General features: G+C 43.4%; 1 long non-coding RNA gene across 1 annotated transcript; it reads left to right on the forward strand.

Annotated features, from left to right (window-relative positions):
• Positions 1-21120: 21120 nt before the first annotated feature.
• Positions 21121-26617, forward strand: LOC117353749. Its single transcript, XR_004538015.1, has 3 exons — positions 21121-21208; positions 21314-21353; positions 26213-26617. It is a non-coding gene; the product is annotated as an uncharacterized LOC117353749 (long non-coding RNA).
• The last annotated feature ends 41927 nt before the right edge of the window (positions 26618-68544 follow it).

Here is a 68544-nt window from a genome sequence, read left to right on the forward strand (position 1 = left end):
CGCACTACACCCATTAAATAGCTGGTGGGGATGCCAAACCCTTGCCAACCAAAGAAATTCCCTGCTGAGCCCCTCCCCTCCTCACCACTCTGCTGCATTAACCTTGAGGTTGACAGGGTGCTTCTAGAGGCTGAGGCCAGGGTTCCTCATGCATACTCAGTTCATGCTGGAAGCACCCCACCAACTTTCAGGTTACTGCAATAGTGCAAGGAAGGGAGTGATTTGGTAGGGAATTTCTTTGACTGATGGGGCTTTAACATCCCTGCTCCGCCCACCCCACCGCGTCAAAGGCAGCGTCAGCGCCCGGGCTCCCCCTTAAAAGGGTTGAGCCGAGCGCGGCTGCTTCTATGACCGAAGAAAGCAGCAGGGGCTTGGAGGAGCAGCGGAGAAGCGGAGAGGCCAAGCAGAGTCGGGCGGAGGCGTGCAGGCAGGCGATCCAGCGGGGGTAGCGGCGAGAGTAAGCTCCGCCCACCCCACCGCGTCAGAGGCAGCGTCAGCGCCCGAGCTCCCCCTTAAAAGGGTCGAGCCGAGCGCGGCTGCTTCTCTGACCGAAGAAAACAGCAGGGGCTCGGAGGAGCAGCGGAGAAGCGGAGAGGCCAAGCAGAGTCGGGCGGAGGCGGGCAGGCAGGTGATCCAGCAGGGGTAGCGGCGAGAGTAAGCTCCGCCCACCCCACCGCGTCAGAGGCAGCATCAGTGCCCGGGCTCCCCCTTAAAAGGGGGTGTGCCAACGGCGCGCAGCTGTTCGGCGCGCAGCGAAGGCGAGCGGCAAAGGCGCTCGCCTTAGCGAAAGCGCCTTTGCGAAGGAGCCTTGCGAGGGAGCCAGAAACGCCAAGTAATCACTTTCTTTTCTCTTTTCTCCTTTCCCTCTCTCTTACTCACAGCAGGAGTACACCAGCACTTTACGAGAGCGATGGAGGACCCAGGATCCCAGAGGTACTTTCCGGTATACTGCACAGAGTGCAATATGTACGACTACCTCCTCTTGGGAAGGCGGGAGTACATATGCAGTCGGTGTCAGGAACTGGAAAGCCTGAGGATGGAGGTCGGCAGATTGAGGGTCAGGGTCCAGGAACTGGAGGGACTGGAGGGACTGCGCACCACAGAGGAGACGAGCTGGTCAACCAAGGACACAGACGGAGCAGGCCCCATTGTGGAACAGGTGAGGGACCTCGAGAGATTCATCGAGGAGGCCTATAGGAAGGTGGAGGAATGGGACCAGCAGCTGCACAGACGGATGTCGGCAGACGAGATCCAGGATCCACAAGGCGACACCGGGGAAGGACCTAGCGGAGGAACCACGCAAGAGGAGGAGACCGTGACTCACCGGGACCCCGAGGGAGAGACACCGCACTACACCATGGACACGGACCTGAGACAGAGGAGGTTGCTGAGGAATGGGAAGTCTGCTATTGTGGTGGGAGACTCGATCTTGAGAGAGGTAGATAGTCACGTAGCTGGAGGAAGGGAGGACCGGCTAGTGACTTGTCTCCCAGGGGCCAAGACACGAGACATCACTGATAGGATCGAGAGGATCCTGGACGGAGCAGAGACAGAGGAGACTGCGGTGATAATCCACGTCGGAACGAATGATGTGAGCTGGAGGAACTTCAGCATGGCCACACTGACTGACCAGTTCAGGGTCCTGGGACGAAAGCTGAAGCGGAGTACCCGGAGGATAGCATTCTCAGAGATCCTGCCTGTACCGAGAGCAGATGCAAAGAGGCAGGCAGACCTCCAGGCTGTGAATGCATGGTTGAGGAGATGGTGCCAGGAGGAGGGCTTCCACTTTGTGAGGAACTGGACGTCCTTCTGGGGAAAGAGCAAGCTCTACCGGCGGGATGGCCTGCACCTGAGCACAGCGGGAACAAGACTACTGGCAGCCAATGTGAGGAAGGAGATCGAGAGGGCTTTAAACTGAGGAGAGGGGGAAAGCCGACAGATGATCTGATGTTGACGCTTCGGACAACAGTATCCAGAACAGATGCTGAACGGGCTGACTGCAAGGAGGAAGTAGAGGGACCGGTGGATCTTATGATCAGACAGCGAGGGAAACATCAGGTAAAGGGAGCTTGCTTGGAGGAGACTAAGGGGCATGGAGACACAGGGGGACTGGGTGACACGAGGGCGAAAGCTGAGGGCAATATAGGGGTGCCACAAGGCGAGGGGGATCAAACAGAGGCTCAAGGGATGATAGCCCAGGAGGGGGCCGGTAGGGCTAGAAAACCCAGAGGAAAAGCGGGGAAGTGGGGTGGCGGGAATGTGGGGAAGCCGAAAGCTACGAGGGTAAAGGCTGAAGGCAAAACAGAAGCACAGGGAACAGGAGAACTGCCCGGAATTCAAGGGGAGGCAGACCAGGTATATGCGGAGGTGGAGGAAAAACGACGGGACCTGCGGTGCTTATACGCAAATGCAAGAAGCCTCATGGCCAAGATGGGTGAACTAGAAGTCGTGGCCAAGGGGGAGGACCTGGATATAATTGGAATTACAGAAACCTGGTGGACGGAGGAGAATCAATGGGATGTGGCGCTGCCGGGGTACAAGCTCTACAGGAGGGACAGGACCCACAAGAAGGGGGGAGGCATAGCACTATATATAAAGGACTCTATCTACTCGGTCGGGATGGATATGGCAACGAAGGCAGAGGGGCTGGAATCGCTATGGGTCAAATTGCCGGGAAACAAGGGTGCAGGCATAAAGCTGGGGCTGTACTATCGTCCACCTGGTATGCCAGAAGGAGTCGGACACGACTTGGAAGCTGAACTGAGACAGGAATGCAGGACTGGAAGTGTAACAGTGATGGGGGACTTCAACTACCCGGGGATAGACTGGAGTACGGGTCACTCCAACTGCACTAGGGAAACAGGATTTGTAGAAGCTGTGAGGGACTGATTCATGGAGCAACTAGTCACGGAACCAACGTGTGGGGGTGCTACTCTTGACCTCATCCTAAACGGATTAGGGGGGCCTGCAAGAGGGGTAGAAGTGGGAGGACCACTAGGCAACAGCGACCACAACGCGATCAGATTCACATTAGAAAGGGGGACACCCATAGTAAGGAGGACCGCAACAACTGCGCTCAACTTCAGGAAAGGGAACTATGTTGCTATGAGGGAAATGGTGGGGAGGAAGCTCAGAAACATCTTTAAGATGGAGACTGTAGGAAGCGCCTGGACCCTATTCAGGGATACCCTGCAGGAAGCACAAAGAATGTACGTCCCCAGTTTCAGGAAAGGCTGCAAGAACAAGCGGTCAAAGGACCCGGTTTGGATGTCAACTGAAGCAAAGAGGGCAATAAATGACAAAAAAGTATCCTTCCGGAGATGGAAAAAGGACCCAACGGAGGAAAATCACCAGACGCACAGGAATTGCCAAAAGGAATGCCACCGAGAGGTTAGAAAAGCAAAAGGGAAATATGAAGAGGGGCTGGCCAGGGAGGCGAAAAACTTCAAAGCATTCTTCAGTTACGTAAAGGGGAAGCGACCAGCGAGAGGAGGTGGGGCCGTTGGACGATGGGGATAGGAAGGGAGTGATAAAGGAGGATAAAGAGGTAGCTGAGAGGTTGAACACGTTCTTCTCGTCGGTCTTCACGAGAGAAGACACATCTAATATACCGGACTCAGAGGAGCTCATGAGTGGGGAACAGGCCGAAAAATTGGAGCACATAGAGGTAAGTAAGGAGGATGTCCTCAAACAGATAGACAGGTTAAAATGCGGCAAATCACCGGGCCCGGACAGGATCCACCCAAGGGTTCTGAAGGAACTAAGACAAGAAATAGCGGGCACAATCCAGCATGTTTGCAACCTTTCCTTGAAAACTGGAGAGGTACCAGAGGACTGGAAATTGGCGAATGTCACACCTATCTTCAAGAAGGGATCGAGGGGTGACCCCGGGAACTACAGGCCGGTGAGCCTGACTTCAATCATAGGGAAGATGGTGGAAGCTATGATCAAGGACGGCATTTGCGAGCACATCGAGAGAAATGGCCTACTGAGAACAAGCCAGCACGGATTCTGTAAGGGAAGGTCATGCTTAACGAACCTTCTGTACTTCTTTGAGGGAATAAGCAGTCGGGTGGACAATGGGGAACCCATAGACATCATTTACCACGATTTTCAAAAGGCTTTCGACAAGGTGCCACATGAAAGGCTACTTAGGAAGCTGTGGAACCACGGGGTGGGAGGGAATGTGCACAGATGGATCAAGCACTGGTTGTCGGGTAGACTGCAGAGGGTCGGAGTAAAGGGCCAATATTCTGACTGGCGGGGAGTCACGAGCGGTGTGCCACAGGGATCGGTGCTGGGGCCGTTACTCTTCAACATATTTATCAATGACCTGGAAAAGGAGGCAAAGTGCGAGGTTATAAAATTCGCAGACGATACCAAACTGTGCGGCAGAGTTAGGTCCAGGGAGGAGTGTGAGGACCTGCAAAGGGACCTGGACAAGCTGGAAGACTGGGCAAACAAATGGCAAATGCGCTTTAACATGGAAAAATGCAAGGCCATGCATATAGGGAAAAAGAACCCGTTGTTCAACTACAAATTGGGGGGGGGGGCATTGTTGGGAGACAGCAGACTTGAGAGAGACTTGGGTGTGCTGGTGGATGCATCACTGAAGCCATCTGCACAGTGCGCAGCAGCCTCGAAAAAAGCCAACAGGATGCTGGGCATCATAAAGAGGGGCATAACAACCAGGACACGGGAAGTCATCATGCCATTGTATCGAGCGATGGTGCGTCCACATCTGGAATACTGCGTTCAGTATTGGTCGCCGTACCTCAGGAAGGACATGGCGGTACTTGAGAGAGTCCAAAGGAGAGCAACGAAACTGGTAAGAGGGCTGGAACACTGCCCATACGCTGAGAGGTTGGATAGGCTGGGGCTCTTCTCTCTGGAAAAAAGGAGGCTCAGGGGAGATATGATAGAGACCTTCAAGATCATGAGGGGCATAGAGAGGGTGGATAGGGACAGATTCTTCAGACTGAAGGGGACAACAGGTACGAGGGGGCATTCGGAGAAACTGAAGGGAGATAGGTTCAGAACAAACGCAAGGAAGTTTTTTTTCACCCAAAGGGTCGTGGACACTTGGAATGCGCTACCGGAGGAAGTGATCAGGCAGAGTACGGTACAGGGATTCAAACAGGGATTGGACGGATTCCTGAGGGATAAAGGGATCGTGGGATACTGAGAGAGGTATCCAGGTAAAAAGTATAGAAACCCAACCAGGTCGTGCATGTGCAAGACCGGAGGGTTAGGACTTCGATGGGAAGATAGGACTTAAATGGGAAACCAAGGTGGCAAGGGGGCCCCTTCTGGTGATTCAGACAGGTCGTGACCTGTTTGGGCCGCCGCGGGAGCGGACTGCTGGGCATGATGGACCTATGGTCTGACCCGGCGGAGGCACTGCTTATGTTCTTATGTTCTTATTTCTATAACACTGCTAAATATATGCAGCACTGTACATTAACCACTGAATAGTAATCAGGTACTCTTCAGTATTTTTCCTATCAATCTCAGTAGGCCCGCAATCTAACTGTGGTACCTAGGGCTACAGAGGAATAAAGTGACTTCCCCAGGGTCACAAGGAGCAGGCTGGGATCAAACTCGCAACCTCAGAATGCTGAAGCAACAGTTCTAACCACTAGGCCATACTTCCACTCCAGCAAAGGTATTACTGTATATCTCTAATATAACCCAATATTTAAACTTTGTAGTCGGCATTTTTTTAATGCCCCATTCTACTGTCACATCACCCTTCCACTATGTGGCAGTTTGTAATCATTTTCAACACCACTACCCCTAAAATGCTGAAGGTACTGAATGGGGATAGACTTAGTAGATAAAGACAGGTTGTTCACCCTCTCCAAGGTAGAGAGAACGAGGGGGCACTCTCTAAAGTTAAAAGGGGATAGATTCCGAACAAACATAAGGAAGTTCTTCTTCACCCAGAGAGTGGTAGAGAACTGGAACGCTCTTCCGGAGTATGTTATAGGGGAAAACACCCTCCAGGGATTCAAGACAAAGTTAGACAAGTTCCTGCTGAACCGGAACGTACGCAGGTAGGGCTAGTCTCAGTTAGGGTGCTGGTCTTTGACCAGAGGGCTGCTGCGAGAGCAAACTGCTGGGCACAATGGACCACTGGTCTGACCCAGCAGCGGCAATTCTTATGTTCTTATGCTGAAAATCAAAGGATGTGCCAGCTGGGGAAATTATCCAGATATCACATTTCACCTTTATTCAACACAAATATCTAAGTGGTTTATAATACAATCATAAAAAAGGTTTATAAAAAAGGATGTGAGATGAGGGAACCTACGATGCAATAAAATTATAATAAAATTTAGGAAAAAGGTAAGAAGGGGAAACCATTACTCTAAGGGCTCCTTTTACTAAGGTGTGCTAGCGTTTTTAGCGCACGCACAAAATTACCACACACCAAACCGCGCACTACGCTTCTAGAATAACACCAGCTCAATGCTGGCGTTAAGGTCTAGAGTGCGTGGCAATTTAGCGAGCGCTAGTCTGCGCGTTCAGGCCCTAATGCACCTTTGTAAAAGGAGCCCTAAGATACAATAGGAAAGGAGGTAGTGAAAAGAATGCAGGATATAATATGAAAGGTATTCTGTGTGAAGATAGCACAACATAGGGCTGACACTGAGGGACACAGTCCGCCTTTTAGTTAGAGGGGAAAGCCTACATAAAGAAAAGAGCATTGAGAATGATAACAGTTACCATTACTAAGATAATTGCCCATTTGGACTATATTTTCTAAAGAAAAAAAAAAACGCAGAGATATGTCTGTGTTTTCTAAATCTTAAGCCCTATATGCACTGCCAGCATAAATCAACGCAGTTTTGATGTGACTTAACCAAGAAGCAAGAATCTTGTATGAATTCATTAAGCTACTTCAGACAAGGAATGAACAGACGCAAATGACAGAGATGCTTATCACTAAGCTGTACCTCACGGCCAAGAGATGCAATTAAAAAGTGCAATTAACAGCATAATCTTGAATACAAAACTCTGCCATTAAAAACGTTGTGCTTGATACTGCTTTTAGGCTGAGATTTGCTTTTTTGGGAAAAAAAAAATATTGAGGCACTCGGAAAAATTACCCTACAGCAGAGAGCTTGTGCAAGTCTATCCTACGTCTATTTTCAGGCTGCACTTTGGTTTGTTTGACAGCAGCATAGTGCTAGCCACACATCTGATGCGAAGAGGAGAAAACGATGCCAGAAACATCTTCATTTCTTTTTCCCATGTGTCTTGGTTAATTCTTTGTCTTTTAGATGCTGGTACATAGTGTCCTCTTTAACCTCCTTTTGCTGGCTTTCCTGGGACACTTGCTTCACTGCCTGGAGAATAGCCGTCTGCACAATTTGCTTACTGGTGTTCTGCAGCTTAGCCTCCTCTGGCTCATTTCCAGCTTTTCCACCTGAATGATTAAGAAAAGGAAATCTTAAAAAGTAATCCACAATCACTATGGTATCTACTCAATGAAATACAAGTTAATAGAAAATTACTTCAGAAGCACATGCGACATACGGTAGCTGGGATTTTTTTAATTGCTTAAAGACCAAAGGGCTCATTTTCAAAACAGAAAGGCATTAAAATAAAAAGGCACAAAGTGGCACTTGGACATTTTTCTTGCCAAAAGGTCCAAGTCACCATTTTCTAAACAGAATTGCTAGACTGTCTGCTAGGCTTCCTGTCTTCAGTGTGTCTAAATCTCAAGGGGGGGGCAAGTTGGAGGCATGTTATGGGTGGGCTTAGCACTTGGACATTTTACAACGATAATCAAACTTTTTAGAAAACGTCCAAGGCACAATTTGGACATTTGGGGATAATCCTGTTTTAAAAACAAATATGGGCCAAAAAGTTGCCCAAACTGACCAGATGACTACTAGAAGGATGAAGGCATGGCCCACCACACTCCTCCAGTGGTCACTGACACACACACACCCCCACCCCACCCCCATCCCAACACCACCATCACCACTATCGTAGATCTGCATGAAACAGTACACATCTGTCTCTATGACAGCTGCAGATACTATGACCAGTCCTAGTAGAGCTGCCCAGCAGGTTCCTAGAGTAGTTTGGTGGTCAGTGCAGTGGACTCCAGAGAAGTGGACCCAGCCCGATATGCTACCCTAACCAGTACACTTCTAGGACAAAGAATTAGCACACCAAAACCCACTGTACCTACATATAGGTGACATCTGCAGGCGTAAGAGCTACTAGGGTGGTGGTGGGTACAGTAGATTTGGGGGGAATTTTGGAGAGATCACCATATAATGTATAGTGATTCTGGTGATATGTGTACTTGGCATCCTTTCTGTGAAGTTCTCAGCAGATCCCACTAAGGTGTCCTACTGCTCTGCTGGCGTGTCTGTGTGGCAAGTATAAATGGTTGCTCTGCCAAAGGGGGAGTCAACTAATATGGCGGCACATCCTCAGTGATTGTTACCTAGCTCTTTTTTTGTGCCCTTGAGTTTCTTCAGTAGCGTTTCTTGCTGAAGTTTTACTTGCGTAATGCCACATACAAAGAGGAAAGGGCTTGTTCGGGGGACGTCCTCACCAGCCCAGACTAACCCAATGATACAGCAGAAGATTGAGAGCTATTCAACTGGGAGTACAGCATTTAGGGAGACCGAGGGAGAAAACCAAGCATTGGACCAGTTGGAAGGAGCAACTCAGTTGTTGAACTTCATGTCAGCCTTTCCTCCCCAGAACTATGTCCAGCGTCAAGAATGGTTCACACAGAGGAACAGCAGACGAGTGGAGAGCAGTTGACTGAAGTTCAGGGTGAGGACAGTGAGTTGAATGAGAGTTGCCAGGAAGTGGAGAACAGTGAATGAGGTGGAACGATAGTTTCATCCTTTCCCACTGCAGTTACTTTGGAGGCTATTTGGAAGGCAATAACTGAACTGACATTTGCAGTTAAAGAATCTTCATCTGAGGTAACCACCTTGCTTTCAAAATTTGACATTCTTAGTAAAACTGTAGAACACATGTGTCAAACACAAGGCCTGCGGGCTGAATCATAGAAACATAGAAAATGGCGGCAGAAAAGGGCTATAGCCCACCAAGTCTGCCCATTCCAAGTACCCGCCCCCCTGAATTCACTCCCTTAAAGATCCCACGTGAGTATTCCATTTTCTCTTAAAATCCGTCACGCTGCTGGCCTCAATCACCTGCAGTGGGAATCTTCCATTGATCCACCACTCTTTCGGTGAAGTACTTTCTGGAGTTGCTATGAAACTTCCCTCCCCTGATTTTCAGCGGATGCCCTCTGGTGGTCGAGGGTCCCATGAGACAGAAGATATCATCTTCCGACTCGATACGTCCCGTAATGTACTTAAATGTTTCAATCATGTCTCCCCTCTCTCTTCGTTCCTGGTCTTTTTATGTGGCCCACGGCAATGTTCCTGAATTTCCCCTTCTCATAGCCCAGCGTGTCCTCCCTCCCGCGCTGGTCCGAAATCGCTGTCATGCCAGAAAGTGTGCTGGCTTTGGCAGTGTTGTCCGTGGCTCCTCCTCCTGTCTTCTGTCCACCGCAGTCCATCCAGGTGGAAACAGGAAATTGTGCATCATTGGAGCCAGACTGCGGTAGGCAAGAAGCAGGAGGGGGGAGCCACGTACAACACTGCCGAATCGCTGAGGCTGGCAGATTCCTTGGCTTGGCGGTGACATCGGACTAGCGCTGGAGGGAATGACACGACAGGGTATGAGGAGAGAGGAACTGGCGCTGGAGGGAAAGGCAAGCTGGGCTGTGAGGAGAGCAGAATTGGTGCTGGAGTGAAAGGCATGCTGGGCTGTGAGGAGAGCGAGATGAAGGGAGAGAGGTTGGACCTGGGGTAGTGTGGAGGAAGAGGGAAAGAGATATTTGAAGGGAGAACCATTGGGAAGAGAAAGGGAGAAATGGTGGACCTGGGGGGAGGGAGGGAGGGAGGGAGGCAGGCAGAGAGGGGGAGATATGGGATGGGGGGCAGTTGGGAAGAGAAAGGGAGAGAAGTTGGATCTGGAGATGGAAGGGAGGGAGAAATGTTAGGCCTGGTTGTGGAAGGGAGAGAGAGATGCAGCATCTCTTTTTTTTTTCCTTCCATCTCATTGTTCAGCATTAAGGGAGGAGGGAAGAAGAACAATAGAAAAGAGAGGGAGCAAAATGTTGAACTAAGAGGAGAGAGGAGGAGAGATAGAAGGAAATAGGAGGATGGGAAATGGGAGAGCTACAGAATAAGAGAAGATGGAAAATTGGTATGTAGCTGAAAATTTAAAAAGGAGAAGGATGAGAAAGAGAGCGAGATTTGAGTGGACAGAGGCAGAAAAGAAAAAAAAAGGAGAAAAATTGAAAGGGAAAAATCAATATGTTAGAGACAGGGACTGGTCAAGAGAGAAGAGGAGAAAAAAAAAATAGACAACAGACACTGGAAAGAGAATTAGAAGATAGACAAAATCAGAAAGAGAAATTGGGACTAAAAGCAAAATGACCAGACAACAAAAGGTAGGAAAAATAATTTTATTTCTATTTTGTGATTACAATATGCCAAATTTGAAATGTGTATGCTACCAGAGCTGGTGTTAGACAGCAAATGTGAACTAGGACCTAAAAGAGAGGAAAATTATTTTTTATTTATTTTGTAGCAGACGTGGGGTTGGAGATGTTGTATCACTATGCTTCTACTAAGACTAACCCCCCTCCTTTGCTGGTGCACAGCGTGGGTTTTGGCGCCAGCGGCGAATGATCCAACACTCACAGAAGTCCTGTGAGCATCGGAGCCACCACCGGCGCTGGGGCCCACGCTGTGCGTCAGCAAAGGAGGGGGTAAGTATCTTAATAAAAAACCTGGCCCATGACTTAGCCTGTGTTTTAGATTTCGGCCCCTTATGTGATTTGAGTTTGATACCCCTGCTGTAGAAGTTCAACAGGATACTTCCATAAAAATACAAGTTTCTACTGATGTTCAACCACTAAAGGAATTTAAAAATACTGTACTAAAAGATCAAATATACAGTACTTGCATAGAAAAATAGAACAAATGGAAAATTATAACAGGAGATTGAACCTTAGAATTTTGAATTTTCCACGTGACTCTGCTATTCTTCCTTTGGATATGTTCAAGAAATATCTGATTGAAATATTAAGGGCTCCTTCTACAAAGGTGTGCTAGCATTTTTAATGCTATAGCTTAGAACCGCAAGGCACAGGCGGAATAGAAATCACAAATGTAATTTAATGTAATGTAATGTATAGCGTGCACTAGCCAAAAATCTACTGCCTGCTCAAAAGGAGGCATCAGCGGCTAGCGCGCAGGGCAATTTAGCGTGTGCTATTCCGCGCGTTAAGGATCCAGTGCTGCTTTGTAAAAGGAGCCCTAAGTGTTTCCTCCGATACGATTCTGCCTTTAAATAAGGTATATTACTTGAACGTTGCGAAGAAGAATGGGATCTTTTCCAGATAAGCCCCGCCACTAATGGAAAAAGTGGACGCGCCGAAAGTTAAGCCCCGCCACCTTTTGCCAGCGCACACAACCTTAACTAGTGAAGTTCTCAGCATAACGGCCCCACAACGCGGCGCGATGTGTATAAAGTAAAGTGGGGGGATTCCCCCCCACGCCCCCCCATCGGAGCACCCAAAAAAGATTATAGAAAAGAGGATATGAAACTTAACATTATAAAAAAATAGGATAAACTGTCGACCAATTTTTTAAGGGCTCCGACGGGGGGGGGGGGGGAACCCCCCCCCCACTTTACTTTCTACAGATCGCGCCTCTTTTTTATAATTTTTTTTGGGTGGCGGGGGTTAACTTTTTGGCAGGGCTTATCTGGAAAAGATCCGAAGAATGTACAAGGAGAGACCATAACACCAGTTTTTTAACATCAGAAAATGGACTTAAATAATATTTCAGACATTTTGGAAGAATCTGAATCAGATATTACACTTAGGTCTACATTGGTAGCTTCCTTCGTTTTTGAATATGATTTGAACAATGTATTGAGACTATATTTTCATAATTTAAAAATTTTCCTTTATGGCCAAAGGGTCTGGGTTTATCCTGATGTTACCAAAATACCACAAAATCGAAGGAGGACTTTTCTAGCTTATAGGCAAGAGATAGTTAACCTTGGAGCTACATTTCGATTGTGTTATCCATGTAAATGTTTAATAAAACTTGGAGGATTAAAATATATATTCTTTGATCCAAAGCAGTTAAAAGTGTTTATAGATCTAAAGAAGATTATCAAGGATTAAGACGATGGAAATATAGGATTATATGTTGTATTAGTGATAGGGCTATATTGCTTATTTTTAATTTTTCTTTGATTGAACGCCTATGTTTATTATAACTCCCCTGCTAATTGGTGGACTAATGAGGATATTATGTTATATTTACCAATGTAAAAAAATGTTTTCCTAAGATGGTTTAGTTATCCGTATTTCTGTAGCAAGTGGATACTTGTGTATGTTTATTTTGAAAATGAAAATAAATAAATAAAATGGTTGCTCTGCCTATGTCCAAAAGGCTTGGTTGTGTACATTTTTAATTTGGACAGATTTTTTTGAAAATGGCCATAAAAGTTAGACGTCCTAAGGGCCAAAACGTCTAAATAGGTAATTTTCATTTTTTTAAAAAAAAAAAAGCAGAACGTCTTGCGGGTTTGAAAATGGTTCTTTTTTCCACCTATATGAATATTTTCCTTTTTCCTTTTCAACTAGGACTAAGCACAAACGGAAGGTGAGAGGGAACCATGTTGGTAAAACAGAATTTGATTGATCTGAAAGAATTCACATACACTGAATCTGTTCCTTTCATATAACTATTCTTCAACCTCCTCACTTGCTTCTAAATGAGTGATTTGACCCTATGATTGCACTTTAGAATCTGCTATAAATGACCTTCTGTCAAGACTCATGTTTTAAGTACATAAATTTTCGAATTCCTGCACATTTGTTGTGGTGTGTTCTATTTGGAATGCATTAGAGAGGAACAATTCCCATATGTAACTTTCAAAGACATGAATATTTCATAAGCTGTGTGTCAAGTGATGTCTCTCAAATTACAACATGAATCCAACTAGAATGCTATGGCAGATGGAAATTACAAACATTGGTGCAATCTAAAAGTCCTGATAAGTAAAATATTTTCTTTTCTTTCTTTTTTTTTTGTATATTATTTTAGGGGGCCTTACACAGGTTTTTCCTGCAAGCTAAAGCCATTTTTACCACAACTGTAAAAATGTTCTTTTTTCTTGGTTTAATTGCAATTCACTGCAAAGGGGCTGTGTTTCTGCCCCTGAAGACCTTCGCTGTACCAAATTGGGAAAGGGTGGCCAGTTGGAGGTGGACTTTAACACAGGCAGGAAGAGAGAGGAGAGGGGAGAAAAGGAGGCATTCACAGCAGGGGGCAGGAGGGGGGTATTTTTTAAAAAGAAAAATACTTATGGGGGCACCAGCCTGATATTCTGAACTGTCTTAAACTCACCTGCTCCTCCCAAGCACCGCCCCCTGGCCCGTCCCTGACCAACCCATGTTTTTTGGGCTGGTCAGAGCCGATATTCAGTGGCACTAGCTGGATGGATTGAAGATGACTAGAGCCTTTCTGGTCCACTTAAATCACTTTGAATATCAGGCCCAGTCAGTTTTGAAAATTGCCCTATTTTAGACATTTTTATGCTCAGTGCATCTTTCTTTAAGGGCCATTTTCAAATACAAAAATGTCTAAGTGAAAAACACACAAAAACAAGCCACTGGGATGTAGACTGGCTACACAGACATACCAGCAGAGCAGTGGAGTAGCCTGAGTAGCCTAAGAAGCACTAAAGTGAACTTCACATAAAAGGCCCCAGGTACACATCATATCATATCCCCCTTATATTGTATGGTGAGCCGTCTATGAATAGCAAAAAATGTACTGTACCTAACAATACACCACTAGAATAGCCCTTATGCCTGCATGTGTCACTTATATGTGGGTTCAATAGGTATTTTAGCTTTTGGGATGCTCACACTTTCCACCACAAGTGTACGTATCAGTTAGAAACACAGAAACATAGAAAATATGGCAGAAAAGGGCCACGGCCCACCTAGTCTGCCCACTCTGATGATCCACCCCCTAACTTCCTCCATGAAGAGATCCCACATGCCTATCCCATTTTTTCTTAAAATCTGGCATGCTGCTGACCTTAATTATCTGTAGTGGAAGATTATTCCAGCGATCAACCACCCTTTCGGTGAAGAAATATTTTCTGGTGTCACCATGAAATTCCCCCCCCCCCCCCCTGATTTTCAATGGATGCCCTCTTGTTACCATGGGCCCTTTAAGAAAAAAGATATCTTCTTCTACCTCGATACAGCCCGTGACATATTTGAACATCTCGATCATGTCTCCCCTCTCTCTGTGTTCCTCGAGTGAATATAGCTGCAACTTACCCAGCCGTTCCTCATATGAGAGATCCTTGAGTCCAGAGTGAGACATGGTCCTGCGTTCTTTTCTCTACAGTCCACTGCACTGACCCACTAGGTTATTTACTGCTCTAAGAGGAATGGCCATTATTGCAAAAAAAAGAGTCCAAAACATAAGTCCAACCTAGTTTCACCCAAGACACACCCCCAACACGCCCCTTGAGATTTAAATGAACTGGGGAGAAAAATGTCTTACAAATAGCAATATGGATATTTTTGTGAAAAAGTCTATCTGCCACTTTGTGCAATTTTGGGGTTTCAAAAATGAGCCACATCACCTCATAAACAAAGTTCATATCACAGAGAGATAGTCCCTGAGTAGAGAAGGCCAAATTGAAACATAAATCCCCTAAATCATACCTCAATAAAAAAACTAAGCAGAACAATATTAAATTATTTTCCCTGTAGAAATTATTCCAGTTGCAGAAGATCAATAAATACAAGGGGCTGCTAAAAAGTTCTCATCCCAACCAAGAAGAGAATGATGTGGAGCCATGAAACTTATAAGTTATTCCACACTTTTCTTGACAATTTTTGTTTCAATGATATGAAAAATGTCAAGAAAAGTGTGGAATAACTTATAAGTTTCATGGCTCCACATCATTCTCTTCTTGGTTGGGCTGAGAACTTTTCAGCGGCCCCTCGTATATATATATATATATATATCTGTTTCCCATAGAGGAAATCAAACACTTACAAGAAAACTTCAGAAACAAAATGGTTAGTACATTTGGCCTCAAGCAAACTCTTGCTTTTAGTCTGTCACCCTACACACATCAAGAAATTACACATATTTTCTGTCCACAACTATTCTCGCCTTTTAACAGAAATAAGATTGTAAAATCAGAATCTTTTCTGATTCCAGAGGATGTCCCTAGTGAGGATCTCAGCCTTAGCAGTTTTCAAAAAGGCAGAAAGATCCAAATTATTTGTATCTTGAGCTACCACAACATCAAGGTCACCCTCATTCTCACTTTTGCATGCTTCATTAGGCGAAATAGTAATCGCATCGAAAAGTGACATATTCAACACCTCATGGAATTAAAAAAAAACCAAACAATTGCTCTTGGAGATGAAAAACAAAGTTTAGAAATCTTAAGTTGTTAGTAATCCATTTAGAAGATTAATGGGAGAATTTGTCAAGGGGTATATGACTTTGATGAGCATTAATGGAATTAGCACCCATAGGTATAGAATGGGGCTTTGGCACTTACCCCCACCCCCTTTTACGAGGCTGCATTGGGTTTTTTTATCGCCAGCCATGTCGGTATGAGCTCCAATGCTCATAGGAATTCTATGAGCGTCGAAGCTAATACCGCCGTGGCTGGCGATACAGGGGCCTAGTGCGGCTTCGTGGGAGGAGGGGAGGGATAGTGCACACTAATTCTATTAACGCACGTTAAAGCCATATTGCCCCTTGATTAATCCTCCCTAATCATATATTAAATTTAAATTCCAGTTTCCCTTCTTGTTTTTATTATAGTTGTAAAACAACTGAATACTATAATATCAGCAGAAGAAAACAGCATGACAGAAATCTTTATTCTAGCTATTTTCAATATTTTCTTTGAGGCAAATTTGCAGTAAAGCTAAATGACTTGCTTTACCTTTGACAAATTTAAATCTGGCCTAAAGGATATGGCGATACTCGAGAGGGTTCAGAGGAGAGCGACACGTTTGATAAAAAAAACCTTTCATACGCTGAGAGATTGGAGAAACTGGTCTCTTTTCCCTGGAGAAGAGGAGGATTAGAGGGGAAATGATAGAGACTTACAAGATCATGAAGGGCATAGAGAGAGTAGAGAGGGACAGATTCTTCAAACTTTCGGAAAATAAAAGAACAAGAGGACATTCAGAAAAGTTGAAAGGGGACAGATTCAAAACGAATGCTAGGAAGTTTTTCTTCACTCAACATGTGGTGGACACCTGGAATGCGCTTCCAGAGGGCGTAATAGGGCAGAGTACGGTACTGGGGTTCAAGAAAGGATTGGACAATTTTCTGCTGGAAAAGGGGATAGAAGGGTATAAATAGAGGATTACTGCACAGATCCTGAACCTGTTGGGCCGCCGAGGTGAGTGGACTGCTTGGCATGATGGACCTCAGGTCTGACCCAGCGGAGGCATTGCTTATGTTCTTATGCTCTTATACTTATGTTCTCTTATTTACTGATGCCTATAGCCCCCGATTCTAATGTCTTCATGCCTACTTGGAACTCTCTATATTTCCCTTTCCAATGATGTGATGTATTTCTCTTCATGTTATATTATTTATATTGTGTACACCACTCTGAAGAACAATCTAACTTCCTCTTTTACAAAGCCCAATAGTGCATGCTGCTGAGATAACTGCCCCCAAAGCCCAAGGGTTTTGGGGCTTTTGCCATGCAGGGGGGTAAGGGTGGTATATCAAATACCACTAAACTTATAAGTGCTTATCTGATTATTATTAATTGTATGTATAATGTATTGCACTTTTTGTTGGCTTTGAAAACTAAATGAAGATTAAAAAAAAAAATACCACTAAACTTGAAACTTAGGGCTCCTTTTACATAGGTGTGTTAGGGCCTTAACGCGCGGACTAGCGCACGCTAAATTGCCACGCGCGCTAGCCACTACCGCCTCCTCTTGAGCAGGCGGTAGTTTTTCGGGTAGTGCACGTTGTAGCACGCGCTAATCCGGTACGTGCGCTAAAAACGCTAGCGTACCTTTGTAAAAGGAGCCCTTAAAATGTTCAAAACGCTTTTCCTTTTGCCATGTAATCCATTCTCTCATCCACACACCCCAAGTCATCTCCCTACTCTACGAGGGGGTGCTGAAAAGTCTTAGCTCAATTAAGAAGGGAATGATGTGAAGCCATGAAACTTACAAGTAATTCTACATATTTACACCTACATTCAACACAGTTGGTACATCGTGTCTGAAGTTTCTGTAACCCTTCCAAAAAATACTCCAATGTCTGCTCACTGAAATACTGCTCAACTGCTGCAATCACTTCCGAGTAACTCAAAAATTGTCACCCTTTCAAACTCTTTAAGGTTTAAAAATAATAAAACAGTCAGATAGAGCACGATCTAGTGAGTAGGGTGGATGGTCTATGCACTGAAACCCCAACTGCATCAAAACATCCATCATTTTGCCAGCTTTGTGAACAGGTGCATTGTTTTGCAAAAAAGAGGACTACGTTCTGCAGCTTCCCACTCCTTTTTTCTCTCAGTGCCATCTTTAATTGGCCCAACAAGTTACTGTAGTATTATCCATTAACTGTTTGGCTCCTTGGAAGATAGTCAGTCATTACAACACCTTCCTGATTCCAAAAACATGGTGATCATGACCTTTCCTGCTGACTTCTGGGTCTTGAATTTCCTTGGCCTTACAGTACCGCCATTGCATGGACTTTTGTTTTGTCTCAGGATCATAGTGGTGTAACCATGTTTCATGAACAGCAACTAGATATTCCAAAAAGTTGGCACCAGCTCGCTGAAAATGCTGCAAAATCAACTTGGAAGTGTCCACTCAACATCTTGTCAGTATTCTAACAGTTGGGCACCCACTTGGCTGACAGCTTCTGCATACCCAGCTGCTCATGGATTACCGTATATACTTAAATATAAACCAATCTGAATATAAACTGAGGTATCCTCCCCCCCCAAAAAAAAAAAAAGGTTGACTCAAATATAAACCAAGGTTAGAAATTTGGGTTGTCATGATGGGCCAATCTATAAAGATTGCTCACTCTCTTACCCATCAGCTGTCTCGTAAGTCAATAAATATAATAAAAAGATATGTGATGCATATATCCCAAAGCTCATGTATTGAAATAGCCCAATGTTGTTTATGACATTGTCTATGTAATATACACCATCAATCCACAACGGCATATAATAAACTTCAAAGTGCCTAATTTCTAAGCAATCTTTTCTTCTTCAGATAATACATTTCTAAGTACCTCTATGGTCTTCAGTTCCAGCCAACCACCAGCCAAATTATTTGAAGGCTTGTTTCTCTTTCTGGCTTTTATTCATCATCAGACCTTAGTTTTTTAAAGTGCTTGTGCTCTATACTCTATGTTTTGTGCAAATCAATAAACTTTTCTTATACAACTTTAAAACTTATGTATTTAGCTTTAGCTATTTCTTCATTCTTTTTTTTGAACCTTGGGAAGGACCTTAAGGTTCAACAAGTTTCATCCGGGAGAAACTTGTTGAACCTTAAGGTCCTTCCCGAGGTTCAAAAAAAATAAATGAAGAAATAGCTAAAGCTAAGTGCAGTAAAACCTTGGATTGCAAGTAACTTGGTTTGCAAGTGTTTTGCAAGACAAGCAAAACATTTGATTAAATTTTAACTTAATATACATGGAATGTCTTGCAATACAAGTACATACAATATACAGTACACACATCACAACAGAGTCAATAGTTCTCTCTCTGACATTGCAAGAGTGTAGTGACTGTTCTAAACAAGCAAAGTCTTGCAAATACGAGTACATACAATATACACGCATCACATCATCACAACTGACCCGATGGTTCTTCTCTCTCTGATGCTGTGGGAATGTAGTGACTATTCTAAATGAACGAGTATGTATAGTATTTTGTATTAAAGTTTGTGGGTTGTGGAATGAATCGCCTGAGTTTCCATTATTTCCTATGGGGAAATTCGCTTTGATATACGAGTGCTTTGGATTACAAGCATGCTTCTGGAACAAATTATGCTCATAAACCAAGGTTTGACATTACATAAGTTTTAAAGTTGTATAAGAAAAGTTTATTGATTTGCACAAACATAGAGTATAGAGCACAAGCACTTTAAAAAAACTAAGGTCTGATGATGAATAAAAGCCAGAAAGAGAAACAAGCCTTCAAATAATTTAGCTGGTGGTTGGCTGGAACTGAAGACCATAGAGGTACTTAGAAATGTATTATCTGAAGAAAAAAAGATTGCTTAGAAATTAGGCACTTTGAAGTTTATTATATGCCGTTGTGGATTGATGGTGTATATCCCAAAGCTAACATATTCACAACAAGGTGCTTTCATAGGAAAACACAACTACAAGCAACTAAAACTTAAATAAATGTAGACAACAATTAAGCAACACCAGAGAAACAAAGCAACACCAGAGAAAAAAAACATAGAAACAGCACTCTACACTTTGGAAAATAAAAAGAAAGCAGTGTAAATTTACTGTAAATCTGCTTTATTCTGTTCATTAATTTAAAAATAAAATTATTTTCTTCTACCTTTGTTGTCTGGTCCTTTTATTCATGTTTATCCCAGTTTCCAGTTTCTACTTCTTCTGTCTTTTTTTATTTTCTTTCCAGGGTCTTCAGTCTATCTGTCACTTCTCTCCTCACTTCCTCTCCTACATCTAGGATTACCAGATGTCTGGGAAAACCCAGACATGTCCTCTTTTTAAAGGACTGTTCGAGTGCTCAGACAGACTTTCCAAAACCTAGCAGTTGTCTGGGTTTTGGAAAGTTCTGGCCTTGTCTGAAGGGCCTCTGAACATGTGTGGATAATGTCACACGTGTCCATGGGTGCTCAGAGGTCCCCGGACATGGCCCATAAGTCAGAATTTTTTTTAAATGTAGCTTTTGGGGGGTGGGGCTTAGGGCAGAACAGGGCAAGGCTATGCACCCAGGATTTTATTGAACAAAATATGGTAACCCTACCTACATCCATCTCTGACTTTAAACATTTCCTTTCAATTTTCCTCCCATCTATTTTTCTGCATCTCAATCTGCTTCTATTTGCAGCTTTCCATCTCCCTCATCCTATAATTTTCTTGCTAATTCTCATTGCTGGGCACGATGGACCATTGGTCTGATCCAGCAGCGCCAATTCTTATGTTCTTATGGCAAAACTAAAAGAAGATTTAACATACATATTTTGGAGCATAAAAGTGCTTTAAAACGTCAGGTTTCTGGAGAGGAGGTTCTCTAGATGCGCTTTTATTAAAGATAGAACAGAGATTTATCTTTCAGTTCAGAACATTTTCTCCAGAGGGTCTCAATAATGAGACTGATTTATCAGTGTCTATAACTGTACATGTGTTTTTTATTTTAAGATTCTCTGAGGGCTTCTTTTTTTATAAATGCATTTTACATCAGGGAGCATATTTATTATAGTTTTATCTTTAGGGCTTTAGCTAGCAAGTTAGCTCATGATGTTATGTTTTAGATAGTAATTTTATATGCATTTTTTAATTGTCTGCTTACGTTAATTGTGTTAGTAATTACGGTAGATATTTTAGCCTCCCTTGACATTCTCTTTCATATGAAGTGACTTTTTATCACAATTTGTACACATTTTTGTGGTTCTATGAAAGGTTTTTTTCTTTGTATATTTTAGCACAAAGAAGCACTTTCAAGTCATTTCATCTGTTTTTAACTTGGTTCTTTGTCTTTACAAGTTGGTTTTAGCTTTTGTAGAGCAGTATGCTAATTAGCTGATGATATCATCATGGTTTTTATTTTGGATGGTTTTCATGTACTTTTTTTGCATCTGTCAGCATTTTAAAGCATTTCTGAATGTTATTTTTGTGCTTTTTAGGTTTTATAATCTGTTTTTTGTAGTTTTGTCTCCTTGCCATTTGACCTCTGTGACTCACTTTAAAAGTGCCTGCAGCTGTTAGCAGACAATTATACTGCTTGTCTTCACAGAGATACACTCTTGAATGCTGGTTATCTAACACTACTAGCCTCCACAGAGATATACTTTTGAGTGCTATTACCTTTTGCTTTGCTGGTAAGGATGACTTTTATTCAGTTTCTCTTTTGATTTAGAGGTTTTACTGGGGTTTTAGCTTTGGCTCTTAATTGTACAATTTTTTTAAAAAAAATTTCTTTCTAGCTTTCATCTGCTAGTGATTCAGTTTCTATACACCACCTAGGTATGTACCCTCATATTTTCATGGCTGGTTTGGCTTTGTTAATATTTTTAATAGCTGATTTGGCTTTATAATTGTTTTATGTGCTGTCATGCTTGCTCCCTATAATATGGATTTTTACCTTCGCTAGCATTTGACCTCTGTGTCTCACTTTAAAAGTACAGTGGTGCCTCACACAACGAACTTAATTCGTTCCAGGAGCAAGTTTGTTATGCGAAAAGTTTGTTATGTGAAACGCGTTTTCCCATAACAATACATGTTAAAAAAAATAATTCGTTCTGCAGCATAAAATATGCTAAGATGACATAAAAAAAGATAAATTTGTCAAAATGGTGAAAATGGTGGTCTTGCTGAGGCCAAACTCTTTGACGAGGTCACACTGTTTTACCCCACATTCACTCCTTCTAATTATTTCCCGTTTCATTTCAACAGAAATCACCTTCCTGCTTTTTTTAGAAGCCATGATATATAAAAAATATTGAGTTTATCTTAAAAGGACGACTGTATACAGTGAGAGAGGGCAGAGTCTCAGCGGCAAAAACTGGGACTTAACTTTTCTTTTTTTTTTTTTTCTAGCATCGGGGAAGCGGCGAGAGTAGCTCCGCCCCCCCCAACGCATCAGCAGTAGGCGCCGGGCCCCTCCATAAAAGGAGGCGAGCCGACGGTCCGCCACTGCACAGGGAGCCAGGCGAAGGGCTGTGAGAGAGGGCAGTTAAGCGCAGTGACTAACGACTGCCTGCAGTGCCTGCGCGGAAGGATGCAATACATCGGCAGCTCGGGCGACTTCGTTGTGTGAAACGAAGTTCGTTGTATGAATCAAGACATGAAGTTCGTTGTGTGCAGCGTTCGCTGTGCGAGGCGTTCGTTGTGTGAGGCACCACTGTACCTGCAGTTGTTAACAGGCACTTAATGTTGCTAGTTTTCACAGACACGCTTTTGAGTGCTGTTACCTTTTGCTTTGTTGGTAAGGATGACTTTTTTATGCTCTTTTTTGTTTTAGAGGTTTGATTGGTGTTTTAGCCTCTGCTCTTAGGTGTACCATTCTTGTTTAATTCCTTTCTAGCTTTCAGCCGCTGGTGTTTCAGTTTGTTTGCGCCATCTAGGTATGTTCTCTCATTTTTCCATGGCTGGTTTGGCTTGTTTGTTTGTTGTTTGATGCGCTGTTATACTTGGTTCCAATGTTCCCTTTCAGCTGAGTGCACGAGCGATCGCTCACTATTTTCATTGGCGTCGCTCATAATTTTTCTCGTGTCGCTCACTAAAATACGCAGTGGGAAACTGAGGACTGCATAGTAAGATCCCCGATACACTTCCGACGCAGGTGGGGATCGTGAGAGGAGCCGCTGCCATGACTTCAGTGGCGTACCAAGGGGGGGCGGGAGGGCGGTCCGCCCTGGGTGCAGCCTTAGGGGGGTGCACAGCTGGCCAGGTCCGGATCTGGCCGGCTGTGCACCCCCCCTAAGGCTGCCGTCAGAGAGGAAGTTCGGGCCAGCCAATCGCTGCCTGGCTGGGCAGAACTTCCTCTCCGATGGCAGAATTGACGTCGGGGGATGCTGGTCGGCCCGATGGTGGGAAGCAGAGAGAGCTTGGGGCAGCTGCGCCTGGCTTGGGGCCTGTTTTCCCCCATGGTGGCAGCAGTGGCTTTGTGGAGGGTAGGGAGAAAGAAAGAAAGAAAGGGGGCAGGCAGGGAGACAGAAGGGAAACAGAAAAAAAGAAAGTGGGCATCAAGAGAGAAAAAAGAAAGAAAGGGCAGGGAGAGAGGAAGAAAAAGTTAGGGGAGGGAATGAGGTCTGGAGGAGAGGAAGCATACAGGCTGAAAGAAGGGAAGAAAGATTGGATGCACAGTCAGAAGATGAAAGTGCAACCAGAGACTCATGAAATCACAGACAAGTTAGGAAAAATGATTTTATTTTAAATTTAGTGATCAAAATGTGTCTGAATTTATATATGCTGTCTATATTTTGCACTATGGCCCCCTTTTACTAAACCGCAATAGTGTTTTTTAGCGCAGGGAGCCTATGAGCGTCGAAAGCAGCGCTGGGAATTTAGCGCAGTTCCCTGCGCTAAAAAATGCTATTGTGGTTTAATAAAAAGGAAGGGGGGTATATTTGTCTATTTTTGTATGGTTGTTACTGAGGTGACAAAGCATAGAGTCATCTGCCTTGACCTCTTTGAAAAAACCCAGAATAGGAATGATAATTAACATTTTCTCAGCGTATAGTGTGCTTTGTGTTTTTTAATTTTATTGTTGGTAGATCATTTTGACTTGGTCATTTTAAAGTAGCTCGCAAGCCCAAAAAGTTTGGGCACCCCTGAGCTAGAGCGTTGAAGCCGTGTATTTCTATTTTATCCCCCCTTTTACAAAACTGTGGAGCGTTTTTTAGTGCCAGCTGTGGTGGTAGCAGCTCTGATGCTCAGAATTCTATGAGCATCAGAGCTTTTACCACCGTGGCTAAAATCTACACTACAGTTTTGTAAAAGAGGGAGGGATTAGTTTGTGATGACATATTCCATACTAGGCGAAGGTGTTTTCTGTGTTCTGTGTGTTCGAAAGACATGGTTTTCTGTTAGGATTGACGGTGTAGGATTGATCTGTTCTGGTCTGGCTTGTTTAGTTTTACAATGGGTGTATTGATGTACAGTGGTGCCTCGCACAGCGAACGCCTCGCACAGCGAACGCTGCGCACAACGAACTTTATGTCTTGATTCGTACAACGGACTTCGTTTCACACAACGAAGTCCGGGGTTCCTGCGGGGTTGGATCGCAGCGGGGTTGGTCGAGCCGCGAGGGTAGTCTCCTTCTCCTTACCTGCCCTGTCGCAGCACACAGCCGAACGGAAATCTTCCCGATGTCAGCGCTGACGTCGGAGGGAGGGCTTAAGCAAAGCCCTCCCTTCCTCCGACGTCAGCGCTGACATCAGGAAGACTTCCGTTCGGCTGTGTGCGGCTGCGGCAGGGCAGGTAGGAAGAAGGCAATGGCGAACGAAAGAGGGGGGAGGGGGCGGTCCGCCCCGAAGAATGTGCACAGCTGGTCAGGTCCCCCGATCGACCGACAACAGGCCCGGCCGACAAACCTCCCTGCCCTGTAGCCGCGAATCTAAATTACCTCTTACAGCAGCTTCAATAATCCAGCTGCTGTAAGAAGGTAATTTAGATTCGCGGCTACAGGACAGGGAGATTTGTCCGACCGGGCCTGTTCTGTTGTCGGTCGGGTGCAAAAGCGCCACAAAGGTGGAGGCAGGGAGGGAGGAAAGGTGGAGTGGAGAAGGAAAGACGCTTAAGGGGGGAGAAGGCCGCTGAAAGCACATGTTGGAGCAGGGGATGAGAGGGAGGGAGAGAAGGGGAAATATTGGACAAGGGCAGAAGGGATGCTAAATCATAGGGTGACAGGCAGAGAGAACAACAGGAAAAAGAGTGGAAGCAATCTTGAACCCTGAGGGTGAGGGCAGAGAGAGGTGGTGAGATGATTGATCATGGGGAGAGGGACAAAAGGGAATAGAGATGGGATAGGAAGATAGTGGAAGTAAAAGGACAGGGAGATGTATGTTTTTAGATGTATCTAAATAAAAATAATAACAAAAAATTTATCTTTTTTATGTCATCTTAGCATATTTTATGCTGCAGAACGAATTATTTTTTTTTACATGTATTCCTATGGGAAAACGCGTTTCACATAACGAACGTTTCACATAACAAACTTGCTCCTGGAACCAATTAAGTTCGTTGTGTGAGGCACCACTGTACTGCTCACTGCAATATGTAAGATGCTGCCTTTTCCTAGGTACTCATGTGTGACGTGTGGCTTGTTACTAAAAATCATGTTTTTCGTACAGATGGGGGGGGGGGTGCCAAAAAATTATGGACCCCGGGTGTTACATATGCTAGGTACGCCGCTGTATGTAAAGATACCAGAAAGCTGGCGAAGCAAAAATTTTAAGTAAATTGTTATTCTTCTAAGTTTTGAGTATTTAACCCTCCCACAATCTCACGGGCACTCGTCCTCCGCGCCTGCTCATAAATTTGTGGAGTATGTAACTTGTCGCTCATGCATATTTTTTTTTGCACACACCTCATCAATCCTTAGAGGGAACATTGCTTTGTCCCTATAATATGGACTTTTATCTTTGTCAGCATTCCATTATTTACACTCTGGATTATTTTTCAATTAGAGCCTCTGTTTATAAGGTATAGCAATCACCTGCATTTATGTATATTTTTTACCTTATAGGCTTTTCTTGTAGTCCCTATGTTATTTATAGACATTTATAGACACTTTTATATTGTTGATTGTACATATATGTTTTAATGTTTTATTATGATAGAGATTTTCAGTTTTATTGTTTTTTTTTACTTTTACTAGCCCCTGATGCAGCCCTTAATGTGGGCAAAACACGGCCTGTGTCAGGTTTTATCTGAAACCCACACAACAAAATTGAACTTGCTTTTTGGTTGTGCTGCTTTTTAGTTAACCACCATTTTGGACTTTGTAGACCACCTGCCCTGTTATCTAAGTCAAGCTTAATGTTGTGTCCGAAAACTTTACTGCAAGGAATGTACATTAGGACAGCCACTTAACTGTCCTAATTTTATATGGTAAGTTAACTGGGCACCGGACTGAATATTGGCCACTGCCCAGTTAACTTCTGGGACAATGGTCATACCCAGATATTCAATGCCTGGAGCTACACCCTTCATTGAATATCCAGAGTTAGTTCAGCCCACAACTAAAAGTGACTTACCAGCCATTTGCCGCTACAGGCTGAATCAGTCCCTATAGCTTTCCATTATTTTAATGTAAATCTGAAAGAGATAATGCCTTGGTGTGCCATATTGTAATGGTAGACATTTATTGGTATTCTTAGAATGGCTCAAGCTTGTTGCCTGAATCTGCTCAATTTTCCTGCTGAACTACAAGAAAAATGAACACTCAAAAGCTTGTAATAGTGACCCAACTACTGAACCAGCAAGCCACAACTCCTTAGAACAGTGGTCTTCACTAATTTTGAAGTGAGGGCCGTTTTGGATCCAAAAAGGCTGAAGAAGATTCAACAAATATCCTCTTATTTAGGGCAATGATGCCAATAGCACTTCTTGACATTCCTGCCAGAACACCTGGCCTTGATCACACAATGAACCCTATGCAAGTGCAGGGCCACAAACTAAAAGTCAAAATATACACAACTGAAACCCATGAGGCCAGACTCTGCATGTACTACACCACCAGAGAAACAGAGAGAAATGCATTTTTTTCCTGAACAATGCACAATATAGACAGCAGATATAAATTCTCAAAACTGACATATTTCAATCACTGAATTGAAAATAAAATCATTTCTCCTACTTTTGTTGTCTGGCAATTTTATTTTTTCTAATCATCTTTTCCCAGGCTCTGGCTGCACTTCCTTCTGTTTATGCTTTTGTTTCCAGGACCATCTTATCCATTTGCTGTTTTACTCTCCTTCATTTTCTGCTCTACATCCATCTTTGGCATTAACTTTTAACATTTCAACTTTCTTCCATTTTTCTGTTTCCTTCTCAATCTGTCTACTTTTCCATGTATTCCCCTCCTCTCGATCCATGTGTACCATCTCTCTCTTTGCCCTTCCCTTCCTCTCCATCCATGTACACCATCCATTTCCCCTTTCCTCCCCGTCTTTCTTCTCAAAGAGGTCTGGCTTTCCATCTGCTACAGCTTCATGTCCTCTGGTAGGAAGCTGTAGCAGAGGGACAGCATCTGTACCAGAGGGAAAGCATCTTCATTCATGCCTGAAGAGTGCAGGACTGCAGAGCTGAAAACAAAAAGTTCCGGATCCCGATGGGGGGATGATATTCTTGGCTGCCACAGATGTCTCAGAGGGCTGCCATCGGCTCGCAGGCTTTGCAATAAAGACCACTACTAATGCCTCCTTTTACGAAATGCAAAAGCTGTGCTGAATGGCCCGTGCTGCTCCCGACGCTCACTGAATTCCTATGAGCGTCGGGAGCAGTGCAGGCCATTCAGCGTGGCTCCCTGTGCTAGAAACTGCTATCGCAGTTTCGTAAAAGAGGGGGTAAGTCTACTAAGATCCACTGCTCAAAGTCTATTGTCAGTCCCCTCATTAAAAGTTGTTAACACACATCATACGACCATATTTTTCGGTAACAGCCCCACTGATATGGAATTCCCTGCCAGCCCACTTAAGGGAGGAAAAAAGTATTGAAAAATTCAAAGGAACCCTTAAAAGTTTTCTTTTCAAAGAAGCGTTTGAGTCCTAATTCCATCTAGCCTTCAAACTCTCAATTTTTAATTTCTTCCTGCTTCAAGCTTTGACCTCTACACATCTTGCATTTTCTTCCCCCTCCCCTTGCCTCTTCTATGTCATGTTTCTTTCCTTACAACATTGTAGCTCACCCTTTTCCCAATGTTCCAGTATGTCTGTTATTGTCTTTGCCATCTTGTCTGTTTTCTATGAACCCCTGTGAATTTTGAAAAACTGCAAATGTGGTTCTTCACCTGTCAAAAGGCAGAGGAGGCAGGAGAGGGCATCTGGAGAGGCAGGAGAGCCAGCGGGTGAAGAAAATCACTCACGGTCTGCTCCGACCGCCTCTTCCTGTAGTAAAGTCAGACTACACCAATCAGGAGCTGCTTTGACACGCATTTGACTGCAAATGAGCGAGTCCGCAAACCGCAAATTCGTGGGGGAACACTGCATTTCCCTTATTTTAATTGTACATCGCTTAGAATTCTTGATAAATGATTAATCAAATTTTTAATAAACTTGTAAGCCATTGCCCTAGAAACTAAATGGGTCAGGCAGACAATATTCAGATGCTGTCCAGTAAGACCACAGGGATATTGGCAGCCAGATGATTTGGTAATAGCCTTATTAATTCCAGTTCCTAGCATCATTAGCTTTGGTAACTGTTTAGATTATTAAAAGCCTGATGATAACACATAGGCTGTGGGTGAGCTTGAGTACTTGTGAACTTGTATGATTGTCTATCCAGCATGAGCACAGAACAAAAACTGATTTAGATAAGGAGTGATATCCAACATATATTGTCTACAGCTGGCAGCTTAGATTTATCCTCAGCAGTGCCGACCAAAATAACCGAGCAGACTGGATGGGACAAATTAGTCTTTGTCTTTCATCATCTGCTATGCTACTGTATAATTATAATTTCATTCCATTTCTGTACAAATGAAAAGTCTAGGAAGGTGCTGAGAAGGAAATAAAAGGGGTTTGAACCAAATTTATTAATGTATGTTAAAGCTCAAATATGCTGTTTTACTTTGATTTTCTTTAGTTGTATAGCAGCAAAAATTGTACATGAGAATTGAGGCTGAATGCCTGTTACTTCAATTTTCATTTTTTTTTAATAATGCTGCGAGGCTATTCAAGCATGTTCAATACTCCCAGTCTATCTAGGAGTCAACCCCATACTCTGTCAAAATTATATATCTTAGCAATGTCTCTTTAAGGGATGTCTGTGATCAGCTGACTATGTGGATCTGGCAACCATATAGAGAGGTAAAGTGTACTGTACATGCCCTAAGGCACATTTTATTTATGGTGTAGGCAAAAATTACAGAGAAAGAGTCTTTCAACCTTTAACTGCTGGCTGGCTAACCTTTAGCAATATATCAAGTCCAGCTTTTACTTCAAGGCTGCACTTTTTGCTGAAGTGCAAGATTTAGCTCTCTCTCAAGGCTCTATGTAGATCCAAGTGATATATAGACTGATGACCTTAGACAGTACACAGCCAAAGACACAGACACACATAGCCATACAGTAGTATTCAATTTATCATCTCACTCTCTTATCTCTAGCGAGCTATTGGTTTAATCTAAGGGCCTGACCTTTGTCTCGGTTCAACCAGTTCAAACATTTCAACTAAGGGTTGATCTTGAAAGGTTTTTTGTTTTTGTTTTTTTTTTGAAAATTACACTTAAAAGAATACATTGTCAAACATTCTATTGAGACTATGGATGATTTGATTATTCGTAATCACTCCAATTGGGTTTCCCCCACTCCTCCTAGTTCCCATTTAATAACATTCAAGGAGTTGGTGGTGAGAGATGTTAAAAGATATATGGATAAAAGGAAAATATACCAACCATATAATCTTTCCCAAAAGGCAAATTTCTTGCCTTAAAATCCCTTCAGGCAGATAAATCTTTGCGAATTTGCAAGGCAGATAAGGGTGGGGTAGTAGTAGTTATGGATATTTCAAAGTACGATGAGGAGGTTATAAGGTTGTTAATGGTTTTGACTGACTACATGAAATTGGAACATAATCCCACCCCAGCACTGGCTGAGATTATTCTGAAGTTGACATTGACGGGGTGGGACAGTGGTTTTTTGACTAAGCATGTATATGAATATCTTAATGTTGAAGTGTGTCCAGCAGAGGTTCCCTGTTGGAGCCACTTTCTACTTTTGTTGACATCTTTCTTAGACTGATTGTATCGTGTCTTATTTGTGTGACTCATCTCATTTCTTGTCAAAATTGGCAGACTTCACCAATATTTCTGAAGTGACATCTTGTGACCTTGGACGTCAAGGCATTGTACACAGTTATCCCTCAGTTGAAAGCTCTCTATTATCAAATAATTTTTGGAAAAACATGCGGATACAACAAGAATTCCTACAAACATTTTGGTTGAGATCATGGCTCTGGCAATGCAAAAGAATTATTTTCAGTATACGGATAGATATTTTCAGCAAACCTCAACGGTTGCCTTGGGTGCCACTAGGGCACCCTCTGTAGCCAATCTCTTTATGCAAAAATTTGAAGAGAATTGGATTAAAAACAATCTGTTTGCTGAATATACAGCTACATGGTTATGATTCATTGACTCATTCTACCTTCTAGGAAGGGACAGTAAAGGCAATGATGGTCCCAATGCAGCCATAGTTTAGTTTCATTACTAAACGACATTGGTTGATGGGTCTGAGCACTTTACTTACACTTAAATTATTTATTATTATTAGAGCTGTGATAACAGTGGGATATGATTCATTGATAACATTTTTGTCATCTGGACTGGTCCCCGGGAAATCTTAGAGTCATTCCATGAGACTTCAAGATATCCGAAAATTCAATTCAGCATCTTGAGTGATCCACATCCGATATCTTTTTTAGATGTTTTGATAACTAAAGGGGTGGATGTTTTGGAGATCACTGTGTTCAGAAAATCCACTGACAGGAATACATTTCTTGCTTTTCAAGCAATCATCCTCTTCCTTTAAAGCACAGTTTACCAGTGTCCCAATTCTTCAGGTATCGAAGAATATGCTCTGACATCACTGAATTTAAGAAACGAAGCAAACATTTTTGACTGTGTTTACAGGATAGAGAGTATCCTTCAAAAACATTAAAAGGAACTTATAAGCTAGCAAAACATCTGAACAGGGACTTGTTATTTATCCCTCAGGTTAGAATTTCCGAAGAGAATGTGGTTATCTGCATTTTTCAGTATTCGCACAAAATCAATGAGGTGATGTGAACTCTGCGGAGACATTGGAATGTAATGGAGATGCACCTGACCTTTCAGGATTTTCATTTTATAAGTGCATTTATGAGGCAGAAGAACTTTTAAGTCCTTCTGATATAAAAATCTATGGCAACAACAACAGAAAGGATGGGTGGCCATTCCAAATGCCAGTAATGTTTAATTTGTGGGATTACATTGGAGTGGCACCAATATTTTTTTCATCCACGGATGGGCGAAGAGTACATTTTGAGACATACAACAATATGTACAACCTCTTATATGATTTATATGGTTACCTGCCCATGTCCGAGAATACATGTCAGTTCAGAACACGGATCACTGAACACAAAAGTTGTTTAGCACACAACAAACTACAAGCTCCCCACAGTTTTGAAGATCTACGTTGTAGTATTATTGATCATATTCCGGAAGGGTCTTATGATCGTAAAAGACGTTTAGCCCAGCGAGAGCAATTCTGGATTCACAAGGTGCAGTGAGGAGCCTGATGAGCTCAATGTAAAACTGAAATGGAATCGGTTTTTTAAATCCCTGTTTTTCATTTGACCACTTTGTCACCAGCCCCTCTGGTTATTAATTTTTATGTACAACAAACAAACGTGCATATGATTTACATTTATCTTCTGTCTTTTTGGATTCCTGGTTTGGTTTTCAGTGCATCAAACTTGCTTGTTAACTTCCGGGTTGCTACGTCACATTTAAGTGCCTTTAAAACCAACCCATCAATCTGTGCTGGCCATCTTGTGGTGCAGGGAGATACATTTGTTCATGCTTCCACAGAGAAGTGTGTTTTTCATGATGTTCTACTCAACGGCCATTTAATGTTCTCATATTGCATTGCACAGAGATGTTTTTTTTAAAAACATAAAGGAAGTCTTTTTTTTTTTTTTTTTTTTTTTTTTAGTTCAAAATAATTTTATTAATTTTATATTTAGAACAGTTATGCCAATGAGGTATCTGTTGGTTTTACCTTGAGCTATTTTCGTGGCTGGTAAGTACTGCTTTCCTCCTTTTGTGTTTGAACCAGCCTGAACATGCTTTAACTTTTGGGTAGATACAGTAATGAAGTCTGCACCCAGCATGTTATTTTGGTGAAAGGACCTTAGACAGTATGACATCTTGGCATTTGCTCTCAGTATCCAGATCCCTGGCAGCATCCCCAGGTGTGCAGCGCACAGCAAGGCAGTATGCATCCTCAAGCTTCTTTGTAATCTTAAGCTTTTAGCAGAGTTTCATAAGTTGGCTGGGGATGTTGCCAAGGAGCTGGATACCGAGAACAAGGACTGAGTTGAGAAACACTGCTATATATGATGCACGCAATTGCTTAGTGCATAAATGTAAAGGCTGTAAAGGTGGGTGGAGCTTAGGCAGGAATTCTACTTATGTGCATAAGTGTAAGTTATGTGCTAAAGAGCTGCATTTAGGTGCGTACATTTATGCATGTTAGTGGCATGGTGTATCATGGACTTACCTAATTGTAGGTATGTAAGATGCCAACCTAATGTTAGTATTCCATAACAGAATCTTGGCATCCAGATGCTGTTATAGAATTTGCACTCAGTATCCTAACTTTGGTACCCAGTTATACATTTTCCCCTTTGGCAGGGCTTGCTCAAGAGGCTGTGACGCCCCAGACCAATCTTTGCTTTTGTGTCCCACCAATTGTGCTCTGTCTCACCTGCCCTGCCTCACCCCCTACCATGAGGCCAATAAGCAAGGCAAAATCCATAGTGCACAACTGCAAGGGATTGTGGACCTGGGAGGGGCATGGATGGGCCAGGGGCTTGTCCAGAACACTATCAGTTATGTGCCTGACAGCAGTTAGGTGTGAGCATTTACACCAGCCTTTGAGCTAGCATATGTGGTCACACCTAAAGTTATATATATCTCAAGGGAGCAAACTAATATTTATCTTTGCTCAATGTAGATAAAAATATATCACAGCCATATATTTCTAGACAGTAATACTTAAATTAGTGCTCAGACCTACAACCTGTTTTATGTTCAAGTGAAGTGAACCAAACATAGGCCGTCATCAGACCATCATAGCACCAACGATGTCTGTACCACCATAAGCTAGATGATTTTTACATAGAAGAACTTGAAATAAACGCGTTTACTTATCTGCTGGTAGTGGTTAAAGTGGGCTGGTCACGAAACAGGCAGTCTTATGTGGAAAAGTGCCAGTGCAAACCAATAAAAACTCCTGAAGTCATGAAACAAATACATTTACTATGTTACTATGGAGTGGGGTAAAATGGTGGTATCATCCTGGAGGTATATGCAGGATGGTAGTCTCGTACTTTCATATCACATCCTTCCAGGAGAGTGTGCAAGCAGGAAAAATATGGCATCAGATAGTGCCAGGAGGTACTGACATCTAACTATTCCTTTTCTACAAGCACCTTTTAGTGCTGAGGCCAGGGTCAGCCTTTGTAGTGCCCTCTGTCTCAATCAGAAGGTATTCAGTGTGGGGGGAGGGGAAGGGGGGAGAATGCCATTGCAGCATTGGAAAAGACCGCAATCACAAGAAGGACATCGTCTGAGAGGGCCTCAAAGCTCTCTGAAAGTAACTGCAATCAAATAAAACCAGTGCAGTTTAAATGTCCATCTGTTCAAGTGCCCTACATTAAAAATCAAACAAGAATCTTCACCATAAGTTCAAGCAAATGGCACAAATTGCAACACAAAATTGCCTACATTAAAGAGGGGCATAATCAAAAGATACACCTTAGTCTGATTTGGACGTATGGCCCTAGACACCCAAAGTCAGCAACGGGAAAATGTCCATTTTTTTTTTTTCTTTCGAAAATCGTCTATCTGGATGTCCAGGCCATTGACCGTCCAGACCACCAGTACGTCTATCTTTATACCACATTTTCAACCAAAACTTCATCCAAGACCCAATCACCCAGACCATTTGGATATAGGAGGCGCCAGCATTGTGATGGACTCGCCACCCAGACATGGCAACAGAGCACTGGGGCACAGCTGTGAACTTCACAAAAGGGTGCCACATAAATATCCCGCCAGAACTTCCTTATAGGTTATGGTGAACCCTTCAAAACACCCCCAAAACACACTATACCCGCCTGTCTACAACTCCAAAAGCCCTTATGGCTGTAGGTGGCACCTATATGGCAGTAGAGTAGGGTTAGGGGGAGGGGGTGCACTCAAATTTTCCACCATGAATGTAGTGTTTAGAGTGACATATGGGCCTGGGTCCTCTTCTCTATGATTCACTAGCCCACCCCAGGCTTCTAGGCTTTCCTATAGCAAGTGCTGATGTTCCAGAGACAGGTATGTACTTTTTTATTCTGATATTTGTGGCAGTGTGAGAGGGTCAGTGATCACTGGGGTAGTGTGTGTAGGTCTTTATATTATCTCTGCAGTGGTTATCTGGTCACTTTGGATACCTTTTTGCCACTTATACCTGCTTTTACATCGTCTAAGTCACAATGTATAAGTTTCATCCAGGAAGTCTTGTGAAACATTAGATTATCCCTGCAGGACAACTTACCCCCTCTTTTACAAAGCTACGAGAGCAGTTTCTAGCACGGGGAGCCACGCTGAATGGCCCGTGCTGCTCCTGACACTCATAGGAACTCAATGAGCATCAGGAGCAGCACGGGCTATTCAGCATGGCTCCCTGCGCTAGAAATTGCTATCGCAGTTTTGTAGAAGGAGGCCTAAATCTAGATCGGCCCCCATCCCTCTCACATCCCACCCTAACCACTCCTCCAGATACACCCCTTTCAGCTCTGGGTGCAGTGGCATTCAGAGGCCTAAAAAGTCCCTAGATAAGTCCAGAAATTCATTTTGATTATCGACACTTGGATGACCTGTCTTTTAGGATGTCCAAGAGCCGACTTGGGCGGGATTTTAGACATGTTTAAGTTTCGCTTATGAGCCCTAAAATGTCCAAAATCACAAAATGCACCATGTTAAAATGTCTTGGGTGGGCGGGAGGTGGTTTTCTTTACCATTATGAAATTTTCCATTTTATTTCTTCACTGGAAATGTCATTGTGCAGCAGAGAGTTAAACTACTTTGCTCATCCCTCTGGGGATTTTGCTCAGTGTATAAACAGATACAAAAATGCTGTTTGAATTGGCAAAATTGTACACTTATGCAACAAAACCCAGTGGAGTAAGCATTATACCAGATAGATCATGACTGCTTGAATAATATGCCCAAGTCTTGATGGAAATATTCTATGCTTATTTTAAGATTTTAATAAACTTTTTTTTTTTTTTAACCTCCACATTTAACAGAATTTAATTTAAAAAAAAATAGTACTTTTATGCTTAGAGCCATACACAAGGAAAAGACCAAATTAACTGCAATGAACATCTGAACATGAAATTGTACATTATATTTACCAACTATTTTTCTTTTGTCAAAGAAGAATTAAAATTATGGCATTGCATGCTGGTTACTTCTGCTATTCTATAAAAGCATTATCATGTTATAGCTAGATGGTACGCTAGCTATGTTTGTGTTATGTAAATAATAATCTCTTGATGCAGTTCCACACTTTGTAAAAACTAGTTTGCATGAAACATCTGGGAGAGCAGATAAGAGGAATTAGGAAAAGATCCAGCGGTGCACCAATGGAAGCATTGCAAGATAAATGCATCCTGGTTCATGTCAGACAAAGAAGTTATCCATACACCTCACAACAACATGCATAGAAACATATCTCATTAGAAAGCAATTTAGGGTTAGACAAAAAAACAACTCAGATTTGAAACATGTGATAGTATATGCCAATATTTTGTTTTTAACAGCAAACAGAACAGGCCCATAGAATTTACAGCCTTTGGGCTCTGGAGGCTAAAACTTTAGTTTGTCATGTATTAAAATATACTGAACTATTACATAATAGTGCTGATATAACATTGGCCTAGGCGGCTGAAACCCTGCCCACAGGTGGGGCCTGAGGCGCCTGGGCCAATCAGAATAGGCCCGGGAGCCTTAGGCTCCTCCTGTGGGTGGGGCCTTAAGCACATGGGCCCATCCCGGGCCTATTCTGATTGGACCAGGCGCCTCAGGCCCCACCTGTGGGCGGGGTTTCAGCCACCTGGGCCAATCCGGCCCCATTCTGGAGCCAGCTGGCCTGCCGGATGGGCAGGCTTGGCACCCGTCCGTCCAACGTTGAAAGGTACGGGGAAGGGGGGAGTGGGGGAGTCATGGGGTCGGCCTGGGGGGTCGCGGGTCGTGGAGGAGCCAATCGGGGATTCGGGGGAGCAGTCATTGGGGGGAGGGGAGTTGTGTTGAGGGCAGGAGGGCCTGGGATCCCTCCTGCCCGTATTGTAGTGGGGGGTGGGGGGTAGGGGGTCACCGGGGCCAGGAGGGCTTGGGCTCCCTCCTGTCCAGATCGTACTCAGTGGGGGGGACACGATTGCCGGGGCAAGAGGGCTTGGGCTCCCTCTTGCCCCGATATCGTCAGGGGTGTCGTGGCTGCCACGGGGCAGGAGGGCTTGGGCTCCCTCTTACCCCAATATCATCGGGGTTGCTGCGGCTGCCACAGGGCAAGAGGGCTTGGGCTCCCTCTTGCCCCGATGTCATCAGGGGGTGCCACGGCTGCTACGGGGCAAGAGGGCTTGGGCTCTCTCTTGTCCCAATGTCATCGGGGGGTGCCGCGGATGCCTGGGGCAGGGGGGCTTGGGTTCCCTCCTGCCCCGATGTTGTGTGTGTGTATGTGTGTGTGTGTGTGTGTGGGGGGGGGGGTGGTTGGTTTGGATTCTGTAAGAGGCTTTAAAGGTTTTCTTTGACGGGTGATTCTCTTGGGCCTGAAGGTTTTACTTTTTCTTTAGATAGGGCTCCTTAGTCCTACTTATGGCCTCTGGTGCTCACATATGCTGCACCTTCTGACTATGGAAACCATGCATCTGTCTGACTGGGATACTAAACAGGGACGAGTGTTGCTTACTATTTTGGCAGCCTTTTCTGGATACCTTAACCCCACATGCACGCAGCCATGTCTTAATTGGTTACCTCCGAATTGAGTTTTTGTTGTCATTTTCCCTCGCATTCCTGGGATAGGGAGGGGGATGGGCATAGGGATGGAACATTACTTAAATTGTTGACCTTTGTGATACTGTCTTTGTTGTTTGTTTTGTTGTATATGACAGCTTTGTTTCTGTGCTGCATTGTTATACTTGATTGTATTTTCTTGAAAATTTAATAAATATAATAATAATAAAAAAAAGATAACCTGCGCTATCTTTTGCACAAGTCTTTCCTGCATGCTGAGACCACTTTTAACACTGCCAGGAAATGGCTGATTTTCCTTATTCTACAGTAATGATCACATGCTAATTTTCCTATTAGCAGGTAACCATTACCGCATGAGCACTTACTGACACCAATTTATGCAGAACATGCCCAGTCTCTGCCCCCAGAACAAAAAGTAAAAATTATTTTTTGGCATGTGGTTAGTGAATGCACATGCAAAACAATACCACAGGATGCTTGAGCTCTGTCCACAATAGTGCATTCTAACCTGTGGTGAGAAAGGTTTTTAAATCAGAAAAAAAAATCTATGGGGGCAATTTTATGAAACTGGCACTTAGAGATGTACATAAGTAGTGCTTATCAAAGCTGGCATCAAATCTAGGGTAGGCACCTATCTGCACTAGGCACTATTTTATAAGATAACACTTAAGTGCCATGGAGGGGCATAATAAAAAAAACAACAAGTTCCCTTTTGACCTAAGGTCTTAAACATTGAAAGTAGAAGAAGGGAAAATGTCCATTATAAAAAAAAAACGTCCAAAAGGAGGTTGTTTTTTTTTTATAATGGCCTGCCTCTACATTTAGCTGTTTAAACGCCCAGACCACCACTACGTATAAACTTACACCATATAATCAACCTAAAAAAAGCCAAAGTCCCAAACTCCCACAACAAGGGCTTTTAGGCAAAGGAGGAGCCAGTCCTTCGCCTAAAAGCTGAATTCTGTAACCAGTGTCTGTCAAACTGGTTACAGAATTCCCCCCCCCTACAACGATCCGGGCAGGAGGGAGCCTAAGCCCTCTTGCCCCACCGACTCCCCGACAGCATTGGGGCAGGAGGGAGTCCAAGCCATCTTGTCCCGCCGACTCCCCGACAGCATTGGGGCAGGAGGGAGCCTGATTGGCCCAAGCAGCTCAAACTCCGCCCACAGGTGGGGCTTGAGGCGCCTGGCCCAACCAGAATCGGCCCAGTTGTCTTAGGCCCCTCCTGTGGGCCTAACCGACCCATGTGCCTAAGGCCCCACCCACAGGAGGGGCCTAAGACAACTGGGCTGATTCCGGTTGGGTCTGGCGCCTCAAGCCCCACCTGTGAGCGGGGTTTGAGCTGCCTGGGCCAATCAGGCCCTAAGGCCAGCCATTCCGGAGACAGCTGGCCTGTTGGACGGTCGTGCTTGGCGCCCATCTGTCTGACTAACAATTTTTAAGGTACAGGGAAGGGGGGTTGTGGGGTCAGTGGGGGGGTTGCGGGTCAGCAGGGGGTGATCGGGGGTTCAGGGGGGCAGTCGTGGGGGGGTTGTGTTGAGGGCAGGAGGGCCTGGGATCCCTCCTGCCCATATTTTAGTGGAGGGGGGGTTGGGGATCGCAGGGCAAGAGGGCTTGGGCTCCCTCTTGCCCCTGAGGCTGTTGGGGAGTCGGCGGGGCAAGAGGGCTCTTGCCCTGATGCTGTTGGGGGTTTGGGGTGTTGCCGGGCAGGAGGGCTTGGGCCGTAATAGCCAGGGGAGGGCTGATCGCTGCAGGAGAGATGGCAATCGCCCACCCCCCTCCAAACCGCGGCACTTCGGGGTGAGGATCGCCAACAGGAGAGATGCCCTGCCACGATGCTCACCCCAAAGTGCCACAGTTCGGAGGGGGGTGGGTAATAACCATTGCGACAGGAGAGATGAGCCATCTCTCCTGCAGCGAACGTTGCAGTAGGGGGTAGGCAGGTTGCTGGGGCCGCTGAGCTGCAGCGATCAGCTCAGCAGCCCCTTTTCCGCACTTATACCTGTTTTGACTTGGTCTAAGTCAAAACATATAAGTGCCGACTAGGCAACCTGCCTAAAGTTTTGGTTATACCTGCTGTACGCCTAGGTGTAGGTCGGCCCACCTCCCGCCCACCGCTTCCCCTCCTCTAATAACGCCTCTTTTTGCTCTATGCATTTAGAGGCAGGGGAAAGGCCTAAGCTGGTTTTAGATATGTCTAAAACCAGCTTTGATTATGGGTACTTGGACAATCAGGCTTTTTGATCGTCCAAGTACCCATTTAGGCCACTTTTTAGACGACTTTTTTTTTTTATTATGAGCCCCATAGCGCCTAACTGCAAGGGGGGTGTATACATGAGTGGAGCATGGGGAGGCCATGGGTGTGTCTCCCAGTTAGGCACATAAGCTCGGATTCTATAAATAGCACCATCGGTGTTGGCTGCCTAAAAAATGGCTGTTGATCAGGTGTCAATCAAGCAAGAGCGCCATTTATAGAATCACGACTTCTTGAAAAGTAGGTGCTGGAAATGTAGGGACAGAGTTTTCAAGACCTACCTTTGATGTGAATCGCAGCTATGGAGGCACTTTACGATGCCTAATGCCACTTCTGCATTAGCCACATCTACAGTGGAATTAGGTATCATAAAGCGCCTCCATATTCTATATGTCACCTATAAGGAGGGCACATAGTGTGATTCTATGAAATGCCTCGAGTTAGGTATAGTTTATAGAATCACTCTTAGTGCCCGTATGCATGAATGACATTCAGTTACAGAGGTATACCAAATATGCTGCTTGGCCTAAATACCTGTTCCTAAGTTGTGTGTAAATCAGGCATATTCTATAACAGTGTGCTTAACTTATACCCATGCTCCTCCCATGGCCACACCCCTAATTGAGATCCAAACACACCACTTTATAGAATATAGAAACATGATGGTAAATAAAAGGCCAAATGACCCATCCAGTCTGCCCATCCGCAGCATTCACTATCTCCTCCACTCCCTAAAAGAACCCACGTGTCTGTCCCACACATTCTTGAATTCAGACACAATTCTTGTCTCCACCACCTCTACTGGGAGACTATTCCACATATCTACCACTCTTTCTATACAAAAGGATTGTCTTAGATTACTCCTGAGCCTATCGCCTTTTAACTTTATCCTATGCCCTCTCATGCTGGAGCTTCATTTCAAATGAAAGAGACTTGCCTCCTGCATAGTTATGCCATTTAACATAGAAACATAGAAGATGATGGCAGAAAAGGGCTACAGCCCATCAAGTCTGCCCACTCTGCTTACCCACCCCCTGTCTATGCCCTAATGACCCAATTTTCTTATCTTGACCCTCGTAGGGATCCCACATGGGTATCCCATTTATTCTTAAAGTCTGGCACACTGTCTGCCTTGATCACCTGCTTGTTCTAATGATCAACCTCTCTCTCTGTGAAGAAATACTTTCTGGTGTCGCCATGAAATTTTCCGCCCCTGAGTTTGAGCGGGTGCCCTCTTGTGGCCGAGGGTCCCTTGAGAAAGAAAATATCATCTTCCACTTCGACATGTCCCGTGAGGTACTTAAATGTTTCAATCATGTCTCCCCTCCCCTAGGTATTTAAATGTTTCTATTATATCTCCCCTCTTCCGCCTTTCCTCCAAAGTATATTGTACATATTGAGATCTTTAAGGCTGTCACCACATACCTTAATACGAAGACCACCACCCATTTTGGTAGCCTTTCTCTGGACCAACTCCATCCTGTTTATATCTTTTTGATGGTGTGGTCTCAATTTTCTAAATGAGATCTCACCAGAGTCTTATACAGGGGCATTGATACCTCCTTCTACTGGCCATACCTCTTCCTAAGCACCCTAGCATCCTTCTAGCTTTCACTGTCATCTTTTCAACCTGCTTAGAAAGTTGTGCGTGTAACTTCTAATTAGTGGCAATTGGTGCCAATTATTACTTGTTAATTACCAATTATCGGCACTGATTAGCTTGTTATACAATTAGGTTGTACATGCAACTTTGAGTGCATTATACAGATTCAGGCCCCTTGCGTGTCACTTGATGCACCAAGGTATGCCATTGACATGGCTTGAGGGTGCACCCATAAATGGTGTCAGGTCAAAAGCGCACCGGGACAAAGGCACGCCCAGACAATTGAGCGCAGCGCGCGCCGCCGCGCCGCTCTAAATTACAGTTTTTAGGGCTCCGAAGGGGGGGGGCATGGGGGGTGAACCCCCCACTTTACTTAATAGACATCGCGCCGCGTTGTGGGGGTGTGGTGGGTTGTAACCCCCCACATTTTACTGAAAACTTCACTTTTTCCTTGTTTTTAGGGAAAAAGTTCAGTTTACAGTAAAATGTGGAGGGTTACAACCCCCCAAACCCCCCATAACGCTGGCGTGATGTCTATTAAGTAAACTGGGGGGGTTCCCCAACAAAACCCCCCGTCGGAGCCCCTAAAAACTGTAATTTAGAGCGGCGTGGCGGCGCGCGCTGCGCTCAATTGTCGGTGCGCGCTTTTGTGTTTCGCGCTGTTGTCTATGAACCCCCATAAATGAGTCAACCTTAAGCTAGTGTTCTATAAATGAATCTTGGTTCCAAGATACTGTTATAGACTTGATACTAAGTGCATGGCATTTGAGAACCTAGATGGAGGTGCCAGTTTATAAATTGTCTTTTATCAATTCATTTTTGCAGAAACCTCAATTTCTACTTCATATTTTGCAGATTTTCAGAAATAGAAAGACTTCAAGGTGAAACCCTTTGTAAAGCATGCAATGCATACTTCTTTTCTTTCTACATCTATCAGGAGCCCAATAAGATTTTAGGACTACATGTTTCAAGCCTTACTATTAAAGCCACAAAATACACAAGCTTTAAAATGAGCCTCTATGGCTTTTGCTGCTATAGGTGTATGCAAAGATTTTTTTTCTATAGATAATATTTTAGCACAGAATAGGGACTTAAGTACAATAATAATGTTGATTTTAAAGACTGTCGAAAGAGATTCTATTAAAGATCTAAAACAAAGGGATCAGGGATAGCATTCAGACAAGAATGCTTATAGATGCTGCAATTAATGGCAGTACTGTACGTGGATAAAGTTGAGTGCTTAAAAGAGCTTCTTTTTCCTCAACTTTTTCCAACTACTGTACCTTTAACATACTTCCCAACTATCCATAATACTATTGCAGAAAGTCAAATGATTTATCCATCCTTAACTTTCCAAATCAGAGAAATATAAATTAAAACGATGGAAGGCAAGCCCTCCTTCCGCTTTTAATACACTTGGCATACAAAAGTGCCAGATTGCTTTCAAGAGCTTAAGACCTTGTGGGAGGAAGTTTCATCCTAATTTCAAGGGTGCAAATGCCCTGTGAGCTGAGGCGCTACAAAAATTTAAGAAACTTTCCCGGCAATGCCACTGTAGTTTTTCTTTTCAAGACCTCCCCCTCCAATCCACGCCCCCATGCCTAAAAGAAAAGGAAGCTCACTTAGAGACTTACAGGTTAACATCTGAAGGAGACGACTGACAGGAGCTTGCAGCAGCAGCAGCAAAGTCCCGTGCCTGCTATGCCTCCCCTCCTCCTCCTTGCCCAAGGGCGGAGGGGCGAGGGCTGCAGGAGCTGCTCACTCCTTCCTTGGGCGCTCCCAGCACAGCAGGACGTGCGATGGAAAGGGAACAGGCCGCCTCCGGTTGGGAGAAAGAAGAGGGAGGGGGAGAAAAGAGTGCCTTACCTGGCGCAAACACCATGATCTCTGAGCGTCCCGCAGCGATCCTAAGCTCGGAAGCACAGGCAAGGGCTCAAGAGAGAAAGGGAGAAGATTCAGGACCTTGGACAGCTCCTTGCAGATGTGACGCTTTCCGAGGCTCCTTCACCGCTGCTTGTGCTCTCCGACTCCGTCCAGAATGCAACGCTGCTGGAGGACCTAGGCTCAAATCTCTCCTTCCCTGCCAGCACCATGCTAAATAAATGATCAGAACAAGTCATTACCCTGACTTCTACAGGAGGGGCAAGAAGTGCAGTAGAAGAAGCAGCAAAACGGTGATTGCAGATTCTCCCAGCAGGAGAACGTTAATTGTGCCTAATTAATGGCTGTCAGAAGCTATGCTGGATGCAGTGTGACATTCACAAGGTTTCCATCTCTGGCTGTCTGAAACACTTGCTAATGGACTAGGCTAAAGAGAACATTGTTATCACTGTACTGTACTTTAATTTCAGAAGCTAAATTGTCAAGTGCCTCGACTTAATTATTCATTTAACTTTTACAAAAAATAAAAAAAATTATGACTTTTTTTTTTTAAAGGAAGAAGCTTTATTAGATATTGGTTATTAACGCCAAATTTTCAGGAGGTGTTAGGTAATGCAAGAGATTTATCCTGTCATTTTGGGAGAGGAATGGGGGAGACGGCATTGAATTCATGTACATATATGAACTATCCTATCCTAAAATCTAGTCTCCTGTAGTGCTTTGTAGCATATGTTCTTTTTTTGTTTGTTTGTTTAAAGGTATTTCTGTTTATGACCAGAGTGGTTTGCAATAAAAGCTCTAAATAATGAAAAGGAAGTTGGAGGGAAATAGAAAGAAAGTAGTAGAAAAGTAAAGCTCACCATTAAACCTAACCCTGCATCACTCATGGAAGACTGAAAAAACCCTGAAACCCTGGGTAAAGAAAGAAGTTTTGAAACTCAGCTTTGAATTTAGAAATCATCTCCATTCAGAGTGCTGAGGCTGCAGCCCTAACCACTAGGCCACACCTCCACTTCCATTGAGGAGTCCTTCTGTCCCACTGAGGAGTCTGAGGCTCTATGATACCCTTATTTCATACTAAGAACATGACAATGAGGCAGATATGACCTATATTTGCCAAGCAACATATTTGATATACCTCTGTAACTTCAATGCTGTTCACCTCAGAAGGACATAAATAGTGTGTAGTGCTGACATCAATATAATGTGTTTCTTTAAGCAGGCTCTAACAGACATGCAATGTATGTTATTGACAGCCACTGGGGGACCATTTGGTAGAGGTGTGGTTACCCTCGGTGTGTTGTGACATTGCTAATTGTCTGCCTGGGAGATGGCATGCTTGAGTAACTATTACATTGTATCATAACATTAAAGGCATATGCTATGTTAGTTGAATATAAGTAACTGACCTTTGTGTCATCTTTAGCCAGATACATGCAGTCCAGTGACATAGTGGGCCCTGGGTCGGAGGATCAAAATGGCCCCCTGCCTAAACGTCTTCCCAGGTCCAACATCTTTCCCCTGTAGCTAACTGCTTACCGGCCTTCCAGATCCTCCACCAGTGCTAAAGGATGCCTCTCTGGTCAGCAGGGCCTTTCCTCTACCACGTGTCACCCAGAGAAAGTTGAATTAGATTGGTGGGACATGGCAGAGGAAAGGCCCTGCCAGTCAGTATTAGTGCTGGTGAAAGACCCGGTAGGCGCGTAAGCAGCTGGGTGCAGAGGGGAAGGTGCTGCATCCGGGCACACGGAAGGGCGGGTTCAGTTGCAGGTGTCCCCTACCATTGGGTGACCATGAGCATTTTGTCAGGCTCACTCAATGGTAGCTACACCCTTGATGTAGACTGCTGCAGTATGCTTCCTCTGCAGGGGACATGTGTGATTTATGCCGCTGTACTATGCATAGGATGAATTATACAGATAGAGCACACAGAAGAAAAAAAGAGTAAAGATAATTTAATTTAGTAGTGTTTGTTGCATCTCATTCAGGAAGTCTTTTACACAAATGAGGTTTTTGGTTTTGGTATTATAGTGGGAATACCTCCTTTGTTTATTTCCCATTGAGGGATTTATGTTTGTTTGTTTTTTTGGCTAATCTACTGTTTAAGAGTGGACAGGCAGATCACAGTCTGTGATGTAGCTGGATCACCATTCAATGTCACATTCATTATGTGAGTCTGACTCTAGCTCCGTGACTACATATGGAAAGATACTCATTGGCATACAGATGTGACTGAGGTTACACTTTTGCAATATTTGTGTGGGCTCCACTGTGTACAGCACATAGGCAGTTCTGTGTGAGGATGCAGTCATGATTACAACCATTGAGTATATCATGGTAGGTTTGGATATGCGTTTCAAAAGGCTTCTCTGACGGCAAAAGCACACTGAGGTGCAATAAAAGCGATTACAACCGCAAAACGTTCACTTCCTGAAGAAGCTCTTGTTAATAGAGCGAAATGGAGATCTTCCGTCGTAACATTACTTCTGGATAGCCAGGTAGAAAACCACACCTGAGCTAAGTACTATTAAGTACCATTAAAAATAAAGGGAAAATAAGTTTATTTATATATATGGTTTATACAAAACCACATCTGTAGGTGTATAGAAAAAACTGCACTTAAAGAATAATAACAAGTTAAAAAGAATGATTTAATAAAAAGTTTCCATATATAATAATAAAAACAGAGACAGTTGGACCGATGATAGCCCACAAGTAGATTATTGACCAAGACTGGTTCTAACGGAAATAACCGCAGGCACTTGAGATCCATAGTCTCTATAAGTAGAATGATTTCTTTGATTTAGCAACAGCCTGTATAGTTTAGGAGTTTTAGTGTGCAGCACTTGAAAAATTGAAGGTATAAGTTGGATATGTTAATGCCAGATAACAAAAGACATAGGTGGAAGTCACCAGAAGAAGAGCAAATGTGTACCAAAAATAAACTTTATTTATTGTTATGGAAATGAATGTGTTGGCAGATATAGAGTATACAACACTTCCATTTGCTGTTGGCAGAGCTCCAAAGATTTTATGTGTGCGAGCCAGTGTTATTTATGAGGAGTTGTTGTCATACTTGTACATTGTTTGTTGCTTACTGTCACTTTCACTTAGGCAGTACCGTGCATGACAAGATAGGTAGCCAAATCTTGCCTGATCTAATATGGCTATTTATTGGCCCTGTAAGGCAACAGGCTCCTGTCATGCACTGAATGAATACAAGCTTTGGGGTGAAAATCATTAGAAAGGTGTATTTCTATTAACAATATTTACATAATCCATCCCCCCCCTCAACTAGGGGTGAACTGACAGGGATCTGGGTCTCTAGGCAAAAAAGGGTCATGGGCCTTCCCCCCAGCCTCCCATTTGACAGAGATTACAAGTTCTGCATCTGTTGTAATATTTTAAAAAATCACTTTGATGTAGAAATATACAGTTATTAAATCATGTTAGTGGTGCATCTAGGGTATATATTTGGAATGAACTGCAGGTTCTTTTGCTTTCTAAATGCTGCCGAGGCTCAAACTTTTTTCATTTGGACACACCTGACAAATGCTCATGTATGTGATATACCAATTACATGACCCTTGTGGACCTTGAGACTGACAAAGTATAGCAGCTCTTATGAATTAAATATAAACATTTTCTGCATCCACAAAAATCAAACCTCCTTTCAATGACAGATGTGGACCAAAACTAGGAAATTTCTCCATGGAAGTCACCATTAACCTCCCCCCCCATATATTCTGATATTCATGTAATCTGAGCAATAGCAATATAAATCTCTCTACTATCAGACATAATATGAAATAATACAAAACCTGAAAAAATTCTAACTTCATACATGTAACAAACTTATTATATGAACAGGATGTCATGAATGATTAGTGCTGCTATAGTTCCAATTAGGGGAGTTTCAAATTGCTGGAGGAAAAAGCCTCAGATAGGAACCCTTCCACCACCACAATGGTGGTCCAAGGTGGTGGTGGAAGGGTTCCTATCTGAGGCTTTTTCCTCCAGCAATTTGAAACTCCCCTAATTGGAACTATAGCAGCACTAATCATTCATGACATCCTGTTCATATTTCTAGTGGAAGTGTTTGCTTTAACATTATTGATTTTTCACTTTTCCGTGTGTTTTTTGCTACAAACTTATTATATGACAGTAGCACTGATCCTATAATTCAAATAGCAAGAACCCTACCTAAGAATAGGCAGCACTACAACTATTACACTATGCCCTATAACACCAATATACCCACTACAGGTAAAACAAAATCAAGTGGAATTGCTACAGATCTCTACTCTGAAACTACGAATATACAGAATACCACATCCAAGTCATATCAAAATCACAGACAGACCCTCATCAAATACATAACAAATGATCACAAATTGCAAATAGAGATATGAAGACACAAATTGAACTGGGAACCCCATGAAGTCAGACTCAGAAATGCATTTTTCTTCTTATACTGGACATAATACAAAGCCATTTACAATGCACATTTCCCAAAGCTAACATGTTCCATTTAATAAACTCAAAATGAAACATGTGGAGGGGCATTTTTGATAGGATGTCTAAGTCTAATTTGGATGTTTTGGAAAAAAGTCCAGAAATCCAGTACAGAAAATGTCCATTTTTAAAACAGCCAGACGACTATCTTTTATTTTTTAAATAACCTATGTAGACATTTTGGTCCTTAGTATGTCAATCTTTTTTGGTCATTTTCAAAAATAAAAACGCCATTATGAAAAACACACAAAAAGCAAGTTTTGCAGATGTACCCAGCTACCTTGTCTGATCATGGTAGGGGAATCCCTAACAGCTGAGCCGGTTTTGGTGATTCCTGTCAGCTCAGACCCCCTCCCCAACATTCCCAAACCATTCCAGCATCCTCCTCACATTCCTGGACCCTCCCCTGACATCCCCCTAACACCTCTGTACCTTTAGATGCCAAATCAGCAGGAGCGAAGCCCACTCCCTCCTGCCTGTAGGGCCATGTGCTCAGAATGATGGGCCTCTCCCCCTCCCATTGCATCTTGGGATGCAGTATGAGGGAGTTAAAGCCCTGATTGGCTCAAAATCACTGAGAAATGAAGTGGGAAAATCACTAATGTGAACTGAGGGTTTATACCAGTCACATCGGACCTCCCAATAATAGGAGAACTATATCTGTCTCTCCAAGTGAAATGGAGGAGCCAACCAACATCCCCAAAACTTACCTGAAAAGGATGCCTAGTGTGTGATAGGACCATGACCTTAACAAAATAAAGTTTCAGCTAACAATATCACTATAATTATTAATAAGCACTGGTAGAGCACAGCAGAGCAACAAACAACACTTCTTTTAGCATTTGAGCAAACTTTGAACTTGGAATAAAATTCAACCTTATCTCTGGGTTAGAGACCACTCTCTGTAGATATTTATTTATTTACAGTATATGCCGCCTATCAAAGTTATCTAAGTGGTTTACAATCAGGTACTCAAGCATTTTCCCTATCTGTCCCAGTGGGCTTACAATCTATCTAATATACCTGGGGGAATGGAGGATTGAGTGAGTTGTCCAAGGTCACAAGGAGCAGCCTGGGATTTGAACCCACAACCTCAGGGTGCTGTATGTTACACAAACACAAGAATAACTTGATCATAATACAGGGTACCTCATAAAGGGATACTTTAAGTAAAGTTGGTCTCCTATTGTGAAGACCAACTTCAGATACTCACTGAAGCATGAAATATATTTCCTCTTGCATACGAATAAATCAAAACTGTATCGCAGATTTTTATAATATGAACTGGACCAAACTGGCACGACATACTGTTGTGCTCTTCACATGTTACTGAAAACTGTGACAGAATTTTTTAGAATGGTGCAGCCCATAATCCATTTGGTCAGGCACTGCAGCAGAGACCACTGAACAGTCTTGTGGTCATGGGCATATCCACTGGCCACAGTATCAGGCAAAAGCCTCCAATGCTATTACTGGAAAGGGCACATAAGGTAGTTTAAGCCCCACAACTGGTACACCATCCAGAGCATGGACTTGTCCAAGTGGCTAGTCATTGTCAAGCAGTTGCATCCCTCTTTGGCTTGATGGTATCCAAGGGTCTCAGAGGTACATTTCTGGCACTGGTGATTCAAGTCTCTACAACATTCCTCTGGGATCTCCTTATCCACATGTACTTCTCCTGAGATTCTGCTACTATCTCCTTATCCAGATTCCAAAGCTTCAACAAAGTGAAAACCAGGCGGCGGGCATGTTTCCATCCACACAAGATGTCTGCTCTTATTCCCTGCATTTGGCATTCTCTACTATGATGGATATGGACATCACTATCTAGCCGATGCCCAGGAGAGAGGATGTCAAGTCTCCACATATTGTGGGGACTGCATCAATTGATCGACCATGATCCTGCCAGTCATGTGAAGTATTGCCAGTGCCTTACCACCCAAGATCCCAGATACAGTTTTGGAAGCCTACTAAAGAGTTCCATGTGAGAGTTTCCAGAGTATCCAGGGGATTTGTGATTAAAATTGCACATGATCCTGTTATGGGATCCCTTTACCATCTAACTTGCTTGAATTTGTCTGGCATAGCGAGACTTGCTTGAATTTGTCTGGCATACATTACCCTGAGGGAGAAGTGCCACTATTTTCTGTCCGGGCACAGTTTATATAGGCTTTTCTCCCCTAATGCTTTAATCTTCTCCCTCATGCAGAATGTGTCCACATCCTGCTGACATATCTACTTTCAGCACACTGTATTGGTACACTTGTTCCTCTCCAATGTGGAAGTTCCCTTGTAGACAGGATCAACCTTTCCATCAGGAAATGGTTCCACATTTGTATTTTTATGAGACGGAGTAGTCTTCCTAAGGGCATGGCACCTCTCCTCCTCTCTGTCCCTGGCTCCTTTCCTTGCCGTGTGCACGGCTCCCTTGCCTTCCCCCGTACCGTTTTTACTTTCTTGGCATGAGGTTGCCGCCTGCATCGGCATCAGTCACTTCTGGGACCTGCACCTAGGAGGTGACATCAAAGGACGAGTGGATACCACCTTGGGCATGCTGCTCACCCTGGAGAAGTTAAAAAAGGTATGGAGAAACAGAAGGGGGTACGCGTGCAGCAGGGGGTGGGGAAGATGGGTAGGGCACCACTGCCCCAGTTGCTATTCACCCTTACTACGCCAATATTCATGCAAAATATTTCACCCCTGAAGCCATATCATTCACTTGGAGTTTTCCAGCACAAATGTACGACCCTGCATTTTCTAGTATAAAATCTTAGCTGCCCAGTTTATTTATAAATTGTCTAAGTAGAACTGTGTCAAGGGCTTTGCTGAAATTAAGTAAGTCACATCCAGTGTTCTCCTTCAATCCAACTCTCTGGTCACCCAGCCAAAGAAATTAAATTAGTCAGAAAAGACCTGCCTCTAGAAAGTCCATGTTGCCTTGGATACTGCAAACCAGTGGATTCCAGAAACTGCACTATCCTGTGCTTTAGCAGTTTCTATTAATTTACTCACCACAGAGGACAAACCGGCCTGTAGTTCTCAATTTCTTCTTTACTTATGCTTCTATGGAAAGGGACATTTGCCCTTCTCCAATTTTCAAGAAGCACTTCAAAGCCAAAGAAATATCTAAAAGGTCAGACAGTAGGGCCACTAGAGATTTCTTAAATCCCTTCAATTCTGTTGGATGTATTCTATCCAGCCCCATCATTTTTGTCTACTTTTAGTTTAGCTAGCTCCTCACGAACACAGTGTTCTGAAAATCATTGAAGGTCTACTTCACTTCCATTTCTATGTTTGTTTGCTGTGTCCTACTATTTGCCCTTCTTTACATTCTGGAGTGGTCCTGTAGGACTGGGAAGGGGTGAATGTGATCCCTTTCATCACAAGTGGAAGGAGGAGGTTGGGAACTTCAGGCCAGAGAGTGTGACCCCTGTTGTAAATAAATTAATAGACATACTTCTAGAATTGAGGCTAGTGAAGTTCCTGAAATCCAATGGATGCAGGACCTGGTGCAGCATGGATTTACTGGAAGTAGGTCTTGTCTGCCAAATCTTTCTTTGACTTGATGACCAAACCATTGGATTAAAGGAAAGTGCTGGGTGTAACGTACTTACATTTTAGCAAAGCCTTTAACACATTTCTACCTAGTTGATTTATAAATAAACTGAGTGGGTTAGAAACTGGTTGAGTGGAAGGCGACAAAGGATAGTAGTAAAAGGAGTTCATTATGAGGAAAAGAATATTATCAGTGGTGTGCTGCAAGAACTAGTTCTTTATCTGGTTCTTTTAACATTTTTTAAGCAATATTGCAGGGCTGTCTGGTAAGGTTGACTTCTTTGTGGATGATAACACAATCTGCAATAGAGTAGATAGACAATGATGTAGACAGTGGCATACCAAGGGGGGGGCAGTCCACCTTAGGTGCATGCCCCAAGGGAGTACACAGCCGGCCACCCTCCCTATTCTGCCGCTGCTGCTTTTCTTAACCAGCAGCAGCGGCAGTAAACTGTAAACAGTGGTGTCCGCGTCCCAGCTTGTGCTCCCTCTGGCGGTTGTTTATCTTGTGGCTGGCTCCCCTGCTCAAAGCCACGGGCGTTGGCTCATCATGCGATCCGCGGCTGCATCAGAAGCCTTCTCTTTGATATCATGATGTCAGAGGGAATGCTTCCGACGCAGCCACAGATCGTGTGAGGTGTCAACGCCTGCAGCTTAGAAAACCAGCTGCAGCAAGGAACCGGCCAGAAATGCTGGGCAGGGAAGAGAAATGTTGCCGCTGCACAGGGAAGAAGGGGGGTAGAAATGTTGCTGCTGCACAGAGAAGGGGGGGGTAGAATTGTTGCTGCTGCACAGGGAAGGGGGAGAGAAATGCTGCTGCTGCAGCAGCACCCAATTGGGGAGAGAGAGGGATGGAGGGAGAAGAAAGACAAGGGAGAGGAACCAGAGATGCCAAGTCCATGGGAGGGAGGGAAAGGAAAAAAGGAAAGGAGATACCAGACCATGGAGGGGGAGGAAGAGATGCCAGGGCATGGAGGGGAGTGAAAGGAAGGAGATAGAGATATCAGACCATGGTGTGGAGTGGGAAGGAAGGAAGGAAGGAAGGAAAGGAGAAGAGAAAGAGAGATGCCAAAGCATAGGGGAGGGGGTGGAGACAGAAAAATGGAGAGGAGGTTGAAGCTGAAATGAATCTTGTGCAAAGGAGATAAGAGACACAGGATATACAGCTTATTGAAAGGATATAGAAAGAGGGAAGATGCCATAAGGAAGAGAGAGAGAGTGGACAGTAGATGGAAGGGGTAGAGATAGAGGGCAGAAGCTGGGTGGAATGGGCAAAGAGAGGGCAGATGTTGCATGGAAGGGAGAGAGGACAAACGCTGTATATAAAGAAGAGAGCGAAGAGAAGATGATTAAAGCAGAAATGACAAAAGGTAGAAAGATTTTTTGTTGCTTTACCTAGAACCAAGTAGTATTGTAACTGTATTGATAAAAGTTTATAAATAGGAAATGGAAATAAGGCAATTTTTTTTGGACTAAACTCCTTTCCTCAGGTCAAGACAGGATACCATAACAGCAGTATACTGTACTGTTCTGAAGAAAGATTTGGCCTCTGAAAGCTAATTGAAAAATGGATTAGTCCAATAAAATGGTATTTTCTTATTTCTCATTATTTGTTTTATTTTTATTTGTTAATTTGTAAAATGGTGATTGTTATGTATCAGTTTTTTCAAATTTACATCTACTGTCTTTATATTTTACACAGTATTAGGGGACATGTGTCACTGTTTTTGTGGTGTTGCATTATATGCAGAATCTGGTTTCTTGGCGGTTCAGTTTAAACTTTTGTCTACATATTTCTATTTTTAGTTTGTGATTATTGGGCGAGGGTGTATCTCTGTTCTGTGTGTATGAAAAGGACATAGTTTTCAGTTGGCATTCACTGCAGGATTAATTGACTGTGCGGGATCTAGCTTGTTTAGTTTTACAATGTATGTGTTGGTGTTCTAGTGCTCACTGCAGTGTTTAAGATGCTGCCTTTTCCTAGGTACACTCTTGTTGTGCGATATGTGGATTGTTACTAAAAATCATATTTTTCATATAGATGAGGGGGGTATCAAAAATGATGGGCCCCAGATGTAGATAATATAAGGAGATATCTTTAAAAATGTAGGGTCATGTATTTGGGCTGCAAAAACCCAAGGAAGTGGTACAGTTTATGAAGATGAAGTACTTCTGTGCACAAAAGAAGAACAGGACTTGGAGGTGATTGCATGTGATGATTTTAAGGTGGTTGAATGGTAGAAAAGACAACAGCAAAGGCCAGAAGAATACTTGGGTACATAGGAAGAGCAATGACCAGCAGGAAAGAGGTTAGAGTGCATCTGTATAAGTCTTTAGAGTACTGGTACAATTCTGGAGCCTGCACCTTCAAAAATATATACAGTGTTCCCCGCTGCATGTCAAAGCAGCTCCTGATTGGTGTAGCCCAACTTTACTACAGGAAGAGATGGTCGGAGCAGACCACGAGTGATTTCCTTCACCTGCCGGCACTCCAGCTGCCCTCTCCTGTCTCCCCCTGTCTAAAAACCGTAATTTGCGGTTTTTCAAAATTCGCAGGGGGTCCTGGAATGGAACCCCCATGAATTTGGGGGAGTACTGTAAATAGTATGGAGTCGGACTAGAAGGTGACTACTAAAATAGTTAGTGGTCTTCATTATAAAGACAGATTTAAAGATCTCAATATGTATACTTTGGAAGAAAGATGGGGAGGGGAGACATGATAGACATACAGTACTCCTCCGATATTCGCAGGAGTTCCGTTCCAGGAACCCCCGTGAATCTTGAAAAACCACGATTACGTTTTTTCGGGAGGGGGGGAACTAAAGAGGGCAGTGAGAGAGGCAGGAGAGAGCAGCTGGAGCGTCGGCGAGTGAAGGAAATCACTCGCTGTATGTCTTCCTGCACTAAAGTCGGGCCTTACCAATCAGGAGCTGCGTGTGCCCGCCTATGGCTACGTCCTGCTGCATTCTTTCAGTGTGGGGGGGTTGGACTGGTAGCCACACGCACTGCTGATAAACTTATCGCAGTAGGGAGATCCCTTGCCGCGATAAGCTCAGTCGCAGCGCCTACAGTGAACCAAATTATCTATCCAGCATCTGTAACATGGATGTTGGTTAAAGAATTGGATCACTGTAGGTGCGATTCTGTATAGGACGCAAGTCGGCTTCTGAGACCGGGCACCCTTTATAGAATCATGGCCTAAGTGTAATGATCACTGATACCCATGGCATGTTCACATTAAAAGAGAAAATTAGAGATCGTGTTTTACAATATAGTTGACACAGACTTCTGAGCCAGTTGCAGATTTCAACCTGTCACTTGAAATAAGTTGTGGGTATCTTGAGAGCTGTGAAGAACCCAACTATACAAATATAGCTGAGAGGCTTTAGAACTATATGCTTGTCATAGTTGTCATTTGCCTGTTTGATTTGTTGTATGATGTAACAAAGAAAAAAAAATCCCTAGAGCAAATTAAATTTGGTAGGAAAAACAATTCATCAGAAAGAATCCGATTCACTAAATTTTTTTCCCATTGAACAAGAATGGATGAAAAGCCTTAGTGAATTGGTCCCTTTTTTGATGGATTGTTTTTCCTACTAAACTTATTTGCTCTACAGATTTTCTTTTTGTTACATCATTTGACAGTTTGATTAATACTAAGACAACTATAGAAAGCACATAGCTGTGAACACTCTCAGCCATACTGATGCATTTGTTTATCACAGCTCTCAAGATAACCACAATTTTTACAGAATCCTACAAGTTTAATTAATTGTCTCATATTTTATGCATATTGAGAAAAAACAAAAATCAGACCTCAGGTTGTTGTAACTTGTTACTTTTACATGTCCATATACAGATTTTACAGTACAAAGGCCTAATCCCTGAGAATGATCTCTAGGATCCTGTTAGTTTTAAGGGTCCATTCCTAATAAGATCTCTGAAGGATTGCTCTGAAAGGGCTGGCATCCAACTGAAAAAGCAGCCAACAGCTAATTACTGTATCCCTGGTCAATAGTGCATGAAATCTCTAAAGTGACTGTATAGCTCCCTATTGATCAAAATGTCTGCTCTTCCAGCAGCTTCTGTGGTTTGGATTCTCCCAGGTACTTCACCAGCTTGTACAGCTCTTCTCTAAGGGAGATGACCTTTAAACATGAGCTTGCTATGTTGAGTCTTAAAAGCTGTATCTGCAGCCTAGCCACATCAACCAATATACTATGGCCACTGACCATACTGAGAGACAGACTAGGTCATACACAGCATCTGCCAGAAAGATAGCTCCTGACTTCAAACATGCCTGCACCACATTCTCTGGAAGCTGTTGAATCCAGTGCAACATAGCACAAACCCACACAGATTGCTGCCTATACTACCCAAGTGGTGGACACAAACACTTGCTTCAATAGTAATATAATCTCCCTATCTTGGGACTCCTTTTAACACTGTACCTTCCTCAACAGAGAGCGTAGTTCTCCCAGCAAACAGCCAGTGGGTATCCACCTTTGGATCCTTGAAGAAGGAGTTACTATCTATTTTTGGAATAGATAAATTTTTATTACAGATTTTGTTTTTTTTCTGTGGCCCACATCCAAAGCTATGTGATATGGGCCTTATGCAGCAGAAAGGTCATGTGTATACCTTCCATATTAAGTTCCCCCCTCTTGGGGGCTTTGTGCTCACTGATTCTGAGATCTTCAGGGATTCCAATACTTAAGAAATGAGAGAAGAGAGTTCCTCTCTCCAGAACAAGTGGAGAACTGATGACTTTATTCGATGACCCGTGGCCTGTGTTTTGGCAAATGTCTCCATCAAGGGTCAAGGCGATGATAGAACAAGGCAAACCTTCCCGTGACTATTCCACAATCACAGATTAAAATGCTTCCCTTGACGTTGGCAAGCAGTTCAGAGTGTTGACATTTTAACTTGTGTTTGTGGAACTAGCATAGGAAGATTCAAATTATACTAACACCAATTTGACTCCTGAAACAGGCATATGCTGAAACACAGACCATGTTGGATCTTCAAATAAAGTTTCTTCCTTCGTACTCTGGCTCTGCCTAGTTGTTTCATCTTTGGCCCTCTACACTTTTTCTGCTCCACGGTTTTGTGGTGCCGTTTCCTTCTGATCTATTCATCTGAAGTATAACCAGGACAAAACCTGAGGAAAAACCTCCTATCCCCAGTACTGTGGACCAACAGCCTCTTTGCTCCCCTTTCTCTACTTTCAGCCTTCGATGAAGGGAGGTCTGGAAATCCTTGAGTGGCCATACTTGAGGTAAAATGATAGAAGCCTACAAAATAAAATAGGAGAGTTAGAGCATATAGCACTAAATGATGAGATAGATATAATAGGTATCTCAGAGACCTGGTGGAAGGAGGACAATCAATGGGACGCTGTGTTACCTGGGTACAAATTATATTGCAAGGATAGAGTAGATCAAATTGGGGGGGGGGTGCACTATATGTTAAAGAGGTTAATTGAATCAAATAAAATAAACATTCTGCATGACATAGATAGCAGTGTGGAATTCTTATGGATAGAAATTCCATGTGTGAAGGGAAGGAATATAAAGATAGGGTTAGACTGCTGTCCCCTGGGACAAAATAAGACCGATGAAGAAATGTTTTCAGAGATTAGGAAAGCTGGAGAAATGGGCAACACTAAATAATGGGTGATTTCAATTACTCACCAATAACTAGGGAAAGGACACATACACAATCACTAAGAGTAAAAAAATATGCCCTATTTGGAACCACAGGGGGGTCCCTGATGACAATGCAAGGCCTGCCTACCACACAAACACACACACAATCTCATATACAACTTACTCATAGAAAAAGAATGAAAAGTGGAGAAAAAAACCCCTCAGTTGAACTTCATTTGGTAAAAAAAACCCTCCACTTAATAGAGAGAGAAAGAATTAAATCACTTTCAAAAGTATGGTCGATATTAAACAGTGGAAAAATTAAGACACTGCAACAGCCCTAAGAGACACCACCCTTATACAAAAAGCATGCCACAAAACATGAATAAACATTTGTGTAGGAAAAAACTGCACATCCACAGAGTCTCAAACGATTTCAACACAGACTTGTGAGCAGAAAAACGAAACTTCAAACTTAGCTGCAAATCAGTGTCCAGGCTGTTCTTCAAAGAACCTCCATTCAGTGCTGCCTCATCTGAACCCTGCGGCCAGTTGAACCCGATGGGAAAATCTCCATTTCGTTATGCTGCATCAGGGGTTGAATCTTCCTGCATCACAGACAAAAAGTCAAGACTGTTCATGTACAGAACACCACTGCATCGAAACACAGAAAATTTCTGTACATGAACATGGTAGACAGAGACTGACTTAAACAGCTGGCAGATGGAGGGGTCAGCACCCGGATCAGGGCTCCCTGAGACATCATGTTTAACTGTTGCTCCAAGGGAAGTAGCATCCAGCATAGTATCAGTGTGCCATCTAAGGCAGTCTGGGTACGTAGTGACTGGGGTGCTGGTGACCTGAGCAGTGACCTCCACAAAGGAATGCAACATAGCACATCTTGCGGCATGATCAACTGTACAGCAGTACCTGTCATAATTAGAAACAGTCGACCTTTATATTTATCTAACGGATCCCTGATATGCAACACAGTTCCACAAATAACTACTTCATAAGATAAAGGGATTTTAGATTCTAAGATATTAGTAATATGTCCCCAAATCAACTTCCAAAAAATCAGTATCCTAGGACAATAAAATAGTAAATGATCCAATGTACCTATATCTAGATGACAGTGCCAACATCTATTAGACTTAGAGTTATCCAACTTATTTAATCTAACCGGGGTCCAAAAAGAACGATGCAACAACAAAAAAACCCCAACATATTTGTCTCATAGATGCTGACACTGTACACCACATCCTTCAAGACCAAATACGTGGCCATCGAGACGCAGAAATATACTGTCCTATCTCGATGCTCCAAATATCTCTAAGCGCATTTTTAGGTTTCTTATTCATAAAATCAGATATCAATTTATACCACCTGGGGCCTGATGTCCCATCATATCTGCCTGAAAACAAAGGAACTGCAAGGTATAATAATTTTTTAAAATTTGCCATTCAGGGAACCCTTTCCGAATGGCCTGCCTTAATTGCACCCAATTATAAAACTGAAATTTAGAAACACCAAAAGATTGTTGTAATCTTGAAAATTCAATAAATTTACCATTTGATATTACATCTTCTAATGCTCTTATACCCACCTGCATCCATTCTTTCCAAGCAATTATAGATCCGCCTATTTGTATCTTGGAGTTCAGCCATAAGGATTGACATAAAGACTGTTCTATAGGAATTTCTGTTAACTTATTTATACATCTTAAAGTCTTCCAAGTATCCAAAATAATAGTATTATTTTTAACATAACTAGGAAGCTTTATATCCAATACATGAGACAACCACATTGGGGACATAATTTTCCATTCCAAAAACAACCAGTCCGGAAGATGTTCCATGAGCTCAGGTAGGATCCAATACATAGCCTGATGCAGAATATAGGCCTGATGATACCTATAAAAATTTGGGAAATTAACCCCTCCCTCCACAATCGGTTTTTGTAAAGACACTAAGGTGATTCTAGGAGTTTTGCCCATCCAAACAAACTTTATAAGGATACTATTCAATTTCTTATAAAAAGACCCTTAAAAATAAATTGGCAGCATTCCCATTTGGTAACAAACCCCAGGCAATATCATCATTTTAACAGTTTGGATTCTCCCCCACCAAGACAAATGTAATGGATTCCATTGCTCACACATTTCTGTAACCTTCTGTAATAATAATGTTTCATTTACTCTCATTGTCTCTTCTAATGTTTTATAAATCCAAATTCCTAAATATTTTATACCCTCTTCTTTCCATAGAAAAGGGAATGGATCAAATAGGCCTTTTTGACAATGTACATTGAGTGGAAGAATTTCCGATTTACTCCAATTTATTCTGTATCCTGAGAATTTTCCAAATTTTTCAATCAAAACCAGCAAATGTGGAATGGTATTTTCAGGATTTCTCAAATAAAGTAAAATATCATCTGCATATGAAGATACTGTACTTTGTATTCCCGACCTCTATGAGGAATACCTTGAATCTCATGCATAACTGGAAAAATTGGGACCGTCTTAACTTTACATTCAGGTGGGCAAAATTATGCTTGATATACAGATATGAAAAAAATGATTGCAGAATCATTAGGGAATATAAAAATTTTCAAGCTAATATGAGGTCCATTGACATCTTTTGTCAATCTATTGTAGATTTGATTTTTATTGATATATTATGTGCACATCCAGGGGGAGGGAGGGTGGATTTATTTTTAAACGATTCTCTGAAATTTTGTAAAATTAATGTATTGGTTTATTTATTAGTGCTTATTATCTCTTATGGATATGAAATGTATATCATAATGAGCTTTTTGAAGATTTGATTATTAAATTAAAAATTTATAATAGTTATGGGATAGGGTGGGGGGAGGGATATAGATTGATTTGTTTCTTGAAAGAGTATTAAGTGATGTCTTAAATATAAAATGTATTTAATTTGTATTGCACTTATTGAAAATGAATAAAGAATTAAAAAAAAAAAAGGAATGCAGTGGCATGAAAGTCTGTGATGCGCCCACTGGCTGTGTCGTGTAAGCTGAGTCCATAAAGTATGCTCTCCATATCAGCTGAACGAATTCCAGGAAAAAGCCACACACTGGGGCCGAAGATGCCTACCATGCCTATGAGTTGTCCTCAGACTCAGCATACTTGCGTTTTGAGTTGCTGCCAAAACTTGGTACTGGGTGGAAATTTTTGCTGGCTCCCCAGCTCTAGAGGACCTAGAAGAGGAGAAGCCCAAAGCTACTGCCCCCTTCCCTCATGTACCACGGCACACGGATGTTCATCTGCTGGTAGCCCAGCACAATCCACACATGAATTCATCTGAATAGAGTCTATCCATGCCAATTTTTTTGCAAAATCAAAGGTTTATGAGGCACAAAAAAGGAGTTAAATAAAGATAATCCACAATGGCCACCGCCAGAAAATTATCACCAAAAACGCCCCGTGGAGACAAATTAGGGAAAAAAAATTCAAAATAGGGACTTTGGAGGTGAGAGACCCGACCCTACATCTAGAAACTGCTAAAAACTTGGTTTTTAGACCCCCCCCCTCCTGATTATCCCATAGGAAGTAATGAGTTGTCTCCCTCGAAAGTGCTCTGTCTGTGCAGCTGAAGTGAAGAGAATGTAATTTCTGCCTCAGATTTTCTCCAAACAGTCCAATCTTCAGGATCTTCGGGCTGTCAGTTGGACAGACCCCCAACTGAAACCTCTGCCCCCTTGGAACCTCACCAATGCAGCTACTACTCAGGGTTAGAGAGCTGCACGGGCATGGGAACGGGGACGACGGGAATCCCATGGGACCCGCGGGGATCTTGCGGGTTCCCCCTTCGGGTTGCGTGGATCCTATAGGGACGCCCCCTAGGGTCGCGGGGATCCCGTGGGGATGCCTCAGAGGGTCGCAGGGTTCCTGCGGGGCTGGATGTACTCAGCCGCGAGGCTCGTCTTCTCCGTACCTGCCCTGCCGCAGCACACAGCCGAACAGAAGTCTTCACGATGTCAGCGCTGATGTCGGAGGGAGGGCTTAAGCAAAGCCCTCCCTCCCTCCAACGTCAGCGCTGACATCGGGAAGACTTCCGGTCGACTGTGTGCTGCGGCAGGGCAGGTAGGGAAAAGGCAGTGGCGTACCAAGGGGGGGGGGGGCGGGGAGGGAGGTCCGCCCCGGGTGCAGCACAGCCGGCCAGGTCCCCTTACCTTTGTGGCGCTTCTCCTGACCGACTGACAACAGGCCCGGTCCGACAAACCTCCCTGCCCTGTAGCCGCGCATCTAAATTACTTTCTTACAGTAGCTTCAATACTCCAGCTGCTGTAAGAAGGTAATTTAGATTCACGGCTACAGGGCAGGGAGGTTTGTTGGACTGGGCCTGTTCTGTTGTCAGTTGGGCAGGGAAGCGCCACAAAGATAAGGGGCAGGGAGGGAGAAAGGGAGGAAAGGTGGAGTGGAGAGGAAAAGATGCTTAAGGTAAAACTGAGGGGGGAGAAGGATTCTGAAAGCACTGGGGAAGACAAAGGAGTAGAGAAGGACGCTGAAAGGACATGGGGAAGATGGGGGGAGAAGGACGCTGAAAGGACATGGGGAAGATGGGGGGAGAAAGACGCTGAAAGGACATGGGGAAGACAGAGGGGGGATAAGGACGCTGAAAGCACGTGTGGAAGACAAAGGGGTGGAGAAGGTCACTGAAAGGACATAGGGAAGATGGGGGGGGAGAAGGACGCAGAAAGGACATGGGGAAGACAGAGGGGGGAGAAGGACACTGAAATGACATGGGGAAGACAGAGGGGGGAGAAGGACACTGAAAGCACATGGGGAAGATGGGGGGAGGGAGAAGGACGCTGAAAGAAAATGGGGAAGAGAGAGTGGGGAGAAGACGCTGGCAGGGACTAAGACAGAGATGCCAGACTATGGGGGGAGTGGAGGGAAGAAGATGGGTGCCAGACCAATTTGGAAGGGGGGAGAAAGGGAAAGGCACAGTAACAGAGCAAAAGGAAGACGCAGAGAGAAGAGAGACAGTGGATGGAAGGAATTGAATGAGAACATGAGGAAAGCAGAAACCAGGCAACAAAGGTAGGGAAAAAATTCTATTTCTTTTTTTTTTTGCTTTAGGATAAAATAGTATATTAGTTGTGTTGATAAAAATTTATAAACATTAGAGGCTCTGGTAGAAACCCGTTTACAAAGTATGTATTCTTCCCAATTAATATTTCCAAATTAATAGTCTTTTTGCTTATTTGTAATTTCTACCAGTGCCTTTAATTCAGTAGCATAATTAAATGAAATAACTATTTCTGTAGTTTATAGGGATGGGTGGGGATGGAGGAGATTCCTCACGGGGACGGGTGGGGACGGAGGGATTCCTCGCGGGGACGGGTGGGACTTTGGCAGGGACAGGTGGGATTTCTGTCCCCGCGCAACTCTCTACTCATGGTGCATCCAGCTTGCGATAAAACCTCTGACAAGGTCAGAAAGCAAGCTCGTTCCCAGGGGGACAGACTCCAAGCTCTGATGGTGGCACACAGCAGGCTGGCTCCACAAGTCCACCCAAAGCTTGCCCTGTGAAACTGCAGTCCGGCTCTATGAAAAATTGCTTCCTTTACCTTCCAAAATGGGTATCAAGGCACCGAAGCCACTGAGAAAAAGATGAACTTTTAAGTAAAAAAGTAAGAAACAGAAGCAGAGTAGATCAGAAGCCCTTCTACATGGGTCACTTACAGAAATAAAAACTGTAGGGGTTCCTCTGCCAAATGTTCCTCAGCCAAGTGGGAGGAGCAGAGGAGAAAAGTATGTGGTTTTCTGCAAGACCCAGTTTGTGGGTAGAGATAAAACACCTATCATTCTGAGGAAAGGGATGTTAACAATAGTGTGCCTCAAGGTTCGATTCTTGGGCCTGTTCTTTTTAACATTTTTGTAAGTGATATTGCTGAAGGGCTGACTAGTAAGATTTGCCTCTTTGCGGATGATACCAAAATCTGCAATAGACACCCCAATTGGTGTGGATAACATGAGGAAGGACTTAGGGCTAGATTCACAAAACTTACTGATCGTGTAATGATGGTTTTACGATCGTTTCCCGACCCGATTCACTAAACAGCTGTGCGATCAATATCCGATCCGATCTGATCCACACATACAAATGTGGGGAAATGCCATGCATAAATAGAAAGGCAGCAATTCACTAAACAGAAGAAGGAACACCGATTGGGGTTGTCAATACTAACTGAAGCGACTGCTGAGGACCAGTTGCTCACGTCCTTGTCGACTGTCCTGCTCTCTGCTGCCCTGAAATCCCAGTATCAAAATAAAAAAATAAAACCATCAAAATAAAACTGAAATCCCTGCAATCTCCCTGCTCTCTGCTGCCCTGTCTCTCTGTGAGCCCCGTGGTTTTAACCCATGGGTTTAAAGTATGTTCTGTTCCTTAGCTCTTTCTGTTTTTTTATTTATTTTCTATCCTACGGGAGACTGCAGCCAAGCTCGAGAGAGGGAGGAGTTAATATAAGTGGGCCAGAGCCAAGGGTAGTGCCTATTCTGTGGGCGGAGGAACTCCTTCCCCCTGTAGCGCTGATTGGGTGGATGTTCTGTTCCATTCTGGCTGCACAAATTGAAATGATTTCTGCACATGTGTCTCAATCGCTCTACAGCTTGTGGGCATGCGTCCGATCAGATCATTTGAATACAGGAACGGTTGTGAATCAGTCGCCCGGCAAGACTCGGCCACGAATTGCCCAACAACGATCTGGGACACAGAATTTAGTGAATCTAGGTCTTAATGAAGTTTGAGGAATGATCTGAAATTTGGCAGCTAAAAAATTCAAGGTCATGCATTTGGGCTACAAAAACCCAAGGGAACGGTACAGTTTATTTTGTGCATGAATGAGTGGGACTTGGGTATGATAATATGTGATGATCTTAAGATGGCCAAACAGGTTGAAAAGGTGATGGTGGAAGCTAGAAGGATGCTTGGGTGCATATGGAGAGGAAAGGTAAGTAGGAAAAAGGAGGCATTAATGTCCCTATATAAGACTCTGGTGAGACCTCATTTAGAATATCGTGTACAATTCTAGATATAAAGAGGATGGAGTCTGTCCAGAGGAAGGGTATTAAAATTGTCAGTAAAGATTACAGGGACAGACTCAAAATGTATACTTTGAAGGAAAGGCGGAAGAGGGGAGATATGATAGAGATGTCTGAACTCCAGAGTGAGAGGGCATGGGCTGAAGTTAAGAGCTGATAGAAAGGGTGGTAGATGTGTGGAATAGTCTCCCGGTAGACTGTGTCTGAATTCAAGAAAGCATGGGACAGGCACTTGGGATCTCTTAGGGAGAGGAGGAGATATTGGATGCTGAGAATGGCAGACTGGATGGGCTATTTGGCCTTTATCTGCTGTCTATGTTTCTATGAATTTGGAATTTTTAGCTTAGTTACTCACCTTTTCCAAATATAAGCTCAATGCAAATTACAACCAGGTGCAGAAGTTACTTTCCTACCCATGTGAGCTTACACTCTAAGTTGTACCTGAGGCAATGGAAAGTGAAATGACAACATAGAATACCTGATGGAGAATTAATATTTGAACCAGGCTTCTGTATTTTTCAGCCTGTTGCTCTTTCCACTAGGCAAATCTTCCACATCAAAATGACTAACTAATAATTTTCAATCAAATTTCTCTACTGCATTCGTCAAGTCCTAAAAGACAAGTGGCTCCAGTTTTAGGTGCTATTTACAACAGGTGTAGAATTATACTCCCACTTTTGATGATGTAAGTGTGCAGTTCCATTACAAAATACATAGGGATGAATTCAATAAATTGCACTCAAAGTTAGACTGTAAGATAATCTGCGCTAAACTAGTATTCTGTCAAGAGTGCTCTGTGCACAGAACGACCTTTACTGAACGTAAGCATAGTGAGCATTTTGGCCCAGATTCTAGAAATGATGCCTAAAGTTTGGTGCGTAGATCGGTGCACCTAGCTGATCTAGGCGTTCTATTTAAAAAGCTCAATCAGCACTGATATTTGGCAATTAACAACTTATAACTGATGTTAATTGCACTTAATTGTATGATAGGCACCTACCGCTTTCAGGTAGGCGCCTAGTCCAAGGCACCTACCAGAAAGTAGGCATATTTTACATTTAGGCACCTGTTTTAGACTTAAGCACCAGTATTTAGGCCAAGAAAACCCTGGCATAAATATGGTGTGCCTAAGGTTAGGACGCCTATCAACACTTATGATCACTTTAGACGGTGTCAGGTCAAAAGCGTGCCGGGACAAAGGCGCGCCCAGACAATTGAGCGCAGTGTGCGCCGCTCTAAATTACTGTTTTAAGTGCTCCGACGGGGGGGCGTGGGGGGAACCCCTCCACTTTACTTAATATACATCGCGCCGCGTTGTGGGGGGTGTGGGGGGTTGTAACCCTCCACATTTTACTGAAAACTTAACTTTTTCCCTGTTTTTAGGGAAAAAGTTCAGTTTACAGTAAAATGTGGAGGGTTACAACCCCCCAAACCCCCCCTAACGCCGGCGCGATGTCTATTAAGTAAACTGGGGGGGGTTCCCCAACAAAACCCCCCGTCGGAGCACCTAAAAACTGTAATTTAGAGTGGCGCGCGCTTTTGTCTTTCGCGCCGTTGTCTATGAACCCTTTAGACACTACTTGGCGTGATTCTATAAAGAGCACCTATCTTATAGAATTGCGCCTATGTGGCACACTACTCGGTGCCTAGATTTTAGGTGCCATTTATAGAACTGGGCCCTTTGGGCCAGATCCTGTAAAAGAGGCACACCTAGCTGATCTAGGCAACTAACAATTATTTAAAAAGCTTAATTGGTGCCAATGACAAGAAAATAGAACCACATAATTGACAAATTATAATTAACTGGATAGTAGTTGCCTAACTTAGTAGGCGCCTAGTAGAAAGTGGACATGATTAGGGCAGATCATGGGTGTGTTTTGCAGGTAGACACCTGTTTTGGTCTTAGGCACCAGTATTTAGGCCAAGAAAACACTGACATAAATATGATGCACCTAAGATTAGGGTGCCTACTGGCACCAAAGTCTTCTTTAGGTGCTGCTAGATACGATTCTATAAACGGTGCCTAACTTAAGATTGAAATGTTTCTTAGTGCCTATGGTTCAGGCGCAGTGGTTAAAGCTACAGCCTCAGCACTCTTGAGGTTGTGGGTTCTAACCCACACTGCTCCTTCTGACCCTGGGCAAGTCACTTAATCCCCCCATTGTCTCAGGTACATTAGATACAAGTGTAAGCACACCAGAACAGACAAGGAAAAATGCTTGCATACCTAAATAAATTCATGTAAAGCGTTCTGAGCTCCCTTGGGAGAACAGTATAGAAAATTAAATAAATAAATACATTTATAGAATTGGGGCCTTTGTGCTTAACTCTGGGTTCGAGTATTTATGTCTGCCAAAGTCTGATGTAAATGCCAGTATCCAACTAATTCCACAAGTAAATGTCTCAGTCATTCATATAGCATTGACCAATCATTCATCAACCTATCCAAACGGTCAATGTCCCCCTCTTCTTTGAATATTTTATCAAACGTTTCAGGGCTTCAAACATGCCATTCAGTTACTCATGTTTTTCCGGTAACCAAATATCTTAATGGCTATGGCTTCTTCATTTGCCCCCTCTATATATGCTAAAATTTCTTTAATGCTCTTATATTTTTATGTTTTCTTATGTTTTAAAGTGCTTAGTGCTTATATAAATACCTATAATTTAACTTCAATAAATATAAACTTATCTTAAAAGTTTTGTCCTACTCCTTGAATTCTCTCTTATCGAGTCGGGAAAGGGACCTGTCACATCGACATGTTTCGCCGTTAGGCTGCTTCAAGAAAAAGTCCCCCTTTATCCATTTATCCGAACCATCCCAATCTGTATAATTTCGTTAACAGAAATTATACAGATCGGGATGGTTCAGATAAATGGGGGGACTTTTTCTTGAAGCAGCCTAACGGCAAAACATGTCGATGTGACAGGTCCCTTTCCCGACTCGATAAGAGAGAATGCAAAAACATAAGAAAACATAAGAAAAATATAAGAAAATTAAAGAAATTTTAGCACTTATAGAGGGGGCAAATGAAGAAGCCATAGCCATTAAGATATTTGGTTACCGGAAAAACATGGGTAACTGAATGGCATGTCTGAAGCCCTGAAAAGTATGATAAAATATTCAAAGAAGAGGGAGTATCCAACTAATGGCAGTTAGGTGCATAAATCACAGTATTCTATAACATGCCTAAATTCTGGGAAAAACCTTGACCTGTTCATGCTCCCTTTGGAGTTGCATGCTATGAAATATAGGCATGCATGTTTTAGAGTAGGGTACAGGGCAGATCTGTGCATAACTCCTAATCACAGCCAAGTGCTTGCTAACACCTGTTAGTGCCTAATCAACTAATTAGATAAAGCATGGATCTGCGATCTGCACTCAATTTTGGGCAACTTATACAGAATCCAGTGGATAATGTCCCTACTTAGTCCCATCCAGTACACACCCATTCCCAACCCAGAACATGCCCCATTTGTATGTGCATATCTTAGAAAGCAATTTTGCAGCATTTCACATGACGCATTTCACATGATGCACTTTCAAAGCAAAAGTGAGCACAAGCACTTTCATTTAAAAACTGCCCTCGGAAAACTATGCACATACCTGTAAATTTACATCAGATTTTTTGTGCATATATATTTTCAAAGTTAAAATTTATTTATTCCATTTTCTATACTTTAGCATGTTCCCCTGTCTTTCCCAGTTGACTCACAATCTATCTAATGTACCTGGGGCAATGGGGGTATTAAGTGACTTGCCCAGGGTCACAAGGGAGCAGCATGGGTTTGAACCCACAACTTCAGGGTGCTGAGGCTGCAGCTTTAATCACTGCGCCACACTTGCATCCAATCTCTGTGCTAAGGTATACACACTGAGGGGCTGATTCTAAACACGGCACCTATCTCCTAGGTGATACTCGTCACAGTTCTCAATCAATTGCTAGGTGCAGTTTACAGAATTGTGCCTAACTTGACTTAGGCGCCAGTAGGGCATCATAACGTTAGGTGCTGGTATACTGGGCAAGGGCTTTACTGGCCTAATTTTCTGGTGACTAAGTCATATCACGCCTGCTTAGGAAGGGGGTACGGTCCGCCCCAGGCGCGGCCTTCATAAGGGCACGGTGTCACCCCTCCTCTCCGCCCGCTCGCTTCCCCCACTAGCCCACTCCTCTCCTTGCCACGCACGCCCTTTGCCTTCTCCTATACCTTTTTGGTGCTCTCTCCGACGTCACTTCCAGGACCTGTGCCTAGGAAGTGATGTCAGAGAGAGTGCCAAAAAGGTACGGGGGAAGGCAAGGGGATGTGTGTGACGGGGGAGGGGCACCACCACCTCGTGCACCCCTCACCCTTACTACGCCATTGGTCATTAGGAGCCTCCACTTAGGTGTCAATAGGTGCCACTCCGAGTTCCGAACCGAGTTCTTAATTGTTTTCTATTTTTTTTTTAATGAGTTTTTAATGGCATGCTCAATTACCATGCCAATAAGCTCATTAATCAAGTCTGATGTCCGTGTGGAATTCAGCTAGGCATCCTCAATCGGGGCGCCTAACCTAGGCACCATTTATAGAATCTAGTCCATATACCCTACACCAGGGGTGTCCAATGTCGGTCCTCGAGGGCCGCAGTCCAGTCGGGTTTTCAGGATCTCCCCAATGACTATGCATTGAAAGCAGTGCACGCACCTAGATCTCATGCCGACTCATTGGGGAAATCCTGAAAACCCGACTGGACTGCGGCCCTCGAGGACCGACATTGGACACCCCTGCCCTACACACACAACTTCAGCCACATATAGACAAATCAATTCTATAACAACACTGCTTTAACCTATGGACATGGCTTTGAAAATGAAGGGAAAAGCGATGGGATCTGATATACTTTCTATGGTTACATTCAAAGCAGTTTACATATTATATATAGGTACTTATTTCGTACTGGAGGGTTAAGTGACTCACCAGGGTTACAAGGAACACTCTTAGTTTGTATGATTTTTATAAAAGGTTTTCAGCTCCCACCAAAGTTAAAATCAAACTCATCAACTTTAAGGATTTTTCCAACCATTTTAAATAACAGCAAATGAATAAAGTTGATACCTCTTGGCAGCCTTGAAACAAAATTCCTAATCATACTCAGTAATGATGGTTTAAAGCAGCTAGTTAATGC

Source organism: Geotrypetes seraphini, chromosome 2 (assembly GCF_902459505.1).
Source record: "Geotrypetes seraphini chromosome 2, aGeoSer1.1, whole genome shotgun sequence".
In the NCBI taxonomy this organism is placed as follows: Eukaryota; Metazoa; Chordata; class Amphibia; order Gymnophiona; family Dermophiidae; genus Geotrypetes; species Geotrypetes seraphini.